The 72,089-nt window shown below is 44.6% G+C and overlaps 1 protein-coding gene across 1 annotated transcript; it reads left to right on the forward strand.

Moving 5' to 3' along the window:
* The first annotated feature begins 24,634 nt into the window (after positions 1-24,634).
* On the forward strand, positions 24,635-57,689 carry LOC144826914 (phospholipase A2 inhibitor and Ly6/PLAUR domain-containing protein-like). Its single transcript, XM_078685372.1, has 5 exons — positions 24,635-24,745; positions 29,532-29,648; positions 30,254-30,409; positions 34,716-34,865; positions 57,489-57,689. The coding sequence occupies exons 1-5, from the start codon at positions 24,694-24,696 to the stop codon at positions 57,617-57,619; spliced, it is 606 nt and encodes a 201-aa protein (XP_078541498.1). The 5' UTR covers positions 24,635-24,693; the 3' UTR covers positions 57,620-57,689.
* Positions 57,690-72,089: the final 14,400 nt, after the last annotated feature.

Below are 72,089 nucleotides of genomic sequence, written 5' to 3' on the forward strand. Positions count from 1 at the left end.
GGTTGCATTATTGAAGAGGCAAACAATATCTTCAAAATAGAGTACCCAAATAAAACAAGTGAAATCCCTTTTATTCAAAAAATGGTTAATAGACGGCAAGGAATTCTTCCCTTTCTGTTTTTTGCCCGCCCCGGATTGAAAAAGGATCAAACATGCTGGTGAAAGGATGAGAATTCTTCATTTCAGCCATTGTTAATCACTTGGGCTGCATCCCAGTCCCCTGATATTTTTCCCACCATGCCCCTTCAGTTTGGGTTCAGCCCTCAGAAATTAGTCTTGGTCCTGTTTGCATAGGAGCAGTCCAGACCGACCTTACAGTCCAGGTCCTCCCTCCCGGAATCAAGCAGCAGGGTCAGAGCTGATTTGCATATAGCCAGTGTCTAACCCAGGGTGGTGTGGAGTTAAAAAAAAACGATGGATTTAGGCCCAGATCCTTGTACTGGGGTGAGTGTATGACATTGTTCTACATTCTGTCCATCAACTGTGTTTTTTGCAATTTTCACCCCGAGTGGGCTGGGTATGCTTAGACGTGAGTCCCAGGTTCTCCACACCACTGGAGTCGTCAAGCTAACCAGGCTGATGAAGGCTGATAGCCAGAAAAAGGTCCTTGGATGCTTGATTCCGGTCTGGGAAAGACATGGCTTGGTAGTTCGGACTGGACTGTTCCCATGTGGCACAGGGTCAGAGCTGATTTGCATATAGCCAGTGTCAAACCCAGGGTGGTGAGGAGTGCAAAAAAACGATAGATTTAGGCCCAGATCCTTGTACTGGGGTGAGTGTATGACATTGTTCTACATTCTGTCCATCAACTGTGTTTTTTGCAATTTTCACCCCGAGTGGGCTGGGTATGCTCAGACGTGAGTCCCAGGCTCTCCACACCACTGGAGTCAAGCTATCCAGGCTGATGAAGGCTGATAGCCAGAAACCGGTCCTTAGATGCTTGATTCCGGTCTGGGAAAGACATGGCTTGGTAGTTCGGACTGGACTGTTCCCATGAGGCACAGGGTCAGAGCTGATTTGCATATAGCCAGTGTCTAACCCAGGGTGGTGTGGAGTGCAAAAAATTATGGATTTAGGCCCAAATCCTTGTACTGGTGTGAGTGCATGACATTGTTCTACATTCTGTCTATCAACTGTGTTTTTTGCAATTTTCACCCCGAGTGGGCTGGGTATGCTCAGACGTGAGTCCCAGGCTCTCCACACCACTGGAGTCAAGCTATCCAGGCTGATGAAGGCTGATAGCCAGAAACCGGTCCTTGGATGCTTGTTTCCGGTCTGGGAAAGACATGGCTTGGTAGTTCGGATTGGACTGTTCCCATGAGGCACAGGGTCAGAGCTGATTTGCAGAAAGCCAGTGTCTACACCAGGGTGGTGTGGAGTGCAAAAAACGATGGATTTAGGCCCAGATCCTTGTACTGGGGTGAGTGTATGACATTGTTCTACATTCTGTCCATCAACTGTGTTTTTTGCAATTTTCACCCCGAGTGGGCTGGGTATGCTCAGACATGAGCCTCAGGCTCTCCACACCACTGGAGTCAAGCTATCCAGGCTGATGAAGGCTGATAGCCAGAAACTGGTCCTTGGATGCTTGATTCCGGTCTGGGAAAGACATGGCTTGGTAGTTCGGACTGGACTGTTCCCATGAGGCACAGGGTCAGAGCTGATTTGCATATAGCCAGTGTCTAACCCAGGGTGGTGTGGAGTGCAAAAAAACGATGGATTTAGGCCCAGATCCTTGTACTGGGGTGAGTGTCTGACATTGTTCTACATTCTGTCCATCAGCTGTGTTTTTTGCAATTTTCACCACGAGTGGGCTGGGTATGCTCAGACGTGAGTCCCAGGCTCTCAACACCACTGGAGTCAAGCTATCCAGGCTGATGAAGGCTGATAGCCAGAAACCGGTCCTTGGATGCTCGATTCCGGTCTGGGAAAGACATGGCTTTGTAGTTCGGACTGGACTGTTCCCATGAGGCAGAGGGTCAGAGCTGATTTGCATATAGCCAGTGTCTAACCCAGGGTGGTGTGGAGTGCAAAAAAACGATGGGTTTAGGCCCAGATCCTTGTACTGGGGTGAGTGTATGACATTGTTCTACATTCTGTCCATCAACTGTGTTTTTTGTAATGTTCACCCCGAGTGGGCTGGGTATGCTCAGACGTGAGTCCCAGGCTCTCCACACCACTGGAGTCAAGCTATCCAGGCTGATGAAGGCTGATAGCCAGAAACCGGTCCTTGGATGCTTGATTCCGGTCTGGGAATGACATGGCTTGGTAGTTCGGACTGGACTGTTCCCATGAGGCACAGGGTCAGAGCTGATTCGCATATAGCCAATGTCTAACCCAGGGTGGTGTGGAGTGCAAAAAAAAGATGATGGATTTAGGCCCAGATCCTTGTACTGGGGTGAGTGTATGACATTGTTCTATATTATGTCCATCAACTGTGTTTTTTGCAATTTTCACCCAGAGTCGGCTGGGTATGCTCAGACGTGAGTCCCAGGCTCTCCACACCACTGGAGTCAAGCTATCCAGGCTGATGAAGGCTGATAGCCAGAAACCGGTCCTTGGATGCTTGATTCAAGTCTGGGAAAGACATGGCTTGGTAGTTCGGACTGGACTGTTCCCATGAGACACAGGGTCAGAGCTGATTTGCATATAGCCAGTGTCTAACCCAGGGTGGTGTGGAGTGCAAAAAAACGATAGATTTAGGCCCAGATCCTTGTACTGGGGTGAGTGTATGACATTGTTCTACATTCTGTCCATCAACTGTGTTTTTTGCAATTTTCACCCCGAGTGGGCTGGGTATGCTCAGACGTGAGTCCCAGGCTCTCCACACCACTGGAGTCAAGCTATCCAGGCTGATGAAGGCTGATAGCCAGAAACCGGTCCTTGGATGCTTGATTCCGGTCTGGGAAAGACATGGCTTGGTAGTTCGGACTGGACTGTTCCCATGAGACACAGGGTCAGAGCTGATTTGCATATAGCCAGTGTCTACCCCAGGGTGGTGTGGAGTGCAAAAAAACGATGGATTTAGGCCCAGATCCTTGTACTGGGGTGAGTGTATGACATTGTTCTACATTCTGTCCATCAACTGTGTTTTTTGCAATTTTCACCCCGAGTGGGCTGGGTATGCTCAGATGTGAGTCCCAGGCTCTCCACACCACTGGAGTCAAGCTATCCAGGCTGATGAAGGCTGATAGCCAGAAACCGGTCCTTAGATGCTTGATTCCGGTCTGGGAAAGACATGGCTTGGTAGTTCGGACTGGACTGTTCCCATGAGGCACAGGGTCAGAGCTTATTTGCATATAGCCAGTGTCTAACCCAGGGTGGTGTGGAGTCCAAAAAAACGATGGATTTAGGCCCAGATTCTTGTACTGGGGTGAATGTATGACATTGTTCTACATTCTGTCCATCAACTGTGTTTTTTGCAATTTTCACCCCGAGTGGGCTGGGTATGCTCAGACGTGAGTCCCAGGCTCTCCACACTACTGGAGTCAAGCTAGCCAGGCTGATGAAGGCTGATAGCCAGAAACCGGTCCTTGGATGCTTGATTCCGGTCTGGGAAAGACATGGCTTGGTAGTTCGGACTGGACCGTTCCCATGAGGCACAGGGTCAGAGCTGATTTGCATATAGCCAGTGTTTAACCCAAGGTGGTGTGGAGTGCAAAAAAACGATGGATTTAGGCCCAGATCCTTGTAGTGGGGTGAGTGTATGACATTGTTCTACATTCTGTCCATCAACTGTGTTTTTTGCAATTTTCACCCCGAGTGGGCTGGGTATGCTCAGACGTGAGTCCCAGGCTCTCCACACCACTGGAGTCAAGCTATCCAGGCTGATAGCCAGAAACCGGTCCTTAGATGCTTGATTCCGGTCTGGGAAAGACATGGCTTGGTAGTTCGGACTGGACTGTTCCCATGAGGCACAGCGACAGAGCTGATTTGCATATAGCCAGTGTCTAACCCAGGGTGGCGTGGAGTGCAAAAAAACGATGGATTTAGGCCCAGATTCTTGTACTGGGGTGAATGTATGACATTGTTCTACATTCTGTCCATCAACTGTATTTTTTGCAATTTTCACCCCGAGTGGGCTGCGTATGCTCAGATGTGAGTCCCAGGCTCTCCACACTACTGGAGTCAAGCTAGCCAGGCTGATGAAGGCTGATAGCCAGAAACCGGTCTTTGGATGCTTGATTCCGGTCTGGGAATACATGGCTTGGTAGTTCGGACTGGACTGTTCCCATGAGGCACAGGGTCAGAGCTGATTTGCATATAGCCAGTGTTTAACCCAGGGTGGTGTGGAGTGCAAAAAAACGATGGATTTAGGCCCAGATCCTTGTACTGGGGTGAGTGTATGACATTGTTCTACATTCTGTCCATCAACTGTGTTTTTTGCAATTTTCACCCCGAGTGGGCTGGGTATGCTCAGACGTGAGTCCCAGGCTCTCCACACCACTGGAGTCAAGCTATCCAGGCTGATGAAGGCTGATAGCCAGAAACCGGTCCTTGGATGCTCGATTCCGGTCTGGGAAAGACATGGCTTGGTAGTTCGGACTGGACTGTTCCCATGAGGCACAGGGTCAGAGCTGATTTGCATATAGCCAGTGTCTAACCCAGGGTGGTGTGGAGTGCAAAAAAACGATGGATTTAGGCCCAGATCCTTGTACTGGGTTGAATGTATGACATTGTTCTACATTCTGTCCATCAACAGTGTTTTTTGCAATTTTCACCCCGAGTGGGCTGCGTATGCTCAGACGTGAGTCCCAGGCTCTCCACACTACTGGAGTCAAGCTAGCCAGGCTGATGAAGGCTGATAGCCAGAAACCGGTCCTTGGATGCTTGATTCCGGTCTGGGAAATACATGGCTTGGTAGTTCGGACTGGACTGTTCCCATGAGGCACAGGGTCAGAGCTGATTTGCATATAGCCAGTGTTTAACCCAGGGTGGTGTGGAGTGCAAAAAAACGATGGATTTAGGCCCAGATCCTTGTACTGGGGTGAGTGTATGACATTGTTCTACATTCTGTCCATCAACTGTGTTTTTTGCAATTTTCACCCCGAGTGGGCTGGGTATGCTCAGACGTGAGTCCCAGGCTCTCCACACCACTGGAGTCAAGCTATCCAGGCTGATGAAGGCTGATAGCCAGAAACCGGTCCTTGGATGCTCGATTCCGGTCTGGGAAAGACATGGCTTGGTAGTTCGGACTGGACTGTTCCCATGAGGCACAGGGTCAGAGCTGATTTGCATATAGCCAGTGTCTAACCCAGGGTGGTGTGGAGTGCAAAAAAACGATGGATTTAGGCCCAGATCCTTGTACTGGGTTGAATGTATGACATTGTTCTACATTCTGTCCATCAACAGTGTTTTTTGCAATTTTCACCCCGAGTGGGCTGCGTATGCTCAGACGTGAGTCCCAGGCTCTCCACACTACTGGAGTCAAGCTAGCCAGGCTGATGAAGGCTGATAGCCAGAAACCGGTCCTTGGATGCTTGATTCCGGTCTGGGAAATACATGGCTTGGTAGTTCGGACTGGACTGTTCCCATGAGGCACAGGGTCAGAGCTGATTTGCATATAGCCAGTGTTTAACCCAGGGTGGTGTGGAGTGCAAAAAAACGATGGATTTAGGCCCAGATCCTTGTACTGGGGTGAGTGTATGACATTGTTCTACATTCTGTCCATCAACTGTGTTTTTTGCAATTTTCACCCCGAGTGGGCTGGGTATGCTCAGACGTGAGTCCCAGGCTCTCCACACCACTGGAGTCAAGCTATCCAGGCTGATGAAGGCTGATAGCCAGAAACCGGTCCTTGGATGCTCGATTCCGGTCTGGGAAAGACATGGCTTGGTAGTTCGGACTGGACTGTTCCCATGAGGCACAGGGTCAGAGCTGATTTGCATATAGCCAGTGTCTAACCCAGGGTGGTGTGGAGTGCAAAAAAACAATGGATTTAGGCCCAGATCCTTGTACTGGGGTGAGTGTATGACATTGTTCTACATTCTGTCCATCAACAGTGTTTTTTGCAATTTTCACCCCGAGTGGGCTGGGTATGCTCAGACATGAGTCCCAGGCTCTCCACACCACTGGAGTCAAGCTATCCGGGCTGATGAAGGCTGATAGCCAGAAACCGGTCCTAGGATGCTTGATTCCGGTCTGGGAAAGATATGGCTTGGTAGTTCAGACTGGACTGTTCCCATGAGGCACAGGGTCAGAGCTGATTTGCATCTAGCCAGTGTCTAACCCAGGGTTGTGTGGAGTGCAAAAAAACGATGGATTTAGGCCCAGATCCTTGTACTGGGGTGAGTGTATGACATTGTTCTACATTCTGTCCATCAACTGTGTTTTTTGTAATTTTCACCCCGAGTGGGCTGGGTATGCTCAGACGTGAGTCCCAGGCACTCCACACCACTGGAGTCAAGCTATCCAGGCTGATGAAGGCTGATAGCCAGAAACCGGTCCTTGGATGCTTGATTCTGGTCTGGGAAAGACATGGCTTGGTAGTTCGGACTGGACTGTTCCCATGAGACACAGGGTCAGAGCTGATTTGCATATAGCCAGTGTCTAACCCAGGGTGGTTTGGAGTGCAAAAAAACGATAGATTTAGGCCCAGATCCTTGTACTGGGGTGAGTGTATGACATTGTTCTACATTCTGTCCATCAACTGTGTTTTTTGCAATTTTCACCCCGAGTGGGCTGGGTATGCTCAGACGTGAGTCCCAGGCTGTCCACACCACTGGAGTCAAGCTATCCAGTCTGATGAAGGCTGATAGACAGAAACCGGTCCTTGGATGCTTGATTCCGGTCTGGGAAAGACATGGCTTGGTAGTTCGGACTGGACTGTTCCCATGAGGCACAGGGAGAGAGCTGATTTGCATATAGCCAGTGTCTAACCCAGGGTGGTGTGGAGTGCAAAAAAACGATGGATTTAGGCCCAGATTCTTGTACTGGGGTGAATGTATGACATTGTTCTACATTCTGTCCATCAACTGTGTTTTTTGCAATTTTCACCCCGAGTGGGCTGGGTATGCTCAGACGTGAGTCCCAGGCTCTCCACACTACTGGAGTCAAGCTAGCCAGGCTGATGAAGGCTGATAGCCAGAAACCGGTCCTTGGATGCTTGATTCCGGTCTGGGAAAGACATGGCTTGGTAGTTCGGACTGGACTGTTCCCATGAGGCACAGGGTCAGAGCTGATTTGCATATAGCCAGTGTCTAACCCAGGGTGGTGTGGAGTGCAAAAAAACGATGGATTTAGGCCCAGATCCTTGTACTGGGGTGAGTGTATGACATTGTTCTACATTCTGTCCATCAACTGTGTTTTTTGCAATTTTCACCCCGAGTGGGCTGGGTATGCTCAGACGTGAGTCCCAGGCTCTCCACACCACTGGAGTCAAGCTATCCAGGCTGATGAAGGCTGATAGCCAGAAACCGGTCCTTGGATGCTCGATTCCGGTCTGGGAAAGACATGGCTTGGTAGTTCGGACTGGACTGTTCCCATGAGGCACAGGGTCAGAGCTGATTTGCATATAGCCAGTGTCTAACCCAGGGTGGTGTGGAGTGCAAAAAAACAATGGATTTAGGCCCAGATCCTTGTACTGGGGTGAGTGTATGACATTGTTCTACATTCTGTCCATCAACAGTGTTTTTTGCAATTTTCACCCCGAGTGGGCTGGGTATGCTCAGACATGAGTCCCAGGCTCTCCACACCACTGGAGTCAAGCTATCCGGGCTGATGAAGGCTGATAGCCAGAAACCGGTCCTAGGATGCTTGATTCCGGTCTGGGAAAGATATGGCTTGGTAGTTCGGACTGGACTGTTCCCATGAGGCACAGGGAGAGAGCTGATTTGCATATAGCCAGTGTCTAACCCAGGGTGGTGTGGAGTGCAAAAAAACGATGGATTTAGGCCCAGATTCTTGTACTGGGGTGAATGTATGACATTGTTCTACATTCTGTCCATCAACTGTGTTTTTTGCAATTTTCACCCCGAGTGGGCTGGGTATGCTCAGACGTGAGTCCCAGGCTCTCCACACTACTGGAGTCAAGCTAGCCAGGCTGATGAAGGCTGATAGCCAGAAACCGGTCCTTGGATGCTTGATTCCGGTCTGGGAAAGACATGGCTTGGTAGTTCGGACTGGACTGTTCCCATGAGGCACAGGGTCAGAGCTGATTTGCATATAGCCAGTGTCTAACCCAGGGTGGTGTGGAGTGAAAAAATACGATGGATTTAGGCCCAGATCCTTGTACTGGGGTGAGTGTATGACATTGTTCTACATTCTGTCCATCAACTGTGTTTTTTGCAATTTTCACCCCGAGTGGGCTGGGTATGCTCAGACGTGAGTCCCAGGCTCTCCACACCACTGGAGTCAAGCTATCCAGGCTGATGAAGGCTGATAGCCAGAAACCGGTCCTTGGATGCTTGATTCCGGTCTGGGAAAGACATGGCTTGGTAGTTCGGACTGGACTGTTCCCATGAGGCACAGGGTCAGAGCTGATTTGCATATAGCCAGTGTCTACCCCAGGGTGGTGTGGAGTGCAAAAAAACGATGGATTTCGGCCCAGATCCTTGTACTGGGGTGAGTGTATGACATTGTTCTACATTCTGTCCATCAACTGTGTTTTTTGCAATTTTCACCCCGAGTGGGCTGGGTATGCTCAGACGTGAGTCCCAGGCTCTTCACACCACTGGAGTCAAGCTATCCAGGCTGATGAAGCCTGATAGCCAGAAACCGGTCCTTGGATGCTTGATTCCGGTCTGGGAAAGACATGGCTTGGTAGTTCGGACTGGACTGTTCCCATGAGGCACAGGGTCAGAGCTGATTTGCATATAGCCAGTGTCTAACCCAGGGTGGTGTGGAGTGAAAAAAACGATGGATTTAGGCCCAGATCCTTGTACTTGGGTGAGTTTATGACATTGTTCTACATTCTGTCCATCAACTGTGTTTTTTGCAATTTTCACCCCGAGTGGGCTGGGTATGCTCAGACATGAGTCCCAGGCTCTCCACACCACTGGAGTCAAGCTATCCAGGCTGATGAAGGCTGATAGCCAGAAACTGGTCCTTGGATGCTTGATTCCGGTCTGGGAAAGACATGGCTTAATAGTTCGGACTGGACTGTTCCCATGAGGCACAGGGTCAGAGCTGATTTGCATATAGCCAGTGTCTAACCCAGGGTGGTGTGGAGTGCAAAAAAACGATGGATTTAGGCCCAGATCCTTGTACTGGGGTGAGTGTATGACATTGTTCTACATTCTGTCCATCAACAGTGTTTTTTGCAATTTTCACCCCGAGTGGGCTGGGTATGCTCAGACATGAGTCCCAGGCTCTCCACACCACTGGAGTCAAGCTATCCGGGCTGATGAAGGCTGATAGCCAGAAACCGGTCCTAGGATGCTTGATTCCGGCCTGGGAAAGATATGGCTTGGTAGTTCAGACTGGACTGTTCCCATGAGCCACAGGGTCAGAGCTGATTTGCATATAGCCAGTGTCTAACCCAGGGTGGTGTGGAGTGCAAAAAAACGATGGATTTAGGCCCAGATCCTTGTACTGGGGTGAGTGTATGACATTGTACTACATTCTGTCCATCAACTGTGTTTTTTGTAATTTTCACCCCGAGTGGGCTGGGTATGCTCAGACGTGAGTCCCAGGCTCTCCACACCACTGGAGGCAAGCTATCCAGGCTGATGAAGGCTAATAGCCAGAAACCGGTCCTTGGATGCTTGATTCTGGTCTGGGAAAAACATGGCTTGGTAGTTCGGACTGGACTGTTCCCATGAGACACAGGGTCAGAGCTGATTTGCATATAGCCAGTGTCTAACCCAGGGTGGTTTGGAGTGCAAAAAAACGATAGATTTAGGCCCAGATCCTTGTACTGGGGTGAGTGTATGACATTGTTCTACATTCTGTCCATCAACTGTGTTTTTTGCAATTTTCACCCCGAGTAGGCTGGGTATGCTCAGACGTGAGTCCCAGGCTGTCCACACCACTGGAGTCAAGCTATCCAGGCTGATGAAGGCTGATAGACAGAAACCGGTCCTTGGATGCTTGATTCTGGTCTGGGAAAGACATGGCTTGGTAGTTCGGACTGGACTGTTCCCATGAGGCACAGGGACAGAGCTGATTTGCATATAGCCAGTGTCTAACCCAGGGTGGTGTGGAGTGCAAAAAAACGATGGATTTAGGCCCAGATTCTTGTACTGGGGTGAATGTATGACATTGTTCTACATTCTGTCCATCAACTGTGTTTTTTGCAATTTTCCCCCCGAGTGGGCTGGGTATGCTCAGACGTGAGTCCCAGGCTCTCCACACTACTGGAGTCAAGCTAGCCAGGCTGATGAAGGCTGATAGTCAGAAACCGGTCCTTGGATGCTTGATTCCGGTCTGGGAAAGACATGGCTTGGTAGTTCGGACTGGATTGTTCCCATGAGGCACAGGGTCAGAGCTGATTTGCATATAGCCAGTGTCTAACCCAGGGTGGTGTGGAGTGCAAAAAAACGATGGATTTAGGCCCAGATCATTGTACTGGGGTGAGTGTATGACATTGTTCTACATTCTGTCCATCAACAGTGTTTTTTGCAATTTTCACCCCGAGTGGGCTGGGTATGCTCAGACATGAGTCCCAGGCTCTCCACACCACTGGAGTCAAGCTATCCCGGCTGATGAAGGCTGATAGCCAGAAACCGGTCCTAGGATGCTTGATTCCGGTCTGGGAAAGATATGGCTTGGTAGTTCAGACTGGACTGTTCCCATGAGGCACAGGGTCAGAGCTGATTTGCATATAGCCAGTGTCTAACCCAGGGTGGTGTGGAGTGCAAAAAAACGATGGATTTAGGCCCAGATCCTTGTACTGGGGTGAGTGTATGACATTGTTCTACATTCTGTCCATCAACTGTGTTTTTTGCAATTTTCACCCCGAGTGGGCTGGGTATGCTCAGACGTGAGTCCCAGGCTCTCCACACCACTGGAGTCAAGCTATCCAGGCTGATGAAGGCTGATAGCCAGAAACCGGTCCTTAGATGCTTGATTCCGGTCTGGGAAAGACATGGCTTGGTAGTTCGGACTGGACTGTTCCCATGAGGCACAGCGACAGAGCTGATTTGCATATAGCCAGTGTCTAACCCAGGGTGGCGTGGAGTGCAAAAAAACGATGGATTTAGGCCCAGATTCTTGTACTGGGGTGAATGTATGACATTGTTCTACATTCTGTCCATCAACTGTATTTTTTGCAATTTTCACCCCGAGTGGGCTGCGTATGCTCAGACGTGAGTCCCAGGCTCTCCACACTACTGGAGTCAAGCTAGCCAGGCTGATGAAGGCTGATAGCCAGAAACCGGTCCTTGGATGCTTGATTCCGGTCTGGGAATACATGGCTTGGTAGTTCGGACTGGACTGTTCCCATGAGGCACAGGGTCAGAGCTGATTTGCATATAGCCAGTGTTTAACCCAGGGTGGTGTGGAGTGCAAAAAAACGATGGATTTAGGCCCAGATCCTTGTACTGGGGTGAGTGTATGACATTGTTCTACATTCTGTCCATCAACTGTGTTTTTTGCAATTTTCACCCCGAGTGGGCTGGGTATGCTCAGACGTGAGTCCCAGGCTCTCCACACCACTGGAGTCAAGCTATCCAGGCTGATGAAGGCTGATAGCCAGAAACCGGTCCTTGGATGCTCGATTCCGGTCTGGGAAAGACATGGCTTGGTAGTTCGGACTGGACTGTTCCCATGAGGCACAGGGTCAGAGCTGATTTGCATATAGCCAGTGTCTAACCCAGGGTGGTGTGGAGTGCAAAAAAACGATGGATTTAGGCCCAGATCCTTGTACTGGGTTGAATGTATGACATTGTTCTACATTCTGTCCATCAACAGTGTTTTTTGCAATTTTCACCCCGAGTGGGCTGCGTATGCTCAGACGTGAGTCCCAGGCTCTCCACACTACTGGAGTCAAGCTAGCCAGGCTGATGAAGGCTGATAGCCAGAAACCGGTCCTTGGATGCTTGATTCCGGTCTGGGAAATACATGGCTTGGTAGTTCGGACTGGACTGTTCCCATGAGGCACAGGGTCAGAGCTGATTTGCATATAGCCAGTGTTTAACCCAGGGTGGTGTGGAGTGCAAAAAAACGATGGATTTAGGCCTAGATCCTTGTACTGGGGTGAGTGTATGACATTGTTCTACATTCTGTCCATCAACTGTGTTTTTTGCAATTTTCACCCCGAGTGGGCTGGGTATGCTCAGACGTGAGTCCCAGGCTCTCCACACCACTGGAGTCAAGCTATCCAGGCTGATGAAGGCTGATAGCCAGAAACCGGTCCTTGGATGCTCGATTCCGGTCTGGGAAAGACATGGCTTGGTAGTTCGGACTGGACTGTTCCCATGAGGCACAGGGTCAGAGCTGATTTGCATATAGCCAGTGTCTAACCCAGGGTGGTGTGGAGTGCAAAAAAACAATGGATTTAGGCCCAGATCATTGTACTGGGGTGAGTGTATGACATTGTTCTACATTCTGTCCATCAACTGTGTTTTTTGTAATTTTCACCCCGAGTGGGCTGGGTATGCTCAGACGTGATTCCCAGGCACTCCACACCACTGGAGTCAAGCTATCCAGGCTGATGAAGGCTGATAGCCAGAAACCGGTCCTTGGATGCTTGATTCTGGTCTGGGAAAGACATGGCTTGGTAGTTCGGACTGGACTGTTCCCATGAGACACAGGGTCAGAGCTGATTTGCATATAGCCAGTGTCTAACCCAGGGTGGTTTGGAGTGCAAAAAAACGATAGATTTAGGCCCAGATCCTTGTACTGGGGTGAGTGTATGACATTGTTCTACATTCTGTCCATCAACTGTGTTTTTTGCAATTTTCACCCCGAGTGGGCTGGGTATGCTCAGACGTGAGTCCCAGGCTGTCCACACCACTGGAGTCAAGCTATCCAGTCTGATGAAGGCTGATAGACAGAAACCGGTACTTGGATGCTTGATTCCGGTCTGGGAAAGACATGGCTTGGTAGTTCGGACTGGACTGTTCCCATGAGGCACAGGGAGAGAGCTGATTTGCATATAGCCAGTGTCTAACCCAGGGTGGTGTGGAGTGCAAAAAAACGATGGATTTAGGCCCAGATTCTTGTACTGGGGTGAATGTATGACATTGTTCTACATTCTGTCCATCAACTGTGTTTTTTGCAATTTTCACCCCGAGTGGGCTGGGTATGCTCAGACGTGAGTCCCAGGCTCTCCACACTACTGGAGTCAAGCTAGCCAGGCTGATGAAGGCTGATAGCCAGAAACCGGTCCTTGGATGCTTGATTCCGGTCTGGGAAAGATATGGCTTGGTAGTTCGGACTGGACTGTTCCCATGAGGCACAGGGTCAGAGCTGATTTGCATATAGCCAGTGTCTAACCCAGGGTGGTGTGGAGTGAAAAAATACGATGGATTTAGGCCCAGATCCTTGTACTGGGGTGAGTGTATGACATTGTTCTACATTCTGTCCATCAACTGTGTTTTTTGCAATTTTCACCCCGAGTGGGCTGGGTATGCTCAGACGTGAGTCCCAGGCTCTCCACACCACTGGAGTCAAGCTATCCAGGCTGATGAAGGCTGATAGCCAGAAACCGGTCCTTGGATGCTTGATTCCGGTCTGGGAAAGACATGGCTTGGTAGTTCGGACTGGACTGTTCCCATGAGGCACAGGGTCAGAGCTGATTTGCATATAGCCAGTGTCTACCCCAGGGTGGTGTGGAGTGCAAAAAAACGATGGATTTAGGCCCAGATCCTTGTACTGGGGTGAGTGTATGACATTGTTCTACATTCTGTCCATCAACTGTGTTTTTTGCAATTTTCACCCCGAGTGGGCTGGGTATGCTCAGACGTGAGTCCCAGGATCTTCACACCACTGGAGTCAAGCTATCCAGGCTGATGAAGCCTGATAGCCAGAAACCGGTCCTTGGATGCTTGATTCCGGTCTGGGAAAGACATGGCTTGGTAGTTCGTGCTGGACTGTTCCCATGAGGCACAGGGTCAGAGCTGATTTGCATATAGCCAGTGTCTAACCCAGGGTGGCGTGGAGTGAAAAAAACGATGGATTTAGGCCCAGATCCTTGTACTTGGGTGAGTTTATGACATTGTTCTACATTCTGTCCATCAACTGTGTTTTTTGCAATTTTCACCCCGAGTGGGCTGGGTATGCTCAGACATGAGTCCCAGGCTCTCCACACCACTGGAGTCAAGCTATCCAGGCTGATGAAGGCTGATAGCCAGAAACTGGTCCTTGGATGCTTGATTCCGGTCTGGGAAAGACATGGCTTAATAGTTCGGACTGGACTGTTCCCATGAGGCACAGGGTCAGAGCTGATTTGCATATAGCCAGTGTCTAACCCAGGGTGGTGTGGAGTGCAAAAAAACGATGGATTTAGGCCCAGATCCTTGTACTGGGGTGAGTGTATGACATTGTTCTACATTCTGTCCATCAACAGTGTTTTTTGCAATTTTCACCCCGAGTGGGCTGGGTATGCTCAGACATGAGTCCCAGGCTCTCCACACCACTGGAGTCAAGCTATCCGGGCTGATGAAGGCTGATAGCCAGAAACCGGTCCTAGGATGCTTGATTCCGGTCTGGGAAAGATATGGCTTGGTAGTTCAGACTGGACTGTTCCCATGAGGCACAGGGTCAGAGCTGATTTGCATATAGCCAGTGTCTAACCCAGGGTGGTGTGGAGTGCAAAAAAACGATGGATTTAGGCCCAGATCCTTGTACTGGGGTGAGTGTATGACATTGTTCTACATTCTGTCCATCAACTGTGTTTTTTGTAATTTTCACCCCGAGTGGGCTGGGTATGCTCAGACGTGAGTCCCAGGCTCTCCACACCACTGGAGGCAAGCTATCCAGGCTGATGAAGGCTGATAGCCAGAAACCGGTCCTTGGATGCTTGATTCTGGTCTGGGAAAGACATGGCTTGGTAGTTCGGACTGGACTGTTCCCATGAGGTACAGGGTCAGAGCTGATTTGCATATAGCCAGTGTCTAACCCAGGGTGGTTTGGAGTGCAAAAAAACGATAGATTTAGGCCCAGATCCTTGTACTGGGGTGAGTGTATGACATTGTTCTACATTCTGTCCATCAACTGTGTTTTTTGCAATTTTCACCCCGAGTGGGCTGGGTATGCTCAGACGTGAGTCCCAGGCTGTCCACACCACTGGAGTCAAGCTATCCAGGCTGATGAAGGCTGATAGACAGAAACCGGTCCTTGGATGCTTGATTCCGGTCTGGGAAAGACATGGCTTGGTAGTTCGGACTGGACTGTTCCCATGAGGCACAGGGACAGAGCTGATTTGCATATAGCCAGTGTCTAACCCAGGGTGGTGTGGAGTGCAAAAAAACGATGGATTTAGGCCCAGATTCTTGTACTGGGGTGAATGTATGACATTGTTCTACATTCTGTCCATCAACTGTGTTTTTTGCAATTTTCCCCCCGAGTGGGCTGGGTATGCTCAGACGTGAGTCCCAGGCTCTCCACACTACTGGAGTCAAGCTAGCCAGGCTGATGAAGGCTGATAGCCAGAAACCGGTCCTTGGATGCTTGATTCCGGTCTGGGAAAGACATGGCTTGGTAGTTCGGACTGGACTGTTCCCATGAGGCACAGGGTCAGAGCTGATTTGCATATAGCCAGTGTCTAACCCAGGGTGGTGTGGAGTCAAAAAATACGATGGATTAAGGCCCAGATCCTTGTACTGGGGTGAGTGTATGACATTGTTCTACATTCTGTCCATCAACTGTGTTTTTTGCAATTTTCACCCCGAGTGGGCTGGGTATGCTCAGACGTGAGTCCCAGGCTCTCCACACCACTGGAGTCAAGCTATCCAGGCTGATGAAGGCTGATAGCCAGAAACCGGTCCTTGGATGCTTGATTCCGGTCTGGGAAAGACATGGCTTGGTAGTTCGGACTGGACTGTTCCCATGAGGCACAGGGTCAGAGCTGATTTGCATATAGCCAGTGTCTACCCCAGGGTGGTGTGGAGTGCAAAAAAACGATGGATTTAGGCCCAGATCCTTGTACTGGGGTGAGTGTATGACATTTTTCTACATTCTGTCCATCAACTGTGTTTTTTGCAATTTTCACCCCGAGTGGGCTGGGTATGCTCAGACGTGAGTCCCAGGCTCTTCACACCACTGGAGTCAAGCTATCCAGGCTGATGAAGCCTGATAGCCAGAAACCGGTCCTTGGATGCTTGATTCCGGTCTGGGAAAGACATGGCTTGGTAGTTCGGACTGGACTGTTCCCATGAGGCACAGGGTCAGAGCTGATTTGCATATAGCCAGTGTCTAACCCAGGGTGGTGTGGAGTGAAAAAAATGATGGATTTAGGCCCAGATCCTTGTACTGGGGTGAGTTTATGACATTGTTCTACATTCTGTCCATCAACTGTGTGTTTTGCAATTTTCACCCCGAGTGGGCTGGGTATGCTCAGACATGAGTCCCAGGCTCTCCACACCACTGGAGTCAAGCTATCCAGGCTGATGAAGGCTGATAGCCAGAAACCGGTCCTTGGATGCTCGATTCCGGTCTGGGAAAGACATGGCTTGGTAGTTCGGACTGGACTGTTCCCATGAGGCACAGGGTCAGAGCTGATTTGCATATAGCCAGTGTCTAACCCAGGGTGGTGTGGAGTGCAAAAAAACGATGGATTTAGGCCCAGATCCTTGTACTGGGGTGAGTGTATGACATTGTTCTACATTCTGTCCATCAACTGTGTTTTTTGTAACTTAGAGAATGACATCAAACTCACACAAGGAGATGGGGGGAATGCTTGAAATATGTTTAACCAGTGGCAATCTCTTCGGGTAGCATTCAGACCCTTCGATCTTTAGCCCGCTGTGCCACCTCAGAATAGACCGAGCCATACGCAAATCTATATTGAATCAAGTGATCAGCCACTCAGCAATAGAAGATGTATGGACCCTGGGAGCTTGCACAAACTATGAACAGGCTGCAGGGCTCTCTTCTGCAGTTTGTTTAGATTAGTGAATTATGGTCACATCCTTTTAGTTGGGGCTTTGAGTACTACGTACAGTCCCTACTTAAAAGTTTACTCCTGAGGGGATGTGCATCAAGGACCAGCGGTGAGTGGTAAAATGCCCTATAAATGTTCTTTTTACATTCAATTCCTTTTGGTATTTAGCCTTTACCCCGATGCCTTCCTAAGAGCACTTAATGTACTAGTACAAGAGAGCAAATAAAAGAAAAATGCAATTACCTCTATTGACTGATCCATTATTCATGAATCAGGAATATTAGGGGTTAGGCACAATTGAGGCAGAGAGGTCTCCTTATTATGTGAATTAAGCAAAATATCAGTGGTGGGTGCAATTCCACCAGTGGAGATGAAGGAGTTTAGTGATCCTGCGGTACTCATGTAAAATTACGAATACATTCTGGCGATCCGCCAGCAGAATTAATAGGCTCTTTATTGGTATTTAAACAGGCCTGGAAGAGGGAGCTGTCCCTCTTGGTTGAAAAACCACTACAGATACAACTTTAATCTGTAGTGGTTTAAGCATAGAGGGACTGCGCCTCTTACAGCCCTGTTTAAACCAGTTCAGTGCAGTACATAACCCTCAGAGATCCCAACCCCTGACAAATAAATTGTAATCTGTCACTAGATATTTCATAAAATTCTACCTTCAGAATGTATTCACTCTCCGGAAGAGAGTACCCCTCTCTCTTGAGTCCCGTGGATGAAGGCGTCTGCACATTGAACAGCTGGGTTCAAAATGCCTGCAATTAACTAGCTCCGATTTCCTTATGCACCCCTTTAGAAATAAACCATAAATTCCCTATTTTAATTATAATCTCAGAGAGGCAATGGCTTAAAAACTGCATGGCTGATGCCAAAGTCAACCATCTATAAAACAGCTCTAAAAAAATAATATGTGGAGGTTAGGACAGCAAAAAGCATACTTTGAGGAGAGGTTAGAGGAGGCAAGTAATAAAAACAAGGAATTCTTCAAAGTCATCAACAACTTCATGTCCCCTGAGGCCTGCATAAGATTGCGCCAACCCACTGTAGAACAGTGCAACCAGTGTCCTCCAATTTTCAAGATATGATCACAACTTTTCAAGCCAGCCTAGTGTCAGGAATCCTGTCAGAGGAGACAATTTGCTCCAGCTTATTCCCTCCCACTTTAGCCTCACTTTTACATTTTCAGCCTATCCCTCTGGAGGTATCATTATCAGCCTTACGTGCCCTAAAGTCAGGATTGGTAGCTGGCCACTGCCCCCCAATCTATCAGCGATAGGTGCAGCCGCCATTATTCTACTGGCCCATAGGGATTAATGCAACATTGTCCTCAGCACTAATTCCGGTATCATGGAAGCAGGCTAAAGGTTTGCCCCTGTTAAAAAAGTCTGCAGCGGACCTCATGGAGCAGTCTAGCTGTAGGCCAATTTCCCTAGTGATGATGATTGATGATGATGATGATGATGATGATGATGATGATGATTACGCTCTTGTATAGCGCACGACTACCCGTAGGCATCTCGGCGCTTGCTTAGGGAACCCGTCCTGGTATTCCCCTGTGAGATACCCCAGCAGGGTGTCCACAAGGTGAAAGCCAGGCATCCCGCCGCGAGGGGCCGTAGTGGAGATTAAGCAAGCTATTGCCCAGAGTCGCAGAGTGTGACCCCGTGAGTTGAGTAGGCACCGGAACGAGAATTATCGAGTCCGTGGAATTTTGAGCCCGAGACCCGCCGAGGCGGGGAATCGAACCCTGGTCCACGGCTGATCTCAGCTTCCAGGTCTGCCGCCTCTAACCACTGAGCCACGCTTCTCCACCAGCATTGGCCAAGGTCCTGGTTAAAGCTGTTAATCAACAGATGTCTCAGAATTTGTAACTAACGTAATGAGACAGAATTAATTGAGGTCACCAAACATATTAGAGATTCCTTGGATGTGGGGGAAGGCCATCCTGATTATGTTAGATCGGTCAGCGATCTTCTATATGGTCACTCAGTCTATGCCCCTAGCATGACTCTAAATCATCGGGATAGGTGGATCAGCTTTGTATTGGCTAGCTTCCTTTCTGAAGGATAGAGGGCAGGAAGTGTGGCTTTCCCTATATGCTTCTGGAGCATTTGAGTTGACAGTGGACGTGCCATAGAGGTTAGCTCTGAGCCCCACATTGTTTAATACTTACCTTACCACTATAGCACAGTTGACACAGGCCTTGGGGGCTAGGATGACACTGACAACACCCAGCTGTTGTTTACATGTGGGAAGGGAGAGGAGATTCCAGGAGAGTCCATAAAAATCTGCCTTTCTTCTGTCTTTCACTGGATGACCTCATTTCAATCAAAATGCAACGCAGATAAGACCAAAATGTTATTCTACGGCCTCAATATTCCTGATTTGCCGACTTTCTGGCCTAAAGATGGCCCACCCCTAGATTTTCAGTGGGAATAGTCAGGATCTTGGGCATTTCATTTGGCAATACCTTATCTTTTCAGCCCCATATTATGTCAGTGATCAAAACATGCTTTGGGCTTCTGCAGACATTGACAACATGTGAACACTTTCTCTACTTGTCTGCAAAAGTGGTCATCCAGGCACTCATAACATCACAGCTGGACTACAGCAATGCCCTGTATCTAGGACTCCTGGATTATCTGATTAACAAACTTCAAGTGGCCCAAAAGATGGCAGCCCACATTTAACTTAGCCTGCCCCAAGAACACACTTGTCTCCACACTTGCATTCTTTCCACTGGCTTCTGATTAAGAAAATAGTTATATTAACAATATTAGTTCTAGTCCTTAGAGCGTTGCACTATTCTAGTGCAAGTTGTCTTGGGGCTAGAATCAATTTCTACACCCATACCAGAAAATTGCCGTCAGCCTATTGCCTCCTGGCAAGCATCCCTGAGATCCAACTTTTGAGAATGGGCGGAAGGACCTTCTCCTATCCTGTACCATTGTTTTAGAATAAACTCCCATTGGAGCTATGCTCTGTAACTGCCACTGCCTTGATTTAAAAAAAGATGATCGCACTGCGTATCGCTTGTTAGAAATGGGGTTTCTAGATGGCAGAGGTTTGCACCGTGTCCAACTAGGGACCACCACCCTAATCAGGGTAAGTCAGATACATACCCTCAATTAATCTATGCTCACCCTGTGGTAGCTTGGCACAGAGCAGTCGGGCTTAACTTAAGAGGCAATGTGTAAAGTATTTGAGAAATATTAAATTACAGTAACACAATGAAAACACCACTAATAGACTCCACACAAGTTTAGAAAATTGATAATATACATCTTAGAAAAACAAGACCAAAACGACAAAAAATCTGTAGAAGTTTAGGGGTGAATTTTATAAGAATAAATCCAAAAACACCGCTCAGAAGCCAATTGTGCTAAAGTCCTACTTGAGGTCGCACTAGACAAGGTTAAATCTGAACAGTCAAGCGTATATCGATGGTGTGCAGGCTGTATACAGTTCCATAACAATACACAAATAACCTGGTAGTCTGACAAAACAAAAAGTGAAAAGCTATGAAAGGCTAGAGGAATAGGTTACAATAGTGATCACCTGACTAATGGTGATCACTGGCATAACTACAACAAATACGACTCCATGACAGTAGAAACCCAGAGGAGGGGAAAAGGAAAAAAGGATTTCCATCAACTACCCTTAGTGGCCAGTGTCAACATTTGGAACTCCAAAGTTACCCCTGTCACCTCTGTTCTACTGGCAGCAAGCCAGAGACCGGTGAAGTAGGTGTTGTAAGAGACCACTGAAGGAAGAAAAAGACAGATTGACAGCCTAATTATCCAAAAGGGTATACTGACCGAGACAATCAAATGCAGTGCAATGAAAGAATATCTATGTGAGGTGAAGTTAAAAAAGATTACACAGCAGTCCAAAGAAAATCAAGTTCACAATAGGATAGACCACCTTTACGATCCTGTCACCAAAGTGCATGCGAAGACCACTGCATCTATAGGAGAGATGTTCTTAAAACACTATGAGGGAGTCTACCAGACTAGCGAACAGGCTGCAAGCGAAATAGTTTTTGAGTTCTTAGGGGCACTTCAAATTCCCAAATTAGGAAACGGGTATTACAAAAAAGTGTTGTTGAGGAGTTCATAAAGGCAGAATTAGATGTGGTAATAAATTCCCTACCTAGTGGCAAAGCTACCGGGGAGGATGGCATTCCCGTAGAATTTTTTTAAATATTCCATGGCACCCTTAGTAAAGAGTTTTTGCTATTAGCTAATCATCTATTAAAAGGAGGGCCTCCACCAGTATCCTTCCGCACTGCAGTTGTAGTTAGTATTTTGAAGAAAGGAAAATATAAGGAAAACATGAATTCGTATAGGCCAATAAGTCTTTTAAATACAGACTACACAATTTTCACGAAACTCCTAGCGAGCCGACTGAATAAAATGGTAGGGCTACTTGTTGGACCAGATCAGTGCGTTTTTATAGCAGGAAGACACCTCCACACTAAGACAACATTTTTATTGGAGGCTCTGGATTTTTTTAATGTTAATAAAGTGGAAGCACAGATTTGGTTTTTAGATGCCGTAAAGGCTTTCGACCTTGTTTCATGGGACTGTCTTTTTGCGATTTTGCACAGTTTTGATTTTCTGATTGAATTAATTTCTCTTTTGAAACAACTATATGAGAATTCTAGGGCACAGATTATTATCAACAATGTAAACGTAGGGACATGCCAAATAAACAGAGGCCCCCTATCTCCAATTTTATTTGCCTTATTTATTGAACCTTTGGCTATCGCAATTAGGGAGAAAATGGCATGTACAGTACCAGTAGTTGGAATGACGAATATAAAACTCTATGCTGATGACATTGTGCTATTTCTAAGCTCTAAGCCTACCAGTCAGTTGGAAATTTTAAAAATCTTCTCAGATTTCTAAAAATTGGGAGGCTATAAGAGAAATATTAATAAAACGGAAATCATCTTATGTAATTGCACTGTAGACACTTTACTAACAGAACTCAGGCAAATATATAATACTCTTCCTAAGAGATATTTGGGAATTTTTATAACAGAAAAACTGGAAGACCTCTAACCATTAAGTTATATACCTCTATTAAAAAGCGTTGGATCGCTGAAACCAACTCCCACTATCAATAATGGGTCGTGCTGCCCTAATTCGCATGTCTATCCTACCATTTTTTAAATTCCTTTTTAGTGCAGCTCCTTGTGCAATTCAGGTTTCATTCTTTAAGAAAGTGAACGGCATGTTGTCTTCTTTTCTATGGGCAAATAAGACTCCGAGATTAGCACTTAGCACTTTGAACTGTCCGATTACAGAGGGAGAACTGTCTCTTCCTAATATTAATGACTATTATTATGCTACTTTTGCACATCACAGTTATAGGTCCTTTTAAACAGATGATCACGAAGCAGATAATTTTTTTATGAGAAAGATGTTGATTGAACTTAAGATTAACGACCCAGTAAGAATCACTAAATATCCAAAGAAGGTACGTTACAAGTCTATACAGTGGCTATTTAAATAAAAAACCCAGCAGTTTGATATTTTTAGAACGAATAGCTCAACCAGCTTAATGAATCTAAATATAGGAGAGATGGGTACTTTGGATAAAAACATTTTGAGACTCTGGAAGGATAACAGTTTTGAAGAAATTGAGGATTTTATTCTAGGGAACAGTTGGAAAACCTGGGAGGAAGGTGAAAGGGAGATCCAGCATTCAAATACAATCCTGAAATGGTCCTTTATTAGCCTCCATGCCGCACTAAGAGAGTTAGATATAGGTAACCTATTTTCTAAAATAAATATAAGTGAAGCACTACACAGTTCAACGCAGAGGAAGATTAGAACTTGGATAAAAAATATCTCATTGTTGATAATTCAGTCACTTTATAGAATAAGGCGAGGGACAGGTGGAGAAAGAGAGAAGATATTGAGATTAATAAATCAACCTGGAACAAAGTTAATAAATGTAATAAGTCCATTTTCGGAGGCGCTAATTTTAAGCGAATGCAATTCTTCAGTAAATGGCTAATCTATAGAACACCTTCGTTTCTCCACAATATATATCCTCAGGTGGAGGATAAGTGTTTTCACTATGAAGAACAGGGTAGTTGGAAACATATAATATGGGAATGCAACAAAATACAGGAATTTTGGAAGGATATTGAAAAATATTTTAGAAACATAATTGATGCCACAATTTCATGTCCTTGGTTGCTCCCCATGATGAGTCCCTGTTTATAGCATCCCTCGTAGCTTATTCTGCAACTCTGGAAAACAGACAAAGTACCGACTCTTAATGCATGGAAAGCGAAAATATCCAGGATTCATCCAGGATTCAGGGAAGGGAAAAAAAATATGCATTGAGGTCAGGGGCCTTGAGAAAATATGATCAATTCTGGAGTGCATTTGAATGCTAGTCACTGCGGATTCTTAACTACTTTCTCTTTTATATATGTATTTTTGTAAAGTTTGTTCTTATCAATATCAATATATTGCACAATGCACATTGCACTTTAAAAGAAATATCTTTTCTCAGAATTCGTATTTCTATTACGGTACATTCACAGCCTGCCTCTTTTGTATATTGTGTTATGTATTTTGCACTTTTTAAATCTCATGTGAAAAGCGACATGTACTGTTGTTTTTTTATCTATGAGCTCTCAATAAAAAATGTAAAAAAAAAGTGAGAACTTTCCATTTAACAATCAATGCTGCCCTATACACTTTAGTCTACTTTTGAGGAGCTCATAAAGTGCCCCTCTTTTCTAGCAGCTTACAAAGCTTCCTATTACAGTGGGTTATTGTCACACCTCTGTGCTGGCTGTCCACTCCGCAGTGTGTCTCTAAAGTGAATAATGTGCACAAGATACCAGAGAACAAGGAACACTGAAGAGAATATATAGAAAATAAAAAATTTATGATAGAAGAGTGAAACAGGTCTGTCGTATGCATGGTGTCTGTATCTTCATTATACGTGTTGAATGAATTATCAAACGTTTGCCTCAGTATTCAAGTGGTTGCATTCCACTTTGCATATTTACTTAAAAGTTAATAATGTCTGAATTAGATAATGCACAAAAGTCAAAACATCTGCACCATATCTGGCTGGAACAAAAACACATACGCGGACTTAGTGGGATGAGGATTGGCCCTGGCAATGTGGGAAAGCATGTGGATGCAGTATTTACCACTACAATTTCTTCATGTTTTGCTTATTCTCTGGGAATTTTCCCTGATAAATTTCAGCTTCACTGATCAATCAAAATGTGTCTACGAAAAAGGGTCAGAGATGAGGTCATTATCCTAGGCAGCCAATTCCGTCCCTGGGTCAATACCCTAAGAAGAAATTAATGTTACTCATAATTATGGTTCTTGCACACATTTCTATTTTGAAGAGAACTAGATTTCAGCCCTGCACTTATAGTTGTGGCTTCAGTACAATTTGTTATGGAAAAAAATCACATTACATCATATCATAGGATTTTTTTAGTATATCTCTAAGTGCATCCGTTCACAAGGCAGTCACAAATGAAAAGTTCAGCCACATTATGTTTTTTCCTGTGTACAGAGCTCAGGTATCCTGTGCCCCTCCTCTTCTGTGACAGTAGAAATTACATGCTCTCACCATTAAATGTGCAAAGGACACAGGAAGGTGATCAGGCGCAGAGACTCCATCACCCCACTCTTTACTCTCCTACCACCATGAGGGCCATCCTTGCAGCTGTCATCATGCTCCAGGCACTGATAACTGGAGGTAAGATGGTCATAACCTTCTGTGTTCTTGAAGTGTGTCAACGCGCAAAGGTGCACATTGATACGAAGAAGGTAGTGTTCAGGACAGGGCTTACCTCTCCCCAGAAAACTGCTGTAAAGTGACTTGGCTCAAGCTAACTCTTACTACTATTACATGATTTCCATTTCCTCTCTTCCTCTCCCCCCCTGTATTCGTCTTCTTTAGCTCAGTTTTAAACACTCTTACATTGCAATGGATGTCTCCAAACTTAAATGTTCTCTAGGCTCACCCTTGATGCACTCTGGAGTAGGCTATGACTCAACCTTGTCTCAATGACTTGTAGTCCTCAAAGGATGTCCCACTTTACAGAAGTTCTGCCCAGTTACCCCTTGATAAGATTTTGAGTTGCAGTAACTGTACCCAGGGACTATTCCTGTATCTCTCTGTGACATCAGACTTTGGTGACCTCATGAAACTAAGCACTGTTTGCTAATGAATGTAAATCATCATTAACACGATTTGGATTGTGTTTTCAATATTGATCCTAAACATTGTAATAGGTGCAATGGAAGAATGATCACAACCCCCTTCAGGGAACCAGTTGTCATGGTGACCATTAGATGATCAATAACACAGTTTTGCATGAAAGTTGACTGAAAGATGGAGGACGGCTGCTGCCAGCAGAGAAACAACAGATTCAGAAATCAACGTATTCCTGCCTCATGCTCTTCTGTCCCCAATGTACGATAGAGGGAAATACACAAGGATCCCTCTAGATTTACAGTGCACTCTTGGACGCAGAGTAAACATGCTATACTTGGGAAGGACAGTCTGCTCAGAGTACAGTGTTGGATATTTTTAGTTTTAGAATTTACCTAAACTGATTAGTAAATAGTCAAAACAAGAGAGATGCTGCATTTTCACACTGCTGTCTTGGAATAAACAACCTATTTGTCTTTCATTTATATTTGTATACCTTCCATTAGCTTTTCATTTTAAAACAGTGAGCCTGATTTATTAAGACATTAAACATAGTAGCTGCATTTGTGCAGATTTCTGATGTATACAAATTCACAATGTTTCCAACAGTACTGGTATGAACACGTGACATTCATAACATTCAGAGTAATTAGTTTGTACATTCCAATTTGACATCAGAAAATATATATGCTTATGTATGTTCATGAGAAAAACATTTATTAAATTCATGTTTTGCTTTTCTACATGAGTAAAACAAAAAAAGTCCAGATTCAACATGGCGCCGGGCTTCTCTAAAGCAGCAGATGCTACCTTTCTTCAGTTGATATTGTGTCTTTCCAGACATAACCAATAGGTTTCAGAGGATCAAGCTAGAGGAACATCTACTTTCCACTGGTGAACTAGTTCTCATCTGGTGACCACAGCTTCTTCAGGAACTTTTATTATCTCCATCTTGACATGTCAAGGGTGTAAGCAGGCTTCACTGGCAGGACCTAGACACATGTATATATGAGTGTTAGCGCGTGTCTAGTGCAACTAGCCAATGGTTAGGATCTCTATCCCCTCAGGGTCAAGACACAGCTGCAAAGAACTGTTTCCACAGTCCTCTGTTAGGCATATAGGAGTCAGTAACGTCTCCATCTGTCCCAGGTAGTTCAATGCTGGAGTTGGGTCACATTTTTATTTGTGTAACCAGTCGTCCATTGCTAATAATGTTGAATGGAAAAGAATTAGAATTGTCAGGTTTTTCCACCCAGAACTTGCATCAGTTTGACTCAGTTTGTTTCTGGTGAAATAAATCCTATTGTCTCATTTAGCCCAGTAGTGAGTTGGGGAAATTGTTGTTCCTGAGTTTGGCTCTTCAAAGAACAAAGCTACTCTCTATGATGGCCCAGTTACTCTCATGAAGTTGGAAACATAATTTGTTCCAATACCCAGAATTATACATTCTTGGGCTGTTTTATGCTCGTTGGCTTTTGAGCTGATGCCTAGCTTGGTATCTTGTGCTCTGTCTTTTTTGCACCTTCAGGGCCTCATTTATGAAAAGTGTTGCATTGTTGGGGGAAACAGAGATGCAACACTTTTCAGTGCATTCTCCTCACGACACCATGGATGAGCCGTATTTACTGTACAGCGCTCCTGTGGCAACGATTGACAGATGTGTCAGGAATCCTGACTTATCTGTCGGCTCAAAATCCACATAATGCTGGAGTTGTGCCGTAAGCATGACCGAACTCCAGCAATACATGGGGGAGGACTATATGTATTGCACTCCATCACCCCTACGCCTGCTGTGAGGCAGAAATAAGGTTTTGACGCAGTGGCGTCCTAGGAGTGGTGCAGTGAAATGCATAGATTATACCTGACACAGGTAAAAGGTATCCACGGTTTTACAAAGTGACCAATCTGCACTTTGTAAATATGGCGCAACATGGCACATTATTAACAATGCCACTGCATCAAAAAAAGTGATGCAACAGTGGTACAGACGTGTTGCATGGGACTCATAAATAATCCCTTTACTTTGTTCATGTCCTGAGACTAGTGTTTATGAATTTAATAAGGAATGTTTTTATTGAGCTCTTTGTAAGATTTATCTGTGTGACTCTTTTATGGATAGTGCTGAACCAAATAAAGATGTATTGACTGATTGCAAAAAGTATAAGGCTTGTGTCTAAACTCAACTTCAAAGAGTATGTGAAAACTATTCAAAGCCAAACATACTCACAATTTTACCATCCAAGGCAACTTCGTTTGTTAAACCAGACCTTGGCTGGACCATGAACAGACAAGACGGGGAAATCTGATCCATGCAGCACTACAGCTGAGCTTTGGCAGACTGTAATGTGCAAAATGGCGGCATCTATGGATGCACTGTGACTTGTCCATTCATTGTTCTATACTGGATTACCTGTCTGCTGCAAATTCACTTTTATGGGTCATTGTATCAAAATGAAACAAATAAAAGCCTTAATCAAGATTTCAGTTTGAAAACAGTTTTAGCATCCTTTCTCCAGAAAGCATACACCTCTTACAGCAAGTTACAGTTTAGGTGTCAAATGTTTTACCTTCACACCAACAGTTTACTTAGAAAAGTAGGATAATAAACTAGATTTGGTTCATTGCTGATTAGATACAGAATGTACAACTTTTGATTGATTAGTAGGTCTGACCCACAGGAGAGGTGAGAGGTTCTGTTGTGATCCTGTGTCTTACAGGACAGGACTGGCTACCGGGTGCTTCAGTGGACTGGCAGGGTGGGGGCTGCTTTCACTGCTGGGGCAGGTTTACTAGCTGGGGTTCTGTGGGCCATGTTCCCTCTTGCAACTCTTTTAAATAAACAATGCAACAACACATAGTTTTAAAGTGTGTTTATCCCTTGTTTATTTAGAATGAAACGCCCAGTAGCCAGTCCAGGCGTGGCGTCTTCCAAAGCAGAGACACCTTTCATTTCAGCATGGAAACATGGGTTATTGAACATGCAGCAAGGGATAAACTGTTATTCCATCAAACACATGTTCATAGCATGTTCTTCTGTACTGTAAATTTGTCATAAAGTTATGATAATCCAGATTATGCAAAAACACAATCACTGATTGTTTAGTTCAGAAATCATTCTAAGCTATCATAAACACTATATCCATGCCTCTTTATAATTCTATTATTTCATGTATTTTATTCATTTGCTTTTCAGGCTTCTTTCTTTTTATTTTGGTACAATGTTTGAGGTTCTTAAACACATGCAGCCCAATGTACTAAGGTGGGTGGGTGGTAGATCATATAGAAGGGCGGGCAGGAAATTCTCTCTGCCTGCAGAGTTTTGCCCTCTCTGCATTACACTTGTGATTCAGAGTTGTGGCACAGTTTTTCTTCACGTGCATTTCACCAATTTATGATTGTCTAGTGTGAACGAGACTTTGTGTCCCCTAGCGTGATTTTCTGAGGCTAAAATACCACCTGCCGTGAATTTCTTAAAGTTGGGAGTCGCTGCAGGTCGCAACCGTTGGTGTTGAGAAAGCTGCCTCTGGAGTAGAGAATCTACTTGAGCAGCAGAAAGAAGCGGCGCCCTCCGGTGGACAGCGTGGAGCCATTTACGCTGATTTTAGAGTACTGAACAAGCTCTGGTGCTAAAAATCAGTGCAAGGAGTGCAACGTGCCAAATTCTGCCAGCTCGGGAAAGTCTGAGGAATCTTGCTAAGTTTATGAATCTCTGCCCAATTCCAGAATGGTACTCTGCGTGTTCCACATGCTATTAATCATGTCTTAGTAGATATGGCCCTGTTCTGCTCTCTCCCTTTGACACAAAGCAGCACATCAACTTTGATTGCTGCTCTTTGTTGAGTCAAATGTTAGTAATTCTATCCCTCAGTCTTTACCCGTCTCTAAGTTTGTCTGTCTTTGTCTCAGTGTATTTGTATCTCTTGGTATCTGCCTCTGCCTACTCATTTCCGTGTGTCTGCCTGACACTTTCTTTCCATTGTAATATTTATTCTGTCTCACTTCTTGCTTGTCTCTAGTCTTCGTTTGCCATTTGGGGTTTACGCTCCATCACTTTTCTATGCCCCAAAGAATGGAACTCTCTGTTACATTCAATTTCCATCCTCTCACCACTAGTTTCTGGTGCAATTGTTTTGTATTTATTTTTGCATCATAGTGTGCACCAGAACTTTCTTATCTTCTCCTTATCCCCAAAAAATTCCAACCCAAAGAGTGAAAGTCCCCCCATTCCAGTCACCCAGGCCCATTTTTTACACATGCATTGTTTAAAAAAAAAAATTAAAAAAAAAGTGATATACAGAACTTTCAATTGAATTTCTCTTCTCTGCAGATTGCCTACAATGCGAGCAGTGTTTCGCTCTCCACAACAGCAGCTGCTCGGGTATCATGACTCAGTGCCCTCCTGACGTCACTCACTGCGTCGCAGGCCTAGAGAACAGCACAGTGGGTGAGTGCCACGCGCTGCATATATGTAACATGTGACCCCATTGGAAGCATTGTGGCCATTGATGACGGTGCCTGAAAGCTTCCTGTTTGACCTCCAGAATGACCCGCCCTTGTGTCCCCATGGCACCACCTTCTAATTGGCTAATATGTGCTGTCTGGTCTAAATTCCACATTCCTCACACCCAGAGCTCTTTCTTGCCTGATTTCAAACTCATAATTTGCAAACAATTTATGGAAGAAAACAAGCTCAGGAAGGGCAGAATTGTGGAAATGGATTTAAAGGGACATGACGTAAAGCTCAGTGGTAAAATACCATGGAGTAAGCAGCATTGTGGGTGGAGGGAAGTGTGACACCAATTCATAAAACGTTTAGAAAAATGTTCTGCCTAATTAAAATTGTCATGTAATGAAAAACATAGAGCTATGTTTTAAAAAAAAATGTTAACACATGAACTCTTGCTTGAACACATTAAAGATGAACAAGTAGTGACTGTACCTGTTTCACCACCGGTAAATCACCAGACTCCTTTAAGATGACCATGTATGTGCGGAAACTTATGCTCAGATCTGTTTTATGTTACATCAAAGTATGCATTTTTCCAACAGGGAGTGATGTTATTCTAACTGCGTTCAAGGACTGTCTGGATCCTTCTCAAAAAGTAGCCTGTGGCAGAGATTTTTCCTTCAAAATGTCAGTGAGTTCGTTCCAGCTCACCAGAGTGTGCTGTGACTCCGACTTCTGCAACGGAGGGGATGTGCAGGGTATGTATGATTAGTGACTCCGAAAACTTGTCACACATCGATGGACATGGTACATGTAGTCTGTGACTCCCACATTAGTAATGCAGGAGATGCGTCGGGTATGTGCAGTCTGCGACTCCAACATCTGTAACAGAGGAGTTGTGTATCATACAGTTGGTGACTCTGAAAACTTTAACACAGGGGATGTGTAGAGTACGTGCAGTCTGTGACTCCCACATCTGCAATGGAGCAGCGGTGCAGGGTACATCTGTAACAGAAGGAATGTTCTGTCTGTGACTCTGATATCTATAACAGAGGGGATGCGTAGGGTACGAACTGTTGGTGACTTTGAAAACTGTAACACAGGGGAAGTGTGGGGTACTTGCAGCTTGTGACTCCAACATCTGTAACAGAGGGAATGAGTTGGGTACATGCACTCTGTGACTCAGATATCTGTAAGAGAATGGATGTTCGGGGTACGTGCAGTCTGTGACTCCCACATTTGTAATGGAAGGGATGTGTGGGGTACATGCAGTCTGTGACTGCAACATCTGTAAAAGAAGGGATGTTCAGGGTATGTGCAGTCTGTGACTCCCACATTTGTAACAGGGTGTGTGCATGGTTCGTGCAACGTGTGACTCTGATATATGTATCATAGGAGATGTGCAAAGTACATGTAGTTTGTGACTCTGATATATGTGGCAGAGAGAATGTGCAGTGTAGGCACAGTAACAGAGGGGGTATGATAGGCACAAACAGGCTGTGACTCCGATATTTATAACAGATCAGATGTGTATGGACCATAAAGTTTGTGACTCTGTAAACTGTGACACAGGAGATGTGCAGGGTGCATGCAGTCAGTGACTGGCATCTGTAACTCAGGGAATGTGTAGGGTACATGCAGTCTGTGATTCACACATTTGTAACGGAGGGTGTGCAGGGTACGCGCGACCTGTGACTATGATGTCTGTAACATAGGAGATGTGTAGTCTACATGTAGTCTGTGACTGTGAAATATGTAGCAGAGAGAATGTGCTGTTTAGGTTGAGCAACAGAGGGGGTATGCCAGGTACAAATAGTCTGTGACTCTGATAATAATAACAGATTTAATGTGTATGATACGTACAGTTTGTGACTCTGAAAAATGTAACACAGGGGATGTGCAGTGTACATGCAGTCTGTGACTCTGACATCTGTAGCAGAAGGGATGTGCAGGAAACAAACAGTCTGTTATGCCATCTGTAACAGAGGGCAAGTGAAGGGTGAATATACTTTGCCCCTCTGACTTCTACAGCAGAGGGAGCAGCAGAGTAGGTACAGTAACAGAGGGAAGTACAGGGTAAGTACAGTCGGTAAAGGGGAGTGAGGGTGTGTTTTGAAGGTCGCAGCATAGGGGAGCAGTGGGGCTTGTGTGAGTGTGGTCGGGTGTTTGGTGTTTCCAGGGTGTGTTGTGTGTGGTACAGAGGGTGCAAGAGACACAGGAGAAAGACCCTATGGTATTGTGTGGTGGGCCTCGGCCATAACTCAGAGACAAGCAGCTGGTCTGAGGAGCGTTGGATGAGTGGATGACTATGACAGAGACTCTTTTGACAAGTGCTGTGAGCAGGACCTTGGGATGCCTCACAGAAGGGACTCTTGAGACAATTGCCTCAACAAGGTCCTTGGGATGCCTTCTGGCAGGGACGCTCGAGACAAGTGCCCGGACAAGGTCCTTGGGATGCCTACCGCTTGGACTCTTGAGAAAAGTGCCTGAACAAGATCCTTTGGATACCTTACAGCAGGGACTCTTGAGACAAGTGCCTCAACAAGGTCCTTGGGATGTGTTTTAGTAGGGACTCTTGAAAGAGGTGCCCGGACAAGGTCCTTGGGATGCCTTACGGTAGGGACTCTTGAGACAAGTAAATTGACCCAAAAAAGGTTCTTGGAATGTCCCACTACAGGGACTCTGGAGGGAAGTGCTCAGAAAGGTTCCTTGGGATGCCTCATGTCTGGGACTAATATTATTTGGATTTATGGAGTGCATGGCTGCCCAAGGGCTTTCTAGTGCTAAGAGACTGAATGCTCGGTGAGGCTAGAGAGAAGTTAGTGGTACTGCTTAAACAACCACATTTTGATCGACTTCCTAAATTCTGTTTCCTTACTCAAGATTCACGCATCACATGGTTTTGAGGTAAATGCCCGGACAAGGCCCTCGGAATGCCTCATGGCTGAGACTCATGAAACAAGTGCCCGGAAAAGGTCCTTGGGATGCCTCATACCTGGGACTCTGGAGACAAGTGCCCAGTAAAGGTGCTTGGGATGCCTTATGGCTGTGACTCTTGAGACAAGTGCCCTGGCTGCCTCATGACAGGGACAGTTGAGACAAGTGCCCGGACAATGTCCTTGGGATATCGCACTGCAAGTTATCTTGAGCAAGTGCCCGGACAGGGTCCTTTTGGATGCCTTACGGCTGTGACTCTTGAGACAAGTCCCCTGACAAGGTCCTTAGGATGCTTTATGGTTGAGACTCTTGAGAAAAGAATCCGGACAAGGTCCTTCTGAATGCTTCACCACGCAGACTCTTGACATACATGCCCGGATAAAGTCGTTGGTATGCCTCCAGGCAGCGACTTTAGAGAAACGCGCCCAGACAAGACCTTGGGATGCCTCATGGCAGAGATACTTGAGGCACACAATAAGATAAGAAATGGTCACCGCTAGGCGGACACGGTACTTGTCACCTAGGCAAGGCCACAGGGACATGAACGCCTCCCATTTGGTAGCAAGTTGAAGACTTGAGGATGCAACCCGGTGGACTAAGTGGCAGAAGTAGAGCTGTCATATCAATTGAAAGCGATTTGTGTCAACCTTGAAGGGACTTCATCACTGTAAGAATGCAGGATAATGCAAGTTATGCTTATTAAGATGGAATGAAGTATAGGATGTACACTGTATAACTTGTTATGAGATGACTTGCGTTGCAATCCAAAATAGGCCAGAACTGAGCATGTTGATGACCAATACGATCATGACAAGTGTGTACCAACTAATGATGTGAATAAACTGTGGCAGTTCTAATGCCAGAAAGGTCTTGGTCTGCAGAATTGATGGGAAAGAAGGACTGGCTGGAAGGCCCGTGAGATGCTCGCACAGCTGGTGGGGGAGGGGGTGTTAGTGGGAAGAAGGCACCAGACAGCAGCATCAAACGGTGGGAAAGAGAGACTTGGAGAAGCAGCGCAGAAGTGACAAAGAGAGATAAAGCTTAGAGCAAGTAGCCAGCAAAGGGTGAGTGTAGTGAGAAACTTTTAAAGAGTCCAGAAAATAAGGAAAAATAGGAGTTCAAAGGGCAACACGAGTGGAGAAACAAAAGGAAGCAAGGGAGTGAGAGAGAGGATGAAGTAGAAGGTGAGAAAGAAAAGGAGAATAAGCTGGGGGGCCTTGAACAACACTGGAACTGGGAACAAAAAGGGATGGCCCCAAGGGCCCGGGTGCTAGACAGGCAGGGGTCAAGTGTCAGAAACTTCATGGCTGGTTCCCTCTGAGGCTGCAAGTAAGTAGAAATGAGGGGAGGCTTAGAAAATGGTGAAAAACACCCCTGTGGTGGAAGGTAGACACAAAGAAGAGCAAGAGGGCAGAATGAAGAGAATGTGTAAGAGAACATAGATGTTGAAACACATTTAAAGAAATGAAAATGGGACATTAGATGGGCAAGTCTTCATTGGCCTGATTCACAGTCTTCATTGGCCTGATTCACTAAGGTGAATTACATTTTAAGTAACTGTACAACTTTTAGCAGTCACACGATCTGAGTAGAAGTTACTAATGAAAAAAAAAAAACATTAGTTAGTGCAGCACCATACAGGGCCAACCACTGCTACTGAAACACCCTCCATTAGAAAATAATGGAGGTAGGAGTTTAAGATAAAAGCCTGTAGAACATAATGTTAATTCAATTATTGAATGTTCAATAGTTCAAAATGCAAATACGTATACATTAAGTTTATTCTTACAAATTAGTGTATTAAATAACTTTTCTATATTTACTATTTGTATATATGTGAGTGTATTGTTGCCCTTACTACTCACATACATGAAGCATACAATCAAGCTAGTGAGCTACTCAAACCACACACAATTCTACAGCACTCACTGATAAGAAATCATTTTTATAGACAAACATTCATTTGAGAAATCTGGGACTCAAGAGAGAAATCTAACATTTCTGTAATTGCATACCAAGTGGGGTGTTTAAAGCTAATATTGTGAGAATATGGTGATTGAGACATGACTTAGCACCATTTTTATGAACAGAAATGTGCTTCTCAATTCCTGTCCTTGGTTGTTTCAGTGCCTCCTTCAGACAACACACCCAACGGATACATATGTGAAGATTGTTTCAATGACCAGTCCGCGGACCCTTGCACAGCAACTGGAGTGGTTCAGTGCACTGGGAAGCAGAACTCCTGTGGCAGCTTCTCTGGAACTCTCTCCAGGCCTGGTGAGATTCATTAATTCTGGCAGTTAAGAGTTATATATCCCGCAGCACTACTCTTCATGATTTCCAGCTATTTATTTAGATTGTAATTTAAACTAATTATTTGCAACTCATAGAAACTCACTGAATGTCTTCTAAAGCATCTTCATTCACCAAAGCACAAAGCACACATCATGTATGGATCACTGAAATAATATCGAGTGACAAAATATCGACCTTCAAAAATATCGTTGACAAAATATACTGTCAAAATATCGACTTTCTATGTACAAACAGGTAAGTTCAAAAATATCGAGTTTAAAATATCGTTTACAAAAATATCGTTGTAAAAAATATCGACTTTAATAAAAACAATGTTTAATTACATTAATATAAAAAATTAATTACTAAAATATACTTAACAATACTTAAAATAACTTTTAATAATTAAATAATTAATGAAAGTAAAAAAATAATATTTTTGTATTCATATTTCTTAAAACATATATATATATAGTAACAAAATTTAATTAAATAATAGCCAATAATATTAACGTACAAATACAAAAGAGTAAAAATTACTATTCCCACTCCAGTGGGTGCAACAGTAGGGAAAGCGTTGGATAGCGTAGGGGTTAAAATTACTATTCCCACTCCAAAGAGTGCAACAGTGGATATATGAAGTTACAACGCAACTTTTACAACGCACTACCATTACAAAGAAATTTTTACAACGCACAAACTATTACAACACATGTTTTTACAACGCCGATACCTTTACAACGCATACCATTACAACGTAAGTATTGGTAAGTATATAATATTTTTTTTAATTTAAATTATTTAAAATTAATTTAATATAATTTAATTTAATTTAATTTAATTTAATTAATTTAATGTTATGTTATGTTATTTTATTTTGTATAGCGCTCGGATGCCGCAGCCAAGAGGCGTCCCGGCGCTTTGGAGAGTTGGGTAACACAACACAACAGAAGGCAGGAGACAAAATCTACACTGTAGAAAAAAGGAAGGTTTTCACTGCCTTCCTAAAACGGAGCAGGTCAGGGATTGAGCGGAGAGAAGCCGGCAGAGAGTTCCAGAGGGCAGCCGCCAGCACCGAGAACGAACGTCCACCCATTCTAGCTCTCTTAAAACGCGGTACAATGGCGAGATTCAATCCAGCAGATCGAAGGGTTCTAGCAGGGACATAGTGCAGGATAGTCTGTGAAAGAATAGGAGGGGAGGCAAATTTAAAAATTTTAAAAGTTAGGCAGAGGGCCTTAAACGTAATTCTTTGCTCCATCGGTAACCAATGAAGATCCTGGATGGTTCGACGAGCTGAGACAAACTTCGGAAGGCCGACAAGCATCCTGGCCGCCGCATTTTGGACCCTCTGAAGTCGGGATAGTTCGGCCTGATTTAGACCCAAAAACAGAGAGTTGGCGTAGTCCAATCTGGTAAGAACCAGAGCTTGGACTATAATCTGTCTGGTCTCCGCGTCAAAAAACTTAAAAATAGGTCGCAGACACTGCAGAGTACCTAGACATGCGCCAGCCACGCGCTTAGTGTGGGAGGTGAAAGAAAGCTTGTCATCAAACCACACCCCGAGGTTTCTGACTTCACTTACAGGGCTGGGAACAGGGCCTAGATCAGACGGCCACCATTGATCTCCCCATAACCCACTTTCCCTACCAAAAATAATGACCTCGGTTTTAGAGGCATTAAGTTGAAGCCGATTGTTCGCCATCCAGCCAGCAACAGCTTTTAGCGCTGACTGGAAGGTGGGGGCGTCCATGTTGGAGTCGCCATTAAGTGCCACCGCCAGCTGCGTGTCATCGGCGTATGACACTAAGGAGAGACCGAAACTATGGGCTACCTCCGCCAAAGGCTGAACATATAAATTAAATAAGGTAGGGCTAAGAGCCGAACCTTGGGGAACACCCTGAAGTATAGGGCGAGAAGCTGAGACAAAAAGAGGTGTAGACACTTTGAAGCCTCGATCCTTGAGAAAGGAACGAAACCACTCAAGTGCCACCTCTCCAACTCCTGCCTCCATCAGACGGTGTAAAAGAATCTGATGGGACACCGTATCGAAGGCGGCACTGAGATCCAAAAGGATCAGTGCCGCCGTCTGACCCTGATCCAACATCTTCCTGATGTGCTCCACCACAGCCAAAAGAGCAGTTTCGGTGCTATGACCCGCACGGAATCCGTTCTGGGATTTATCCAGTAGATTCGCTTCTTGCAGGTGAGATGATAGAATTCGATTAGCATGCGCTTCTGCTAGTTTGGCTGGCCAAGGAAGAAGGGAGATGGGGCGATAATGTTCTGGCTTAGTGGGGTCAAGGGCAGGTTTTTTAAGGATAGGGATGACCGTCTCCTGTTTCCAAGCCCTGGGAACACTGCCCGTGCTAAAGGACAAATTAATAAGACCTTGCAAGGCAGGATAACAACATTCAGCAGATTCTCGAAATTGAGCGGGTCTCATTGGGTCATCCGGAGAGCCGGATTTGACTTTTGTCGTCAAAGCTAAAAACTCATCCAGAGTAGGACTAGGAATAATCAACAATGGTTTGAGAACCAGTGATGTAGACAAATTCTCCCTGATGGGGAGCTGAGAAAATGATCTGTAAATGGCCTCCACTTTTTCTACAAAAAACGAGGCTAAATCCTCGCAGTGTGCCATGGAGGGTTCAGTAGCAGCACTGTCAGTCCTCTTGCTTGTAAGGTCCTTACACACCCTGAAGATGACCTTAGTCGGCTTTGTACTGTTCTTAATCTCCTGAGAGTAAAAAGCAGGCCTAGCTGCGCATATGGCCCGATGATACACTCTAGTGCAGGCCCTATAGGCCGCCTTGAGGTCAGTATCATATGTTTTGCGCCACGCGCGTTCTGCCTTTTTACAGGAGACTTTAAGTATTTTAAGAGAATCATCATACCAAGGGCTAGAAGGACTAGATCTAGTCTTACTCCACTTGGCCGGAATAAGCATATCTAGCGAGTGATTTAGCCATTCGCAGAAACTATCATAGCCGCGAGAGACTTCAGTAGGGGGTAGGGGATGGTATTTCATCAAGAGCTGGTGGAAATGCTCTAAATTCAGGTTTCTCCAGGGGCGTCTGAAACTGGCTGGGGTGTTATTTCTCGGGAGAGGAATAGTAGTAATGATACGAATTTCAATCAAGTGGTGATCAGTCCAGGCCATAGGTCTAGGATGCAGCACTGAGATGTTAGTCACAAGATTCGTCAGAACGGGATTTAGTAAGTGGCCACCTATATGGGTCGGTAGTTGTACCATTTGAATCAATTGCAGCGATGCAAGATCTGCTAACAAGCTATGGACCGAGTTGGAGAATGGGACATCCATATGCAAGTTAAGGTCGCCAATAATCGTAAAATTAGCTGTTTTTAAAACTAGGGAGGAAATCACCTCCGGGAGGCTTTGGCGAAAAGCACCATCAGGACCAGGGGGCCTATAAATTAGTAGTCCCGTAAAAGTAAAGTGGGGATTCACTGAGATGTTGAAAAGGGCACTCTCACATCCTGCAATGGTGATGGATTTCCATATGCAGGGGTAGCATGATTTTACCGCAACTGCTATACCTCCACCTCTAGCATTGCGAGGGAGGGAGTGCATGGTGTATCCCACGGGGAGAGCTAGATTCGTGACCGCCATAGACTGATCATGCAGCCAGGTTTCCGTGAAAAAAAAGATATCCGGATCATCATCAGTTATCAAGGAAAAAACTTCTTGGGAGTGGCAGGACAATGATCTGACATTCAGATGTAAAACTTTAAGGGTAGATTGAGTGGGTAAGTCTGCAACAGTATCTTGTTTGCTGTCGACTGGAGGCCTAAGTTGAAAACCCTTAATAGGCAAAGGCAGAGGTAGTTTAAAAGAACAGGTGGGGCACTGATACGGCCCACTGAGGGGATCCAAAGAACCATGATAACAATCTCGTACCTGGTGTCGCAGCAAACACAGGCGCTCAGCAGATATCATCCTGAGTAAGCCGGAGTCCCCTGCCCTAGCCCTGCCTTAGCGCTGACGGGCGCAGACGGGCAGGACTCTGGCGAGACTCAGGCGTAGCGAAGGCGCGACCGCTGCGCTAGACCGCTACGCTCCAAGCGAGCATTAAATAGGCGAATGGTGGTCAAAAGCATTAAATGTAAATTTAATTTTACTTTATTTTTACACTGTACCCCTGTACCCCAAAAACCCAAAACTGACCCTGAACCCTAAAAAAAACCTTTACCCAAAAACCCAAAACTGACCCTGAACCCTAAAAATACCCCTTTACCCAAAAACTAAAAACTGACCCTGAACCCTAAAAATACCCCTTTACCCAAAAAACAAAAACTGACCCTGAACCCTAAAAATACCCCTTTACCCAAAAACTAAAAACTGACCCTGAACCCTGAAAATACCCCTTTACCCAAAAACTAAAAACTGACCCTGAACCCTAAAAATACCCCTTTACCCAAAAACTAAAAACTGACCCTGAACCCTAAAAATACCCCTTTACCCAAAAACTAAAAACTGACCCTGAACCCTAAAAATACCCCTTTACCCAAAAAACAAAAACTGACCCCGAACCCTAAGAATACCCCTTTACCCAAAAACTAAAAACTGACCCTGAACCCTAAAAATACCCCTTTACCCAAAAACTAAAAACTGACACTGAACCCTAAAGATACCCCTTTACCCAAAAACTAAAAACTGACCCTGAACCCTAAAAATACCCCTTTACCCAAAAACTAAAAACTGACCCTGAACCCTAAAAATACCCCTTTGCACAAAAACTAAAAACTGACCCTGAATCCTAAAAATACCCCTTTACCCAAAAATTACAAAAATGTACATTAAAAAAAATATTATATACTTACCAATACTTACGTTGTAATGGTATGCGTTGTAAAGGTATCTGCGTTGTAAAAACATGCGTTGTAAAAACATGCGTTGTAATAGTTTTTGCGTTGTAAAAGTTTCGTTGTAATGGTAGTGCGTTGTAAAAGTTGCGTTGTAAAGGATGTTTCCCGCAACAGTAGGGAAAGCGTTGGATAGCGTAGGGGTTAAAATTACTATTCCCACTCCAGTGGGTGCAACAGTAGGTAAAGCGTTGGATAGCGTAAGGGTTAAAATTACTATTCCCACCCCAGTGGGTGCAACATTAGAGAAAGTAAATACTTCATATATTAATAAATAAATTACAAAATAATATCAATATAAATCTATTTAAAAATGATTAACTATTTAATATAACATAATAATTAATATATTAAAATTAATAATTAACTATAAATATTTCAATTAGTTACCTATTAATACTAATTTATAACTAATTACCAATTAATTATTTGATAATTAAAAATTAATTTACAATTATTTTATATTAAATACAATTAAATAAATGTTATTATTTCATTAATTATTATTAATTTACTTCCCACTCTATTCCCCTATAAACCTACAACCCGCTACAGGAAATAAATAATTTAATTTAACATAATTAGCAATTAATCAATTAAATTAAATTAATTACCAATTACATTTTAATTAATTAACAAATATTATTTAATTACCAATTAATTAAATATTACTACCAATTAATACATTTACATATTTAATTAATTATAATTAAATTACTTCCCACCCTATTCCCCTATAAACCCACAACCCGCTACAGGAAATACATTATTTAAATTTACATAATTAGCAATTAATCAATTAAATTAAATGAATTACCAATTACATTGTAAATAATTAACAAATATTATTTAATTACCAATTAATTAAATATTACTACCAATTAATAAATTTACATATTTAATTAATTATAATTACATTACTTCCCACCCTATTCCCCTATAAACCCACAACCCGCTACAGAATAAAATTACACAATAATTTAAAAAAAATCATGAATTAAAAATAATTTTAACATAAAATGACACATTTCACACATATTATAACATGAAAAAACACTATAAATAATTAAATATTATTTAAAAAACGATATTTTTTACTATCTAGATTATATACTTGGATATTTTCACTTTCTATATTATTTACAGTCGATATTACTTCACTTACCTTAAAAACGATATTTTGGCTGTCTATATTCTGTCCTGTCGATATTTTGTCCAAACGATATTTCAAACTCAATATTCTGTCCAAACGATATTTTGGAGTCGATATTATGTCTGTGCACCATCATGTATATCTACCCTATGTTTGTTTTTGGTTATGTTTATAACCTGGTATCTGATCAGACGGTCTTCATATGGTGCCAATGACCTTTTAAAAAGTGTTTTTTTTATGAACCACAAGAACCACCAAAGACGACATGTTTCCATGCAGCCATTTTAAAGTTATCATTAACCCAAGGTTATAATGCACTTAAGAGTATGTGGTTGGCTGCATCACAGAGCAACCCCAGAGAATAGATTCCGAAGGCTGTAGAAGGGCTCTGCTCATGCATGGGCACCCTCTCACATAAAACCCAGCACCGTGCCTTCAGGATTGATAAGGCCTGCCATTGGGGTGACTGATAGGTTTATAGGTGCAGTGATATAAGGTACATATAGTGAACCTATACCTAAGTAAAGGGTGCATGCACAACCTTAAACAGGTTGCAGTAGCAGACATGTGGTCTCAGTTTGAATGGTATCTCAGGGGTGGCACAATACAAGCTGTAGCCCCTGGGAGGCATCTGGTGTACCTATGCCCTAGGTACATAGTATACCATATACTAGGGACTTATAAGGATACCCCAGAATCCAATCTGGAGTGCCCCTAAAGTACATACAATCAATTTAGAGGAGAAAGCAGCTAGGCTGCGGTCCTGGATAGCAGGATCCAAGCCAGACTAAGTCGCAAACAGTGAAACATCAGCTAAAAGTGGGGGTAACTATGAGAAGCAGATCCTACTCTTCTACACACCACTCCCCCCCAAACACCAGAAGATTCAACTAACCTTGACCAGTTGAGTCTTCATGTCCTAAGTAGAAATATCTGGAGAGTCCATTTGCATTGTCATGGTTACTCCCAGGTATATGTTCCAATATACAATCCTTCCTCTGTAGGGAAATGGACCACCTCAAAAGTTTACAGTCCTCACCCTTCATCTGCTTTAGCCATAAGAGGGGCTTATGGTCTGTCTGAAAAATGAAGTGAGTGCCAAGCAAGTATGGCCTGAGCTTCTTTAGAGCCCAAACCACAGCAAAGGCCTTCCTCTCAATAGCTGTCTAATGTTTATCTGTGGAGGTCAGCCTTCTGCTAATAAAAGCTAATGGCTGATCCTGACCGTCATCATTCAATTTTGATAACACAGCAACTACCCCCAACTCAGATGCATCTGTTTGGACAATGAATTGTTTGGAGTAGTCAGTTCTTTGCAGAATGGGAGCAGTGCACATGGCCTGTTTCAGGTCATCAAATGCCTTTTGAGAGCTAACTGTCCACTGAACTTTCTTTGGCATTCTCTTGGAAGTTAGGTCATTCAAATGGGTCACTATGGATCCATAACCTTTGACAAACCTCCTATAGTACCCAGTCAGGCCCAAGACATCTCTGACCTGAGTCTGGGTGGTTGGAGCAACCCAGTCCACGATAGTCCGGATTTTGCTGTGCAATGGTTGAACATGACCTCTTCAACAAGGTGGCCCAGGTATACAACTTGACTCTGCCCTATCTGGCACTTGGTGGCCTTGATAGTGAGTCCTGCTTTCTGCAGGGCCTCCAAAACATTTCTCAGGTGGACCAGTTGATCCTTCCAGGTGGAGCTAAAGACAACAATATCATCTAAATATGCTGCACTATAGGCTTCCAGGGCTGTAAGGACTTTATTCAGCAATCTTTGAAAAGAGGCTGGTGCATTTTCAAACCAAAGGGCATCACCACAAATTGGTAGTGCCCACTAGGGGAAGGAAATTCTGTTTTTGGCTTTGCATCCTAAGCTAATCTAATTTGCCAGTAGCCAGCTGTTAGGTCAAATGTGGTCAGAAACTTGGCAAAGGCCAAAGTATTTATACGTTCATCCGCCCTACGGATTGGAGTTTTGGGTACCAAGACTACTAGACTAGCCCAACGGGTTATCTGAGGTATCAATCACTCCCAAATACAACATCGTCTGGACTTCAATCCTGATGTAGTCCCTGACATGGTCAGGTTGCCTGCAAATCTTATTTTTAACAGACAGACTGTCCCCAGTGTCCACTTCATGAGTGCACCAGGTAGTCTGACTAGGAGTTAGTGAAAACATATGTCTAAACTGATTAATAACTGTTCTCAATCAGTTTGCTGCTGCTGGTCAGTGAAGCTGCATGCCAAGGCTACACCATCAACTTAACCATCTTTAGGGTTTTGTGAGAGCAGGTCAGGGAGCGGAACACTCTCTTCCTCCTGTCCCTCATCAGTAGCCATGAGCAAGCCCATGTCTGCACTGTCAATATTTGGTTTGAGCCTGTTGACATAGAGACCCCTATGGGGGCTCCTGGGAGGTCCAAGATCCACCAGGAAGGTAACGTCTTCCTTCTGCTTAATTATTGTATGAGGGCTTCTCCACTTGTCTTGGAGGGCTGCTGGGGCCACAGGCTCCAACACCCATCCTTTCTGTCCTGGCTGATAAACAGTCAACACAGCCGTTTGGTCATGCCAGGCCTTTTGCAATTCCTGGTTAGCCTCAAGGTTTTTAGTTGCCTTCTTCATGTACTCAGCCACACTGGAGCGGAGACCTACTGCATAGTCCAAAATATCCTGTTTAGGGGTTTTGAGAGGTACCTCACATCCCTCCTTCACTAGACACAATGGACACCTAAAGGGATGTCCAAACAGATGTTCAAATGAGCTGTACCCAACCCCCTTCTGTGGAACCTCTCTGTAGGCACAGAGAAGTCAGGGCAAATGTATGTCCCATCTGCACCTAAGCATTTCTGGGAGACCTTTAGTTATGCCATTTAGGGTTTTGTTAAACCTTTCAACAAACCCATTGCATTTTGGGTGATAAGGGGTGGTAAATTTGTGATTTACTCCACACTCCTTTCACATAGCTGTCAAGTAACTAGACATGAAGTTTGCATCTCTGTCTGATACTACCTCCTTAGGAAAACCCACCCTGGAAAAGATTCCCAGAAGGGCTTTTGCCATGACAGGAGCTGTTGTGGTTCTAAGGGGAATTGCCTCTGGATACCTAGTGGTATGGTCCACCACCAGCAGTATGAATCTGTGCCCAGATGCAGTTTGAGGTACCATGGGACCAACAATGTCAATCCTAACCCTCTCAAAGGGAACCCCCACCCCAGGTAGTAGTATCAGGGGTGCCTTTGTATTACCGCCTGCCTTACCACTGGCTTGACCGGTGACACAGGAGTGATAAAACTCCTTGCCTTCTTCAGACATGTGAGGCCAAATAAAATGAGGGACAAGCCTGTTCCAAGTCTTGTTTATGCCTAGGTGACCTGCTAATGAGATGTCATGTGCCAGTGTCAATAGGTAGCCTCTAAACCTCAGTGGTACAACCACCCACCTGGTAGCACTACGCTTGGGGTCACTACTCTCTGAGTAAAGGAGTCCATCATCCCAGTAGATCCTATGGGACCCCTGGCACCCCCAGCAGCCTCAACAACAGCAGCCTCAGCAACAGTCTTGATTCTGTGCCTTTTTAGTATCTCTGAACTTAATTCTGTATTGTTCAGTGGTGAAGCCAACCCATTAATCAAAACACTCCTCAAGACTTTGTAATTACCAGCATCCTCTTCTGTAACAGTGAGGAGTTTGTCTTTACCTTTGTCTGCAAAGGAGAGCCACAAAATTGCTGCCCTCTGCACCCGAGGGACCCTCTGTACTTTATAGACAAGTGCAGTTATCCATTTGTGGATGTCATCCCCACTCTGGTAGGGAGGGACAGTCTTGTTCAGGTTCCTATGGTCATGAGTACGTTCTCTATCCCTAGGGACATTGTTGCTACCACCATGGGGCTTTAGGCCCAACCTTTGTGAAGCTATCTCAAGCTCCATTGACCCCCATCTACCTCCAATTGCTCTCTTGTGATTCTGAACTTAGCTCCCTCAAAATCAAGCAGTCAGCAACGTTTTTATCATTAGAATATTCCCTTTTATGAGAACCTGAGGTCCCTCCAGATATTCCAGTATTAATAGATTCCTGAGAAGGCGATCTTGATCTTCTTGGTACACTCTTAACTCTTCCTGGTGGGGTAAAGTGAGGGCCACTGGTGCCTTCTCCCCCACCTGAGCAAAACATTGGATTTTCTAGGTTTTAATCATTCTGATAATCCTGGCTAGCTTTAGAATCCATGCCATAGAAGTTTTCATTTCTTGGCCTTCCCTCTTCTGCTGTCCCACCACCTTGCCAGCTTCATTAGAGCCTGTGGTCTTTCTGAGGTCATCTAAAAGCAAAGCCTTCATGAGGCGTTGCATGTTTGGGTGTTTCCCTGCCTTCAGTAGATGCACACATATTTCTCAACTCCTAAAATGAGAGTTGGTCATACTTAGTTAGCAAGGAGCCACTTGCTTCTATCGTAGAAGACATACTTGTGTTATGTGGTGTAGGCACCTACCTAACCTAGTGGGAACTAAACTCTCTTGAGTTGGAGAAAGGGTATGCTAGACCCTTGACTAACCAACTCCAAGTTCAGTAGAACTTACTTATTCTAGTCTTGATTTATATGTACCTAATACCTTTAGTGGTTTTCAGTTAGTCACTCAAAAAGATTATCTGGTAAAACTAAAGGAAACATGAATCCTAACCGCTGCACACCAATGTGAGAAGTTTGCCTGGTATATGCTTTCCACTAATTAATGTGGGCACCTTGCACCAGGCCAAACGAGCTTTATTGAAATCTATCCTAGTGGTAGCTATGGAGACCAGCCTTCAGGCTAAGTCTCGGAGGAATGTAAAGCAGCTTGTTTTACCAGATCATAACCTCCTGAATGACCAAATGAAAGAAGATCCACACAAGTGTTCTTACAAAAATATGTATTTATCACTAAACATTCTCTACTAATATCTTGATGAGATTGGAGCACAAGAGACACACTATTAATCCACTAGAACAACAGTAAACAGCAAAAAAACAGTGGGCTCCAGGGGGAGACCAAACCATATCCTAAGAACGTGGTGTAACTACCGCAACTTGACTAGAAACAGTGCCTAGAGCATGTAGAAAAGCTGGGACACCAAGGAATCCCCCCAGGGTAGTAACACAGTGGACCCACAAAAGACGTGTGCAGGGTGAGAACACAGGCGCAAGCTCTGTACAAGTCTATGGGAAAGTCACGGTTGGATTTTTAAAAATGAATGACACTACAGAGAGGACTTTAAGCAAACCCTTCAAACTTAGAAGCTTCTAAGGACAGCACCCTTGAAAGTACCAGAGTACCCGTGTTACCTCGCCCAGGGAAGCCATGTGCATAGGTGTCAAGTGGTGTCGGGAATCTTTGTCATTTTCAATGGCGTGATGCTGAAAAGTGCTGCTGACGTTTAGACGAAAAGTGTCCGGTGTGATCCAAGCCTGGATCAGAGCTGAGAAGAACATGAAAGCAGAGGGGACAGAGTCTGGGTCCCTTCAGGGTGACCAGGGGCTCAGTAGACGAATGCCCACTGATGTTGGTGGCTTCAGGTGAGAAGAGGTGAAGCTTGATTCTGCAGCCGCGTGGACCAGGAGACCTCGAGGACAACCAATGTCTACAGGAGAGCTGTCCCAAAAGGATGTCGACTACTGGGGGGGTCAGTGTCCGGATTGAACACCAACAAGCCTTGGCATCTGCAACCCACGCTGTCAGAGGAAAGATGCTTCGATGAGGACCAGCAAGGTCCTGGGGACTCTCCAAGAAATGGAGAGTCAGGGTACATCTGCAGCAATTGGGAAAGCCCACTGAAAGTCAAAGTTACCTTCACAGGGACACACAGGCCAGCGGGCCAGGGATCGCAAAGGGACATCAAGCGGAATTACAAAATACCAGCCCACAGAACACTTGTGGAGTGTAGGCCACTAATTTTCAGGGAAAACACCGCTCTGGGTCAGGACTACAAGTAGCCTAAAGCACAGCCTCAGGCATCACCAAAAAATATATGCTGCTACAAATAGACACAGTGTCCAGGGGTTCAGGTTGCACAGTTCCCACGAGGACTGCTGGTCTTAGGTTTACTGAGAGCACTAGTCGACCTCTGGGACACTTGGAAACCCGCCTCCTGTGTTGCAGAAATCTTCAGAGTTCCCAGGAGCTGCGGAGATGCAAACCGGTCACATGCGTCTTTGGTGCCTGCTTATCAAGGGAGTAACTTTTTTACTCCAAGGGAGATTCTTCAGTCATGCAGCGTAGTTTAGATGGTCAAAGGTACTTTGTTTCTGTAGCAGAGATTTGTCCAGGTAAATCTAAAGTCATGTAGTTATGGGTTCCTACTTTATACCCAAGGAAGGGGTGGGACAATCTCTGGGGACCCACCTATGTGAGGGTCAGGACAGAGGGGTAGCTAGGCAACACCCATGTCTTTTGTCCAGTTTTGCACCAGAGCAGGAGCTAACGGCTCCTGTACCCGGTTTGAGCTGTACTATGCACAGGGACACCAAATGTGCCTCCAGTGAAGACATCAAAGCACTCTCAGAGTGTACCCACCCAGCCCCAATACACTATAGCCTGTCTTGGAGGTGGTTACACCTCCCTCTGACAGGTAGCCTATTGTCATGCCTTCCCCTGCTCGAGCTTGGCTCAGTAGCCGGAGGGCAGACACGTGTCTGTGACTGGCAGCATCCATCTAGTGATGCCAGGGTCAAGAAAGCTGGTACCGGGTGTACCGGTGTAGTCATATTTCTCTCTCTAGGAGGGTGGAATCATACCTTCCATACCAGTTACACCAAACACAACATATTTCCATTCAGCCGTTTTAAAGTTAGCATTTACTGCGAGGACATAATGCACCTAAGAGTATATGGTTGGCTGCATCACAGAACAGAATTTATTCCGAAGGCTGCAGAGGAGCTATGCTCATGCATGGGCACCCTCTCCCATAAAACCCAGTACCCTGCCTTCAGGATTGATAAGACCTGCCATAGGGGGTGACTGATAGGTTTATATGTGCAGTGATATAAGGTACATATAGTGAACCTATATCTGAGTAAGGGGTGCATGCACCACCTTACACAGGTTGCAGTAGCAGACCTGTGGTGTCAGTTTGAGGGGTCTCTTAGGGGTGGCACAATACATGCTGCAGTCCCTGGGAGGTCTCTGGGGTACCTATGCCCTAGATACAAAACATACCATATACTACAGGCTTATAAGGGTACTCCAGAATCTAATCTGGAGTGTACCCAAAGTACATGCAATCAATTTAGAGAGGAAAGCAGCTAGGCTGGGGTCCTGGATAGCAGGATCCCAGCCTGAAGAAGTCGAAAACAGTGAAACATCATCAAAAAGTGGGGGTAACTATAAGAAGCAGATCATACTCTCATGCAATCCAAATTGTAAATCATTTTGGCAAGCTACCTGTTAAGGACATATATTGTGTTAGATTTCTCAGGACCAGGAGAACAAAAAGTGTGTCCAGTCCTACCAATTCTTGGAAAGAAACATTGTGGTCTATATGAGCAAATCGAGCAGGGCTTGGTCTGCACTTTGCTATTCAAAGAAGCATAAGGCTGATGGGGTGAATAATCACAACCAGGGCTTCCATTTGAGACCCAAATGGCAGGTCTGCTTTGCTAACATGAAGATGGTGGGTAGAAGGGTGGTTCTTCTTATTTACGATAGATGGCAAACCTGCAAAGATAATAAAGGTGATGATGCATGTCACAACTTCAGATAATCTAAATCAGCAAAATCATGCATATGACTAATCCAACTGGAGTGAGACAAAAACAATTTTATGATTTCATTATTACTGGTCCAACATCTCAGTGTATCATTCATCATTCCAAGGAGAGTGTCTTTAGGATTTAAAAATATTACTATCATGGTTGTCATAAGTAGAGCTAGTAAAAAATGTGAGCACAGTTTAAAAAGGTTGAAACCCATTTGTAAAATTTCCATGAATTCGTTATCTCTCCACATGTGAATATTTCGGGGCATATTGTATTGTATCACAAGTATTGATATAAGAAATGGTAATGGTCTAATTCCACTGATTGGAAAAATAAGTCTACACAGCCCTACTCATAATGTATTCATCCAATGCCATGATCTGCAGAACTGAAGGTGACTGAAAGGGTGAATACAATAGGTGCAGCTGCCAAATACTGTTTACAACCAAGAGAGGACATCAACTCCATGCCAAATTTAGAACTAGAACTCAAATCTCCTCAGTGGTATGGGAGCATTTAGTGTTTTGTAAAATACCCCTCACACACCAAAAGGCCCCTTGGTGTCATGCTTCATCCTAGGGGTCTTCGCAACCCTCTAGCGGGTTGCGGCGTGCTGCGACCTACGACTACGCGGGAGCACTTTTAAGTTATGGCTATATGTGGTGCGTGTGAGTGGAGTCCAGCGGAGCAGCGTGTGGGGCTAGACCGAGGAGAACTCCTCCCGTGTTCGCTGCATATTAGCAATCACCCCCCAGACGTTCTGAATGCTCATGAAGCAAGCAAGCTCTACTATATAAGTCATGCAATTTGCATTTACTTGAGCCAAAACCGCTGTACGTACATAATAGCCTGTATATAAAGACACATATTTAGTTTTTTCTCACTTTTGTTAAATTGACTTGAACATATCTTTAACTATTAGTGAAACGTGAGTAAGGTGGGGAAGTTGTGCCCCCGTCCTGAAGAAGGAGCCCTGCCTCCGAAACATGTCGACGCACGCATGAGGTTTTGTCCATAATCACGAACAAAACACGCCTCGCACTTCACTTCTTTTACTAGTACCAGCCCGGGGTCATGAATAAAAATGTTTTCTGCTATACCCACGAGCCAGGTGCTTTTTAATTTTCTCACTAAATCCCACCACTCACATAAACACTTACCCACTCACACGCACCAAATATAGCCATAACTTAAAAGTGCTCCTGCGTAGTTGTAGGTCGCAGCACGCCGCAACACGCTAGAGGGATGCGAAGACCCCTATGATGAAGCATGACACCAAGGGGCCTTTTGGTGTGTGAGGGGTATTTTACAAAAGGTCACTTTTCCTAAATGAAGAGCAAGTTGTGTTGACTATAACTTGAGTTTCACTCTGCGATAGTGACACTCTACTTGAGAGTTTAACAGCGGCTCACTTCCGTGCTCTTTGTCAAACTTTTGCCTGGTATTTGAGCAATGTGGAACAAAGGAGTGTATAAAAACAAGTACAACTTTTTGAGCGTTTGTGTGTATAAATGCCACACTCATCTCTACTTACTCCAAAGACCTGTGCAAACAAAAAGCATGCATTTAAAACCCCCAATCTTAAATGGTGCATATGATGAGAAACAGAGACAGTTGTGTTTTAAACTTAAAAGTTGCAGGTTTGTCGCTTCTTTTATGTTTAGTTGTGTTAGCAAACCACCTTCTGTCTCCAGTGTGTGCGACCAGTGACTGTGATCTGATTTCTGCCCCACCATTGCTCGTGTCTCTCCACTCTGAACCCTGCCTCAGTCCAAGAGCTGTAATAACTAAGGTGACAATGCTCCTAAATATGGTGGGAGACTCTTGGCCTTTTAAGATTACAATTATTGGGTTTTCTGTAAATATCCTTTGCAGGTCTTCCCAAATGTTGGCATGTATGGGTAAAAAAAGAACTTTCCATAATTTCCTGCTCGCTGGTTAATGTAGGGGCTGAGTCCAGAATCAACCCAATAGCAGAAGTGGATGTAAAGTTTGTTTTTTAACTCCCTTCTTTTCAAAGCAAAGTCTCAGAAGGATATCATAATCTAGCTGTATTCATTCTTACTCACTTGTGATGTTAGGAACAGCCCCTTCAAAGAGCCTCAGCCCACCTTACTTTCAGTGGGACTGATCAACAGCAACAGACATCTCTCAAAGAGGTTCTCTATTGGCAGGTGCCATTTGTGGGGTGCACATGGTGCAGTTTTCTCTTTTTTTTCTACTGGGGTGGGTAGTTGATGCCTGTCTCCCAGTGACAGCCAGGCGCTCAGTGCAGAGCTCCTGAGGGGTTTGCGAAGAGTTGTCGCTGCCTATAATCTGCAGGAGACCTCTCACCCATGAGCTGCTCTGAAGGTGCATTACGCCCCACTAATGCTGCTTCACTCCTTAAGATGGCCCATGATTACTTTTCATGCATGGGGCTCAAGTGTCTCTGTTTCAGGCGGATATAAACCATGCACAGCGTTTGTACGCGCACCCTACTATAGTGGCTATGGACGAAACCCATTTTAAGAGGGTTCGAAACAAGGTAGCGGGTGTTTTTAGAAAGGGGCCTCCGTTCCCCTTGGCCTGAGAGGGGTCACCGTGTGCCATAGCACTGCAGCTACCTACATTGGCAAACCTCAATCCGACTGCAGCATCCCCTTCAATTGTGAGCATGTCCCAGGAGGGGTTATCTTTTAATCCCTCATCAGAGGAGCAGAGAACTTGACAAAATTGATCCTTCTATTGCTGAATGCACTGCAAAAGAAAATCACTTTGTTTGGCTTTGATGCTGGATAAAGAACACTAGCAGGAAACAAACCCAAATTAACAGCACATTTAATTTATTCCCTAAAAGCAGGTATCATTTCCGGGTTTCACATATGTGTTTAAAAATATTGTCACTTTAAGTCAGTTCCAGGCTTAATTATAAATTGATATGTGGAAAAAAAGACAGTGCTGTAAAAAAAGTACATCCAGAAATATTGTTTTCACATTTTTTTGTGGTTTTGTTAATTTTGTTGTTTTAGTAAAATAGACCCTTGAACATTTACGCGAGATTTACAGGGGTGTAGCTGGGCCAATTAGATTGGAAGGGGGGGGGGTTGGAGGGGGGCGTCAAATTTTCCAAAATCAGGCTGGCATATAATATTAAAATACATTTCATGACAAGCAGGGGTCGTGACCGGGCCTTGGTGGCAGTGGAGAGGTAAGGAATGTAGATTGGTAGGAGTTCTAAGAGGAGAAACCACAATATTTTTCAAAATATCCAACATTTCCGAGGACTTTCAAAACCAACAGGGAGAGATTGTGTGTGCGTTTTTGCCTGTGTATGTAAATATTCCTGTTGAAATCCGCCAGACATCTCACAATACCCGACTGAAAGCACCTGTATCCAACTATTCATCAGAAAATACATTTATTAGGCGGGTGTAACACCCCAAACACCCCTAAAGCTACCCGGAGAATGTGTCTGAGTGCTTTACATCACTTCTTGTGACATCCCAACGTGTGACGTCATTGTTGTTTGCATATGATAATTAGACTCCTTACTATTTCCTTACGACGAGTGCCCTGGTTGGAATGCATGCATCAAAATACATAAATTGTGTCAGCATAGATTGCTCATTTCAGTGATTGCAATGGCTACTTTGGTAATCTCTTTTAAAACTGAAAAAAAGCCAAAAACAGGATATCTGTGTTTGAGGGTTCATTTGCTCCTCATGTGGAGCAATGTGTGAGGAAGGCAGTGAGACGCGTGCAAGGGGTCAAGCTATAAAGAATCAGAACCGAATCAGAATACTTTATTGGGTCAGCCTGTCAAAGGAAGGCATTTTTCAAAGAAAGGCTCTTTTATTGGATAAATGAATGGAACCAACTGTGCCCTATTGTTTGACTTCTAATAACAAGCATTTGCAATGCAATAGGTCTCGCATTAGGAAAGTTTGAGCTATTGGTATTGTAAATGACAAATTTTGTATTTATGTTTTGTTTTTGAAAATAGCAAAAGTAATTGCTTTGTCATTTACAATGGCAAGAGGTATAACTTTCGCAAATGTGACACCTATAGTATTTGTAATGCAAGATGTGTTGTATTTACCTGACTTACATGTATTGATATTACAAATAACAATGGCTTTTAATTTTTTTTTAATAATGAATACTTAAAAAAAGATATTGTAATTTCTAATGGCAATAGCTTAAACTTTTGTAAATAACTTTTGGGAAGATTATGTTCAGTGTATTTTATTGTGACGAAAATCCAAGAACAGAAGTGAAATATTAACATATTTTTGTTACATTTGTAGTAAAGCTTGAAACATTGAGAGAACATATTTGAACCAGTTGTTGTTGAATGGTTGCACAGATTGATGCTGTGGGGGTGCTGAGTGATGTTGTGATGGCGAACGAGTGATGCTGTGGCGTTCAGTGATGCTGTGGTAGCACATAGTTATGTTGTGGTGCCCCTGAGTGATGCTGTGGTGGTGCTGAGTGATGCTGTATGCTATGCTATGTTCTGTTTTGCCATCCTATGTTTTGTTTTGTTATGCTATGCTATGTTTTGCTATCCTATGCTTTGATTTGTTATGCTGTGCTATGTTTTGTTATGCTATGCTATGTTTTGTTATGCTATGCTATATTTTGCTATGCTATGTTTTGTTATGCTATGCTATGTTTTGTTGTGTTTTGTTATGCAATGCTATGCTTTGTTGTGCTATGCTATGTTTTGTTGTGCTATGTTTTGTTTTGCTATCCTGTGCTCTGTTTTGTTATGCTATGCTATCTTTTGCTATCCTATGCTTTTTTGTGAGAAACGGTGATTGAGGGAGGGTGAGGGTGTGTGAGGGTGAGGGTGTGTGAGGGTGAGGGTGGGTGAGGGGGTTTGAGGGTTAGGGTGTGAGGGGGTGTGAGGGTGAGGGTGTGTGAGGGTGAGGGTGTTGTGAGGGTGACAGGGTGTGAGGGTGTGTGAGGGTGAGGGGTGGGGGTGTGTGAGGATGAGGGGGGTGAGTGTGTGAAAGTAAGGGGGTGTGAGGGTGAGGGGGGTGATGGTGAAGGTGAGAGGGGGTGAGGGTGTGAGGGTGAGGGAGGGTGAGTGAGGGTGAGTGATGGTGAGTGAGGGGGTGTGAGGGTGAGGGGGCGTGAGGGGGTGTGAGGGTAAGGGGGTGTGAGGGTGTGATGGTGAGGGGTGTGAGGGTGAGGGGGTGTGAGGGTGAGGGGGTGTGAGGGTGAGTGGGGCCTGTAGCATGCTTGAACGTCTAACAAGGTTGCCTGTGGGCTCAATGCAAGGTTGGTATATTCAGGCAAACAAGCTGCATGCTGGAATCTGCGGGTGACTACGAAACTAAAAGGGGCACTAAAAAAATCACAAAGAGCTGAGCTGTAATAACTGACAATGCCGGACCAGTTGTTAGTGTCACACACCACACGGGTGATTTGGAAGCTGGGTGCTATTATTCTTCCAGTGAGGGCTGGGGAGGGGCGTCTGTTGTGTATTTTATTTGGCAGCTTTTTTTGAGTGTGCCAGATCGAGGCTGTCCTGTTGCTGGCATACAAATTGAATGTGTTTCCTTTGCATTCTGTGCTATATATAGTCCTTCTAACAATGCCTTATATATCGGTTCTGAATTGGGCAATTTTTAATACCCCCTCTGAAATAGCATATTCAGCTCTAGGTATCACCACATTCTACTCAGTGGAGTGGCACGGCTGCCATGGGCACTAACGTAAGCAGTGCAAACGCTCCAGCCACACCCCTGTATGGATCTTAAAAGAACAGTAATTGGGGTACCCTCCTACCCTGGTATGCTATGCCTGTACATGTTGCCCCGCTGCTAGCTAGCCACTGCTTCGCCTTCTCAACTCAAAGAAGAGGTCAAAGCTGCCGAGCGCACAATACATGTTGGACACGTTCAACAGGTCTGAACTTCTTGTCAAATATTGTGCATTCTGGTACTTGTAGTTTATTGAATGGCCTACAATGCCTAATCGCGGTTGGCTAATGTGGATCACCTGACCTGCAGCTATTGCGAGCGAAAAAGCTTTGTCAGAATAATCCAGACTGTACTTCGCTAAAACCATCACCAGTAATCCAATTAGAGAGGCGAGCATACGACACAGTGAGCCTTAGCTGTGGTCACACTTTGTCAGCGCAAGGCCAGCACCTGAGGCACTGAAACTGTATCATGGCAGCCATCAACAAAGAGGCCTTTCTGTGCACCCACATCTGCGCACGCATTCAATTTAACCAGCATTCTGTGAAGGAAACCAGGGTACAATGGATTTTGTGGGGGAAGGGACGCCCATTCTAAAACTCAAGTTAAAAAGACTGTCTTGCGTGCATTGTAAATTGTCTGTTGTCATGTCAATGAGCGTGATGCGCCGTCAAACGCGTTCAGTGGTGCTAACAATAGTGGCTACCGAAAACAAATCTGCTGACCGCCACACCTCAAAATATGTTCCAGCTGGCTGCTCGACTCCACCCGAGTGACTCAATTCTGTTTCCGAAGTGACGGCTTTTATAACACTCATGACTTTATTTCCCATTCGATAATGGCGTTCCAATTCTGTGCACTGTTTCTTATTGGATTCAGTGGGCCATTCAAGGCGCTATGCAGGTACACGTATTTCACGTTCAAAGGATTATAACAACATTGACCAAACCTTGGTGGGAAGGAGTCGGAGTTTCTCGCTTGGCCTGCATGTAAAGGTCACTAGGGCATGGTTTGTTTGTTTTCTTTTGGGTAAACAGTGACTATTTGTTTCTGCGCTGCCCTCAAATTAACCAAACCACTGCATATTCACAGCGCCTCCAAAATAACACAGGATAGAAACATTTTTCAAACAAGCTGAATGGCAGGGGTGTAAAAGGAGGCGAGAAAGGAGGAGAGAGGAGAGAAGAAGGGAGGGGAGGCAAAGTGGTGGGAAGAAGAGAGAGGGCATGAAGGGATTGAAGGCAAGGGAAAGAAAGGGAAGATGGACGAGATTAAGAGGAGCCATGGATGGACTTTAGATCAAGGCAGCGCTGGGCGGGGGGCTGGGCACGAAGGAAGGAGAATTGCGAGTCATGGCCTGGCGGCCGTGAAGTGTGAAGCAGTGGGCGGGGAAGCAGATCTCTTTGAAGCTCTCGAAGGCAGGAGCAAATGGTAAGGGGAGGAGAAATGCTGCTGGAAGGCTCGGGCAAGCTCGTGCACGAGGACGTGCACTTCTGGAAATCCGCTTTGCTTTTGAGAGCTTAGTTTAGCTCTTGGTTTCACCCCAATAGGGCTCGCCTATTATATCCCTGCGGGATATTAATAGGCGAGCCCTAAAAAGCTAATGCAGAAATAGAAAAATCAGCCTCTTTTTCGCTGGTAAAATGTGTGGCTCCAATCTCAAAGCTATCAGCGCATTTAAATTCAACTTAGAAGTGAATATGATTGTATTTATTCTCCACAAGTAGGATTTGCTCTCACTGAAATTCTCACAGTATGGTGGAATTCGTTTGTGAAATATCAGCGCTGTGTTTGTGTCTTTCCAGGGTATGTCACTATCAAAAGTTGTCAAATGCACAGAAATTGACCCATTATTGAGTATTTACCGAAGCTTTACAGCTACTTTCCTACTCCACAAGTTCTTGCAAATTTACAGCTGTCAAGATCAGATATAAATGAGTTTTCAGGCTACCCGTGGGAAAGGAGAAACCACAAAACTGATAACAGGAAGATTTCTTTTACCAGAAAAATATTTCCACCATGGAGATAGAAAACATAAAAAGCATTTCATTAATTCAATGTTTGAGCATTTTATTTTGTCCATGCTGTGTTCTGTTTCAGCTTATACACAAATAGACAGGCATGCGGTCATTTTATGAACTTCTCTGAAGATTGTATTGTTGCCTGTTAGTCTGGGAAATTATTTCATCAATCTTCAAGTTAGAAAATGCTTTGGAGTTGCTTGGAGGGGAGGAAGGGTTGATAGTAAAAAAGGTTTCTGATAACCTTGTTTTGTAAGTCACCCTCTCGGCACTCAACTTGTGTTATAATTATTTAAGCCTGGGTGTCCAGATATGTTGTTATATGACCAGCTGACTTGTGGCAGAAGGGGACCAAGATATGACCAGCACGAAGGTCGACTGAAGCAAACTTAACAAGCATTGGCATAGCCAATAGGTCTCACCTTTGGGACCTTATAAGTGTTTAGCCATGCAACAGTTGATGTTGTTGCACCAAGGATATTGTGCTGCATAACTATGTACTTATAAGGTACCAAACGTGAGACCTATTAGCTATGCCAATGCTTGTTTAAAGTTGTATGCTGGAATTAAGTCCACCGTAAGAGTTTGCACAAAGAGATAATAAATAAAAATAACACATACTTTCTGCCATGAAGGTGGTACATCTCATGGCTGCATTTTAATTAATAATAACTGAGTAGTCTTGGTTTTCAGTTGAATGAAATGGTTGAAATGTCCAACATTCTTTGCCAAAGAAAAAGGTAAAAAAGGAGTCCAATAACTGTATAACATAACATGATTTCTCACATAATCTCTATCAAAAAATATGATGATCATTGCAAGCAATAACAACCTGAGACTATAACGTACAAATCAGGCCGACAGTGTCCTTGTCCCATGCAGAGCCCTTAATTCCAACCGTGAGGACATGTATGGACCGTCTGTAGCGCTTACAATTCAACAATAATTCCCAGGCCCTGGAACCTGGGCCAGGTGGACTCCAACAATTACTGTTGTGGGTCAGCGGACAATCAGAGTCCTTGGGCACTGGGATGGAAGTGATTTCCTTTATAAATGCATCAAATCTTGATCTAACAGCAATGGTAACGACTGATTATTGTTTGTGTATTTCAACAGGTGAAGCTGGGAGAGAGTATACCTTCAAAGGATGCACTACCCAAGATTGCTGCAAACTTACAATTTTTAACATGCCAGGATCGCAAGCCTACGATTATGCTTTAAAGTGTGCCCCTGCCCTGAAAGTTTAAAACCTTTGTTCAAACCTCATAGGCACTCCTACTCCAGCTTAGTAATTGTTGGTAGACACATTCCTAAAGCTCAAAATCTATGTGGAATGCAGTGTCTGGTCTTGTGAAACGGAAGACTTTGAACTCATGTCAGCCTCTCTGAGACACAGTGTACAAGTAGCCAATGTGCTCAGTACAATCCAGGCCAGCATGCGGTTTAACCACTGGCTTCTCTATTCAGCCATCTTAAGCACCTGGGCATCTCAGAGGCTTATCTCAGATTCATGCATTGAGTGGTCCAAGCCCTGCCCTGCAATCACCCATCAATACTGTCTTATGGTTGAAGAAGGAGCTTCTCTTGATGAGCTATTAATGCTGACTTCATGAGTAGCCATAAACAGCCATTCCTGCTTTTCTTCTGCTTCTCGGTTTTAGAGCTGAATACCTCTTCTAACATAAAGTAATGGAGAATATCTCGCACAGATGTGTTGATGATGTCAAAATACAAGAGCTCAAGGTTAATGGTTCATCTCTCCAATGTTAATGTGCCGTGTCATCCAGCAATCAGCGTGCTTTGTTCTACAGCTATGACTCATTCTAGAAAGAAAATATACACCTGCCTTATATTGCACGTTGAAAAAATGAATAAATATTAGTTTACACCACTTCATCTATGATGGGTCTGTGTCTTTAATGACTAGCTAGGGGTTTGGTGCTTAATGACAGAGCTGTAAAAGGAATGAAGGTAAATACACAGCAACATAGACCAGTTACTTCAGTCAGGTTGAAGCATCAAAGAAAGACCTTCAATGCAATGCAGGCAACAGAATGAAGACCCAGAGTCTGATATTATCAGTTAGACCTGCCCATGCTCAAGACCTCTGATGGAACCCTCACTGTCGTCATGACATGGTGGATGCCTTGACTGATATTACGCTGGAGTCCAATAGAGGGCAGGTTGCACCAGAGTGAAGTTCACTGCGTATCTGGAAAAAGAAAAACAGAATGGAGTGTTAGAGCATGTCTTTTTTTACACAGCATGATCACCGGATCTATTTGTTTTACAAGCACTTTACACTAGGGTGTTTCACATGATTACTTTTTTCATGAGCATCGATGTATGTCAGCCCAGGGCCGATAGTGTTTTTATTCTGTCCACTCTGTTTTTCTTGTTCCGGATACGCAGTGACGTTACATCTTTCTTTTAACATCAACCTTACGTATGTCATGTGAATCTGGATGACATGCTAATTATTATGTTCCTATACAGGAACATTAAGGAGTGGCACTGTAGTGTAGTTCCTATTTACCTGATAGGTTCTGCGCATTGGAATAACATACACTATAGGCTTGGCACAGGACCGAGGTCAGTATGCCCCTATTGCATATATTAAACTTAATTACTGTGTACCAGCTAGCTCAGAGGCCACTAGAAACTTCTTCAAACAATAAGGGAATAGCTTCTGGCAACCACATAACATAAAACCCTGATCCCTCAGGATCATGGAAACAATATACTACTTTTCATTCAGTCACTCATCTCAGAGGAGTACATAGAAGAAACAGTGGGGTGTGTTTACAATAACATTGATTGCACAGTTGTTATTCTAGTACTGGTTGCTGCGAACATTGTTGGACAGTAGCAGAGAAATATGGCCAGCAGTGCAGTTACATAAAAAGGTATTGTACACTACTACCATTTTTCAATAGTAATGAACATATACATGAAATTCAGAATGCATTGCGGTAAAGCCTATACCCCTATGATGCCTAACTAGATGTACCTAAGTGTAATAGCATGTATGTAGGTCCTAGAGAGCCTAGAATACCACTAGAATTTAGTCTAACCCATCACCTTAGTGGGACTTCATCCTGATCTTGAACTGGACACCCCAGGATGGGTGGATGGACCTCTGCCAGCTGGGGCTGTGGCATGACGCAGGTTGCATCGTCTCAGGTCAGAGTGTCGGCATGGAAGTCTCGGCCCCCTCTGGTTTGCTTGGGCAAAGGGAGGTATATTTATACCTGATAGGTGCCTTGCAATGTTGGTATTGACGTAAAGTCGGTCAGAGTTAGACGTCAGGAATGAACCCTTAGGGAATAGTGGTTCATGCATATTTAATACGTTCTTGGAGAAATCAATAATCCAGTGCTATGGAAAATCCCAAGAGCTTAATTGTCTGTTTCTAAGAATTAGTTGTGACGTAGGTCAGTCACAGTTGGACATGGAGATGGCGTATTTAGGATGGACCGTCTTCTGCACACAGAGCACACGTCAGATAAGGGACAGCCTCTGTTGCTCGTTATTGTGAAGGAAGGGCTAATGTAGGTGAAAGGGCCTTTAATGGGTGACAGGGCCTGCCTCTCTTTGTGGCACAAAGGATTTGTGCCTCTGAAACAGCGCACCTATGTTAGGGCCTCAATCGGGCACATAACAGCACCAATAGGAATTTGTGTCCTGTAGGTCCTGATAGAGCAAATAGGGGCAAGGCTCCAAACATGTTGACCGAATTGAAGGGATAAACTCATTGTTACCTATTTCTTCCTACAAAAACCCCTGATTTTACCTTTACCGACTAGAGGCAGGGATAAAGTAGGGGTCCTTCAAGTCAGGTATTTTTAACCTGATAGCATTCACATTCCAGTCCCCTCACAAACACTGTCTATATCATAGTCTTTATCTACAAGTGCACCATGTTTTTGCCTGGTCACAGCATGCCTGGATCCGCAGCGGATCGGGAGGAACCCCGTATGTTTTTTTTATTTGTTATCCCATTTGGTTTGAGGTCTAAACTATTCTGTTAATACCTCAAGGAATCTTTGTGGTGGAAAATGGACACCTGAAAAAAGGATAATCCCCCTTATTTTATGAATTGGTTTCAGAAAACATACTATTCTCTCTATCCTTGTATGGGACTTTAAGAATTATGCTACGCAAACATGAAGAATCACGTGTGCTGCTATTTTCTTTGTGATTAATCACATCTGGACCATTTGTGTTACTTTGTATAACAAGGAATGTTTGAACTATTTGATGTTTCTGTATAATTGATTTATATTCATGTATCACCAATACATATATTCAATATTTATGGTTCACATGATTGTCCCTCTGTTTGAGTTTATTGATTTTGTTGTCACGTTGTATGTCCTATTCACAATCAGTCCTATCTCGAAAAAAAACAAGTTAGAAATCATTTCAAAAACCAAGATTCAAAGCCTTAGTTGTTCTTAGTTAAAATTGATCTTGATTAATGGCATCTGGGGAGGCCTTTTAGGATCAAACCACAGTTGGTTAATTGAGTTTTTGGAGAAGCACACAAGGGTTTATTTAATATAACGTATGTACTATGGGATCATTCTGCCTATTGAATGATTAGCACCGAAAAGTAATTTCATATGGATACTCTCTTACCCATCTATGTGAAATGTCTGGATTGCAAACACTCTGAAGATGAAATTGGTGAACTACTTAGAAGACTGTCTGCATTTAACCCAGGAGGGGAAAATTTAACTTGACAAACAGTGAATGGGAAAAACATACTCTACTAAAGAAACAAAAGCTACGCACGTTCATGGGGAAATCCTTCTGGAACACTGATGATATTGAACCATTCCTTTAGGTTGTCAAGTAAAAAATGTGCTTGTTATTTTCATAGACGACCCAGAGTGCCTTGGTGATTGCAGCTGCATTGGAAGGAAGTGTTCCAGAGACAGGATGTTCCTGTCTATAAAAAACAGCGGAACTTATAAGCAAGAAGCAATAGGAACAGATCAAGGAACTGGAGGAAGCCCTCAAAACTAACTCTACCACCTCAGATGTGAAAGCCTTGTTAGCTCATATTGAGAAAGAGATTGGAGCCTTCAAAAGAAATATTAAGTATGGGCGAAATTTGCGAATTCGAATTTGCAATCCGCAAAAATCCGTGAATTCGTGCGAATTTGCGGATTTTTGTTTTTTTCCGTGTTTGCGGGGTTTTTTGCATGTTCGCGGGGTTTTTTGCGTGTTCGCAGGGCTTTTTGCGTGTTCGTGGGCCGCTTGCATGGCAAAGTTACCCATGCGGTCGTCTATGGGCACAGCACCTTTTGGTTCACCACTGCCACCCTCTGGTTCATCACTGCCACCTTCTGGTTCACCACTGCCACCCTCTGGTTCACCCCTGCCACCCTCTGGTTCATCACAGCACCTCTGGTTCACCACTGCCACCCTCTGGTTAACCACTGTCACCCTCTGGTTCAGCACTGCCACCCTCTGGTTCACCACTGCCACTCTCTGGTTCACCACTGCCACCCTCTGGTTCACCCATGCCACCCTCTGCTTCACCACTGCCACCCTCTGGTTAACCCCTGCCACCATCTGGTTCACCACTGCCACCCTCTGGTTCACCTCTGCCAACCTCTGGTTCACCACTGCCACCCTCTGGTTAATCGCAGCACCCTCTGGTTCACCCCTGCCACCCTCTGGTTAATGACTGCCACCCTCTGGTTCATCACAGCACCTCTGGTTCACCACTGCCACCCTCTGGTTAACCACTGTCATGCTCAGGTTCAGCACTGCCACCCTCTGGTTCACCACTGCCACTCTCTGGTTCACCACTGCCACCCTCTGGTTCAGCACTGCCACCCTCTGGTTCAGCACTGTCACCCTCTGGTTCACCCCTGCCACCCTCTGGTTCATCACTGTCACCCTCTGGTTCATCACTGCGACCCTCTGGTTCACCACTGTCACCCTCTACCGATACCTTTGTGACGCAGCAGCAGCACAAAAGATGCGCCATGGTGCTGATATTAACAACCTGACGCATCTGAGAGATGCGTCAGGTTGTAAAGCCCTGTGCCATCAGGAGGCGTTCCGGCTCAGGGGAGGGTGTTCCTGCGCAGGAACGCCTCCTAAAAGTTACTGAGTGAAATCTACAAGATTTCACTCAGTCACTTTTAGGCCAATGCTGCGTCAAAACCCTGCTCCTGCTTGAAGCAGGCGCAAGGCTTGATGCAGCGTTGGGGCGATAGGGCCCCCCAGAGCATTGCTTTTTGTGCCTTTCTGCCCTCTGCATCACCACATCATCACTCAGCACTACCCCAGCATCACTCAGCACCACCACAGCACCACTCAAAACCACCACAGCATCACTCAGCACCACCACAGCACCAATCAGCACCACAACAGCACCACTCAGCGCCACCACAGCATCACTCAGCCCCACCACAGCATCACTCAGCACCACCACATAATCACTCAGCACCACCACAGCCAGCCCCTCTGGTTCAGCACTGCCACCCTCTTGTGGTATATAAATAAATAATACCGGATCTATTTTTAAATGAATGAATGAATAACAGATAGCTCAATAAAATAAGAGTCAGGATTCGAGGTAGTAGGAGTTTCTGCAGGTTTATTACAGCATAAGGACAGGATCAGGACAACCTGCATAGGAACAGAAGTAACAGGGCCCAGCAGGACAACTGGGGCCCAGCAGCTGCCGGGGCTTGGTCTGGGATGAGCGCGCTAACTTTTAATAATAATACATTGACTTATATACATAGCGCAAACACATAGCATTACATTGCAGTAGGCGTAGCAGTGGGTGGAGCAGAAGGCGTGACGCGTAGCAGTCGCGAAAGATAACAGTAAAAAGAGGTGTAACTGGGAGTATACACAGACATGTGATGCAAACGTAACAGAATATGTCATGAATGGGCGGAAACATAGGAGGGGGCTACCTAAGGAGCCGGGACCTCTAACCTAATGGTGCGCGAAAACTGGCAATGACGTGTTACTAGGAGAAGCTGGGGGCTACGAACTCTGTGCTAGGAGCAGAGACTAGAGTCTGGAGGGTCGGAGCGACATGTACCTAAACCCTATCTGGTATCTAATGTTTAGGGAACATGTTGATATAAACTAGAAGTCATGAGGGGAAAGCTAACTTGACTCTAAGACTGGACCATGCATTATTCTACATGTAGTGCGTGATGAAGAATATTAAATGACCATTAAATACAGTATTTCTCTAACGTGGAGACGAGAAGGCTAGACAATGACGGAAACTATTGATGCAGTTCAGTAGCTTAGGAATGCAGAAGAGGAGGACTGAACTGATAGCTGGAACTATAACATACTCTTGGCAGACTCAGAGGCAGAGCCGGGCTGCACCGGGCACTGCGAGGCAGGAAGTAAGTGAAAGGTCGAGGATACAGGTGGGGGCTGTATCGCTCCTCAGCGAGGCTTTCAGGAGACAGGAGCTGAATCTGTGGTCCGGGCCCTGTTGAGGCCTGGAAACGGGGACTTTATAATGGAATAACGTGCACACTGGGAAACGTGGCAACATAACTTTACATAGGCCTGATATTCGTAGTATTCACGAGGACTGGAAACTGACATACTAGAGGTGGACACAACTGTAATTGCGTCATTAATCGGACATGGGGAATAACATATGCATATTGGTCATGCACACATAACATATGATGGATGAGGCGTAGGGACACAGAACATGGCAAAATTTACTTTTCCACATTCCCTCCTTGTCACTACGTTTCCATCAGGAAACATCAATTTTCATGATACCGTCTATCATTTCATACAGTACCATTTGCTCGTCTCGAATTATCCTGGAACGGGATTTAGAACGGGGCTTGGGACTAGGAATACAAGAGGTAGCACACATGCTGCAAATCGCAGGGCCACATTGTATACAGAGGCAGCAGCTAAATATGATTGCCACTGCAATACCCAAAAAGGACAGGACTTTCCATCCCCAGGCGGAAATTATATTCCAGAACCAACCGGACCATGTCCAGGTGCCTGGATCTTGGTGTAACAGATGGGCAATTTTATGGAGTCTGGTTATAGCTGAATAAACAGACGGCGCGTTATTAGGAATGAAAATGCAGCAACTAGATCCGATGACTCTACAGGCCCCGCCCCTATCGGCCAGTATGACGTCAAGGACGAGACGATTTTGCAAAACGACAAATCTCATAGCAGATTGTTCTTCGGTTAAGTTACCTAGAGCAGAGGCAGTCTCATTTACTACAGCTTCAAGGGTTCTTGTTAACCTACGGATCAGTTTACTATTCTGGACAGGTCCTACAAAGAAGAAGAAACCTTTATTGAAATCTGTATACTGTTCTAGAGTAGTTTCAGTATAATCGACAATTGGGGACTCCCTTCTATGTCTAATGTGTACTAGATGTGTGTTTCTGTGATAATCAGATGGGGCTAGGAAAACAGGTGGCAGTAGAAAGGCAATGTAACAGGTTCCCTCCCAATCGAGGGGCAGACGGACATATGCGGTCTGACCACAAATAAAATAAGAGTGACGTGAAGCTTTGAAAACAGATTTCCCACTGTCACTATACTGGATAACAGTAGTACATTCACTATGACCTATATGTATGGAACCATAACTACGGACACATAATTCGCCTTTGACTGGTAATACTGAAATAGCAGGTAAGTCTGGAGTAGTATCAGACTGAACATTCAGGACCATGAAATTCGACGAATAATTACCTAAATTATATACTTCATTTTCTAGATCTAAACCTGTTCTGTGGGGGAGACCTTGCTTGTCTGGAAAACATGTACTGTTAAGAAAAGACATATCTGTTGAGGATGACGTTAACGTGGACCATGCTCCACATGAACCATTATGTGAAAAAGGATAAGGAAACAGTGGCAGAACTCCCTTCGGTGTCTGGAAAGGGGGGAGTCGACCACACACCCAACAATTAGTGGCATTGCTGGTCTGGTGTGAGTAATGTAACATACGGATAAATGTGTTGTTGCGCATAGCGAGGCGGTAAGAATATTCGTGAGGAGGCAGATCACTAAACGTGTGCTCTACTGTAGCATTAGCAGACATATTTACATGAGGAACTGGAAAACACAGGAAAAGTGCGTAACTAGTGCAGGAAATCATTATGCTGATGAATAATACGAAACTCAGAAAAACGATACATTGAAGTGAACTTCGACTGACTCTCTCACTATGGGGGTCTATTTTATACATGTCAGAAACAGTCTAACCGTTTCACCTAGGGGAGGACTTATACAATCAAACTGACTGACTTATTTTACTAGACCTGAGCTTTAACTTATACTCCTGTTGCGGAGTTTTCTCTAACAAGGGAGGGGTTGTAATAATGTCTTGTGCGGGACAGTCCTTTAAAACAATGTCTTGACAGTCTTTCGAATCTTGGGAATCCTTGGAAATGTTCTTGGAGACTGGTTTCAAACCATTGAAAAGTTTTACATGAGAAAGATGGACCCACCCCTTCCTGCCTTCCAACTTGACGGCAGTACGGGTGGTCAAGAGGACCTGACGTGGCTCTTTCCAACGTGGTTCCAGCGGACTTGATCTGTCGAAATTTCTGATCATCACCAAGGAGCCTGGAACGATCTCGTGCGGTGCCACCTCGGTATTGTCTGGAAATGCGGCAGCAACCTGTGAACGACATGAGTTGAGGGCAGACATCAAGGAAGCTAGGTAATCTGTCAGCATATTACATGAAACATCGGTAATACTTCGGGGTCTAGGAGTACCCCACATGTTAGGGGGGCGGCCGAATACGACCTCATACGGGGACAGACCTGATCTGGAATGTGCGACCATGCGCATATAAAACAGGGCAACTGGCAGAGCTACTAGCCAGTCCACACCTTTTTCTTTACAGACTTTAGCAATGCGGATTTTCAGGGTCTGATTATGTCTCTCTACGAGACCGGCTGCTTCAGGATGGCGTACACAATGGAACTTCCACTGGTACCCTAACAACAGGGAAACATGCTTCATTAACTCTGAGGAGAATGGCTGACCGTTATCAGAATATACGACTCTAGGGAGTCCATACCTAGGGAAAAATTCACGAACCAACTGTTTGGCAGTGGTCGCGGCTGTATAATCTGGGACTGGATATGCTTCTGTCCACCTGGACAAAGCGCATACAACTACAAGGACATACTTGAAACCTCGACATCGCTCCATCTGAATATAATCCATCTGGAGGACCTCAAAAGGGTGGTCAGGGGGCTGGAAACCACCTTGTTCCACCGGGACACTTTTACCTGGATTAAACTGACAACATAGCATACAGGTACGGACTTTCTGCTTGGCTGCAGCTCGTAAATGCTTGTTGAACCAAATGTTCTGGATACTGTCTAACATAGCTTTTTCTCCTAAATGTGCTGGACTATGTGCGGTATTGATAATGACTTGAACCATAGAGTCGGGGAGAAACCATGTGGCTCTACCCTTCGTTAACCATCCCTGATCTGTCTGGACCCCTCCTTGTTCAGACCATTTCTTGATTTCAGAGGGAGTAGCATGTAACTGGATATCTATGACATCTTGTGTAGGGTCCTTAACTGTCATGCATGTAGTCAGATCTGGAGTATGTGTCTGATTAACTGGAATGTCTGGAGTCTGTGCTGTAAGCTTGGCTGTGCGGTCTGCTAGATCGTTACCTTGAGAAATAATGTCAGTAACTTTCGTATGTGCTTTGCATTTCATAATAGCAATAGATGTCGGTAAATGTATGGCATCTAACAGGGCTTGAATAAGGAGACCATGCTGAATCTTGGTTCCATGAGAAGTCATGAAACCTCTCTCCTGCCAGAGCACTCCGAAGTCGTGTACAACTCCGAATGCGTAACGTGAATCTGTGTAAACATTAACTTTCAGGTTCTTGGCATGTATACAGGCTTGTGTCAGAGCGACTAGCTCTGCTGCTTGAGCGGACAGGGTATCAATACGGTGTGTTTCAATAACTTCAGTGTCAGTAGTCACTGCATATGCTGCGACTAGTTCTCCTGTACTAGTTCTCATACACGAACCATCCACATAAAGTGTCAGGTCGGGATCTGGTAACGGAATGTCTGTCAGGTCTTGTCTTGGCTTTGTCGTAATGTTGACTACTTCCACACAGTCATGTGGGTCAGGATTTGAACTAACTGATGGTAACAGTGTAGCAGGATTCAGAACGTTGCAGCGTCTAATTTCTATGTGTGGCTGGAACAGTGTCAATTCATAACCTGTTAAACGTGCAATTGTCAAGTGCTGTGTTTGTGTTCGGTTTAAAAGAACTTCCACGGAATGTGGGACTTGTACTGTCAGGGAATGTCCTAAAACTATGGAATCACTTTGTCTGATAGCTAGTGCTGTGGCTGCAACTGACTTGAGGCACGCAGGCAACGCCTGGGCGACTGGATCTAATGTGCTCGAAAAATAAGCACAGGGCTTGTATTGTCCTGCTTGATCTTGTGTGAGAACAGATAATGCTGTACCTTCGCGTTCAGTAACGAAAAGTGTAAAAGGCTTACTGTAGTTCGGTGTAGCTAGAACTGGAGCTTGACATAGGGCTTTCTTTAACTCGTTGAAACTAAGTGTATGTTCAGATGTCCAAGGGAGGACAGTCGATACGGCTGCCTCCTGTGTCGTTAACTGTATCAGTGGCTTGGCTAGAAATGCATACTGGGGAATCCATTGTCTACAATAAGAAGTGAGGCCGATAAAGGCACGTACCTCCTTCTGGGTTCTGGGCTGGGGAAGACTCGCTATTAACTGGATACGGTCGGGTGTCAACTGCCTACCCCTCTTGGACAGCAAGTGTCCTAAGTATACCACTTGCTGGACACAGAATTGAAGCTTCGAAGGTGACACCTTGTGCCCCATCTCGGCTAGAAAATACAAAACTGTAAGGGATGCTCGCTCGCAAGCACGTTCAGAACGGGCTGTGATCAGTAGATCATCGACATACTGGAGCAGGGCAGTGTCAGTTGGCATGTGAATGTTGTCTAGTTGTCTCTTGAGTGCTTGACTGTAAATACTAGGGCTTTCTGTGAAACCTTGAGGAGCGCGTGTGAACATATAGCTCCTTCCATTTAAACAAAATCCGAAAAGAAACTGGCTGTCTGGATGAATTGGAACACTAAAAAATGCATTCTTGAGGTCTATGACAGTGAAAAACATGGCTTCGGAATCAATAGCTGTTAACAGGGAAGAAATGTCTGGGACAACTGGGTACTGAGGAATAATACATTTATTAAGCTCTCGTAAATCAATCACTAATCGATATACTGGGGGTGCATTTGGATCAGTACGTTTCATGACTGGAATGATCGGAGAACTACATACATTGGAGTCAGTTTCTACAACTACTCCTTGAGCCATGAGCTCGTCAATAATTTTGGATAAGGCTGCTACAGCCTCAGGTGGCAATCTGTACTGTCTGATTCGTGGTAACACTACACCTGGCTTGAGAGTCACACGATGGGGTGTGATTTGCATGTAACCTACATCAGTTGGACCTTGCGCCCATAGATGCTGCGGAACATTAGACAATCTTGAATCAAAATCTCGTAATACATAGTGACCCTTGAAGTCACGTAGGAACAGACGTATTCCCTCTGGGGAACAGCAAATAACTGCACCTAATTCTTTCAGTGTCTTAATGCCTAATAGGTTTTCTGGACATGACTTAGTAAGTAACAGATCAGTAGTACGGGACAATGGACCTACTTCTAGAGTAACTGGCTTTGATATCTCATTAACTATTGGCTTTCCTGAAAATCCAAGGGAAACATTTCTTGAGCCTGAGAGCGGAGCCCCTGGAACTTCGGCATGACTAATTGTGGTCCTACTTGCCCCTGTATCGATCAAAAACTTTCTGTCTTTCCCTAATACTTGACTGTGAACATAGGGACCTTCTTGATCTACAGGTATCTCGATGAGAGGCAAGCCTACCTCCCTCTCTAGGCTGTTTCATGAATATGACTGGTACTCTGGATACTCAGACTGCGCATACTGGTACATCTGCGATGTAACGTGCTGTGTTGCAGCGATAGGCTGCGGTACTGTAACTGTCTGTGGTGCATTCTGTGACTGAGGAATCTGTGAAACTTGTTCTTGTCTAGGCGGACGTGGTCTTTCTTTAGTCTTACCAGTAGCTATATTATGTTTCAGAACTGCACACTCGTTTATAAAATGACCTGGCTGTTTACAATAATTGCAGTTCCCTTTAACGGGAGCTGCAGGATGACTGGCTTGATTCGGACCCCTCTTCTGACTGTCTTGAGGAACAGATTGTGCAACTAGCACTTTCATTTTCGTGTCTTTCATACGTTTTCTTTCGTGTTCTTGCTCTTCCCTGATTCTATTCTGGTGGTACTGGAGCATCTGGAGCATCTGGGACGGGGTATTTGCTTGCCAGGTGCTTTCGACTTTTAAAACTCGGTTTTTAATTTGTGGACTTGAATTCTCGACTAATTTGGTGACGAAAAGATGAGGGTATGACTCACTACTTGTCTTGAGACCACTATTAATACTAAAACATTTTTCAAACCTAGAATAAAAATCACTAATATCTTCATCTTGTTTCTGTTTACAGGCTGAGATTGCATCCCAGTCTTCTTTCCTCGTTGTCAATAATCTGGGTAAAACTTGAATCAGTAATTCTGGTAATTCTTTACATTTATCTCCAAGACCGGTACCTGGTACTCGTGCCTTGTCTTCAGCTTCTAGAGCTGCCCAATCGATCTTTTTCTCTCCCACCTCCCATTCTTTTTCCTTTAACTTTTCATACACCCCTGCGGGTAACAGGACTTTTAACATTTTAATAATATCTGGGTAAGTGTATTCTCCCATACGGAGCATGTCTTTTAATTCTCTATGGAACCCTGCTGGATCTTTGTCATGACAGGGAATTAATTTCTTCATTTCAAGAAGTTCCATCTTTGATATTGGAGTGTATACAAACACTCGTTGCATTACGCCACCCGCCCCTTGGACTGGGTGGACTTCTCGTAACGGATTCTGTCTGTCTATGTAGAATGATTTACTTTCTGGGGGTGAGACATGAACAAAATGCGGGTTCAGGAACGTTCTATATTTGTGGCGCTGTTCTAGAATGACACTAATTAAATCGGTACCTAGACCTCTCCATCTATACTGGAGTAACTCGTTCAGGATATCATGCAACGGACCTGGGTCAGAATGTTGACCCTCATACAGAGTAATGAGGTGCTGGATCATATACATACCCACCAGTCGTTGCTCGGCTGGGGGCAATTTCAGAAACATTTGTGCCACTATTTCGTCTGGAAAAGTGGTAGAATCAGTAATCCATCGGACTGCTGATCGGGCTAGTTCTTGTTCATGCATGGTACTTAATTCACTGTAACCGATTCGTGATTTCAGAATGTGATCGGTAGCTTGAAATACTTGTTCTAGAGAACCTTGTTCTGGTGCTAGATGAAAAATAGACTTGGGTTCTAGACGTAAATGGCGATCTGGAAATCTGGATTTTCCTACATACGCTATTCTGGCGGGATTCTCGTTCTCTTCCTCTTCAGGATCAGAGATACTTTCTTTCTCGCTTACTTGTGCTGCTTTACGCTGTTCGTGTAACCTTATTATTTCTTTACGAATTTTCTTGTACATACTCTCCATGGAACCGACGGTCTTGTGCTTACCCTCGGCTATATTATCACTCCACCTTGTCAGGATTCTCATTTCGGCGGGATCTTTAGACGAACAATCTTGTTCTCTTATTAGACAATTGATCAGGAACTTTAATATCATGAGCTGGATCTCGGCTTTTCTTTGAGACATAATCTCGCCAATACTTTCTGGATCATCCCCTGTACGGATGAAACGATATATTCTGTCTAGATCTTCTTTCATATTCGGTAAGGTGACTAGATACTCGGTCACTCTCCTTACACGTACGGAATATAAAACCATATTATATTCGCCTGGGACTGGATCATAGACACATTCGCCAAGGGCTTGTCTGATTTCTGTGACAGACTTATTACTTTTAGGAGTACGCTGTGATGCTTGAGCATGTAATTCGAGTGCTGATAAACGCTTGTGTGGCGGCGGGGTTTGAGGAAGACCTCCTCCCGCGGCCCCTAAACTGGAATCGTCGACTGACATTCTTCGTCCTGGCAGAGTCGGTAATTGTAACGTGGGCTGGATTTGTATGGCGGACTGGACCGGGGGAGCTGTTAAGGGCACCCCGGTGTCTGGAGGAGCAGGAAGTGCCTGATTTACAGGGACTGGCGGAGCGCGAACAGGATTTGCATATTCGGGGACTGTGTCGTCCAGATAGGACGAAATAAAAATATCAGCTGCGGTCGGTTTGTGACGTAGCTTGGTCGGAACTAATGGCGGCGGGAAATTACTGGATGCCTCTGGGGTCGCTTTTGGCAAACCTTCGGCAAGGAGAGGATACATACCCTTAATGAGGGCATGCCTCTGTCTGTCTGACTGTTCGGCTTTGACTTGTTCACCTATCTCGATTAATTCTCTTTCTTGGGCTCGTTCCTGGGATTCTCTACTTAACTCTGACTTTCTGACTTCCTTTTCCGTTCTTCTGTGCGCTTCTTTACGCCATAACTCGATGGCATCTTTCTGTGACTGTCTGGCTTTCTTTTTCCATAATGCTTCTTCTACTCGCATGATACATTCGGCATCCCATGTACCCGATA

This window comes from Lissotriton helveticus, chromosome 4_1, assembly GCF_964261635.1.
Source record: "Lissotriton helveticus chromosome 4_1, aLisHel1.1, whole genome shotgun sequence".
NCBI lineage: Eukaryota > Metazoa > Chordata > Amphibia > Caudata > Salamandridae > Lissotriton > Lissotriton helveticus.

Excerpts from the sequence above, each read along its gene's own strand:
- LOC144826914 (XM_078685372.1), top strand. The coding sequence starts at position 24,694 with ATGAGGGCCATCCTTGCAGCTGTCATCATGCTCCAGGCACTGATAACT. Across the intron at positions 24,746-29,531 it reads CCAGGCACTGATAACTGGAG|ATTGCCTACAATGCGAGCAG; the intron begins GTAAGATGGTCA and ends TCTTCTCTGCAG. Across the intron at positions 29,649-30,253 it reads CCTAGAGAACAGCACAGTGG|GGAGTGATGTTATTCTAACT; the intron begins GTGAGTGCCACG and ends TTTTTCCAACAG.